This window comes from Papaver somniferum, chromosome 5 (genome assembly GCF_003573695.1).
Source record: "Papaver somniferum cultivar HN1 chromosome 5, ASM357369v1, whole genome shotgun sequence".
Lineage (NCBI taxonomy): Eukaryota > Viridiplantae > Streptophyta > Magnoliopsida > Ranunculales > Papaveraceae > Papaver > Papaver somniferum.
In genome coordinates, this window is record NC_039362.1 from 92,261,844 (window position 1) to 92,333,932 (window position 72,089).

Here is a 72,089-nt window from a genome sequence, read left to right on the forward strand (position 1 = left end):
CTTATGGATACTTCCTTGGTGGACTTGGGCCTCAGTCCCCAAGTCCCCATGGTTTGTGTGACCTTCCCCTTCTTTGGGGCACCCCAGCCTAGTTAAGGGAAATTATTTTTCATGTATCAACAATGTGCATTCAACATAGTTGAGGGGATTGCTAGGACTGTTTATAAACCTTAGAAATTCTTCAGGATCTTTCTTACCCATCAGAAGTAACTTTCTGACAGGGCAATTCTCTTCAGTTTCATCAGCAGGATTTTCTAAAGAAGGATGAAGCTTGTCAATCCATTCTAATAACTCTGTTGCATTGTTAGGACAAGGGATATCTTCTATGTTTTCCTCTGGGAACCTAAACAATACACAAATAAAAGATATGAAATTTTTACACACTGAAACATGGTTCTGGTCACCTAGTCATCATGGTCGATAATCTAAACAATGCCAACTAATACTTAGTCGGCAAGGTTGTATTTATCTACAAGGCCGACTAATACACAGTTGGCATGGTCCTATTCATATAAGATGCCGACTATTAACTCAGAAAAATCAAGTTTCTGTGACATAAATTCGTGACTGTAGAAGTCTAAGATGATGACGACTAAACAAAAGTGGGCAAGGTTGGTTATTGATTACCATGTCGGCCCTGGTTAATGTTTCACAGTCACCATGGCATTATGAAAAGTCGGCATGTTATTCATGTTACGACCCTGCCGACTACAACTTACATCCTAAGGTCGACATCTTATTTTTTTAAAACCCTGCCGACTAAAGATCCTGAAAATCGTCATTTTCAATTTCTAATCTAATATAACAATCAGAACACACAACACAATAATGGGTTTGAGTTTAGACATCACTTACAGTCTTCTTTTCGCCGATGAAGGGTTCTTTTCAACATTCTCAGGGATTGTATTCTTGGGTTTACCGATTTTACTGGTTCAAACTTTTCTCTTACCTTTTCCCTCTGATTTGTATCTTTTGATATTATCTGTTGAATCTTTATTGTTGCTTGATCGTTTAGAATCAACCATTTTTGTGGAAAATCAAAGTTGACGATTTGCATAGATTTGCAGAGAGGTTAGTGGAAGATGAAGGAGGAAGAGAAGATTAAGAGTTGGTTTAGATTTTACTTTTAGGGTTAACCGACTAAAATAGGATTTAGTTTTTAAGTTTAATTAGTTCAAGGGTATTAAAATAAACTCACCCATATTTTACCTCCCTTAGTAAGTGGACTAGGTCCATTTAAATCTGGGTATACCCCAATCTCGCCTGGTTTAATAAGAACATATTATTAGAAAATTAGCTTCAAATTCATAATCGTATGGGTTATTTTTTTCTTCAATCATATCAAAATTTTACACAACCAGTTCAAAAAACTAAAAGATTACAATATCAATTCACAGCAGCCCCTAGCTACCAATGATAGAACACGTACTGTCTATCCGTCCATTCCAAATCTGATAAAAAATGAGGTTTGGTACTGTATTCTTCATAACATCCCCTAGCTAAACTAGAACCTTTTTTTGCCAGTCCGTCGGTAGAGAAGTTGGTCTCGCGAAAACTGTAGTGAAAATTCAACTCTTTACTAAATTGTTTAAGTACTCTCCATCTAGAAATCACTGACCAGGGCAGCATGTCAGATTTAAAAGCAACAATGACTGAACTTAAGTCAGATTGCACTAGAATTTTATCTAAACCTTTGTGACAAATCCATTCAAGAGCATAAATGATAGCCAGAATTTCAGCAATAAAGTTAGTCGCAACTCCAATACCTCCAACAACATCTCCTAAGACGACGCCTACCCAAATTCTGACAATAAATCCGTAACCTGCAGCTCCGGGACTACCTCTAGCCGCACCATCACAACAAACAATAATCCAATTGAGAGGTGGAAGATCCCATGAAATCTGTTTAACAATCGCAGAGGTCACTTTTCTACAACTTAACCCAAAGTATTCTAGAATTTGAAGATCATATACTCCATTCCACATACATCCCATTATTCTAATCCACTTTCTTTTGTAAACAAACAAACCTTCAGTTTAACTCCTCTGCTAGAAGGCTGAATATTGTTAAAAACTATCCTATTTCTGAGAAACCAAAGCTCTTTCAAAGTGCATAGTGCAGAAGTGAACCATATTTCTTTAACAACAAGACTAGTATGCTTAGCCATTCGCAGTACATCATCAAAATTTTCAAGACTTCTAAGATGAAAGACACAAAGCCATCCCAAATCTCTCGACTGAATTCACAGCTCCAAAGAATATGATCCAAACAATCAACCCCATTCCCACACAAGTAACACTTAGAAGCTAAATGAAAACCTTTAGATTGTAACTTAGCATCAGCGGCACAAGCATTTCGAAGAATTTTCCATATATTACCTGAAATATATCGGATGGATGCACCTCTGCCATACTTTATGAGCCAAGTTAACTTTAGAAATTCCCCACATCAGCCGCTACTGTGAATTTACCGGACTGATCAAAAGCCCAAATTTGGGTATCATCCTCTTCAGAAATAGCAGGCAATTCTTCACGTGGAATAAGCCTTTGTAACTCAGGTGGAATACACCACTCTGTAACTTTTAGGTTTTATAAGAAGATTAATGCAGAACTATGAGATAGAGTGGGAATAATTATGCCACATCGTTCCCCAAATTTAAATGAGACTCCCTCAGTCCCTAAATGGATGAGCTAATTAATTTTATTTTATTTTGTCCCTAAAATAGATGACTTATGTTATCAAACAATGAGATATTTCTTAGATTACCCTTTTAGTTGATTATTATTAGTATAAGAAATATGTATAATTTGATATTCATGTTTATATTCGCTACATAAATGTTTAAAATGATTTTCAATGGTATAAAGTTTACGAATATCCGTTACATCATTTGATAGATAAATCATTTCTAAATTTTACTAGTTATTATCCGTAAAGGTATAACTGTAAAAAAAAAAAAAAAACCTGAAAATTTTCATATCTCCTCATTGTTTTAAGAATTTTGCAAACTTAAACTAGGTCATCTATTTAGGTACGAAGGAAGTACTCTTTTGACGCGTAATTTACTGTAATGCTGCTACACTTGCACCATAAAATCTAAATAATATTTTATAAATATACTTCTAATGGATTTTGAAAGTAAGATCTTTTTTCTCATTTTTTTCCTTTGTACTGATCTTTTAATTCTTTTATACTACTTCCGTCCCACTATTAGTTACCTAGTTTATAACTAAATTTAGTTATACTACCTTTTAATTTAGTTATAAAATAGGTCAACTAATAGTGGGATACTGAGGGAGTATTTTTTATCCGATGAACTCCTATGGAGAATTTATTTATAAAAGGAAGAAACAAAACAAAAATATAGGGGAGGCATAAGCCTAAACCTCCGTGAAAGAGAAAAACCCTTTACAATAAAAAACAAACTTTCCGATAACTGTTGATAAGAGTTGTGATTTTCTTTTGCATATACGATATTAACAGGGTCGTTCCTGAAAAAAAAAAATCGCCCTGAACAAAAAGAAAAAGGTTATGCCCCCTAATTCAAGCCACCCAAAGTTAATTGATCATAAAACTAAATACAATTATATCAAAACCCCCAAAATTTAAAACCCTAAATTATAATCTTTCAAAGGTTTAACAATTTCAAAAAAAAAAAGAAGAAAAACACCAAATTTAACGAACTGAACACCCTCAATAAGTCTAAGCCCTAAATAATTGTTGAATTAAGCCAACATAACTAGACCGAGCAAAAAAATAAAACCAACATCTTCTAACGAAAATATAAACCCTAAGAGCTAGCACTATGGTGCACTCTATCCCTTCTCTATCCCTCATATGTAAGGAAGGGATAGCACAAGGAAGCCGATCTCACTATGGTGCTCTCTTATCTCTTGCCTACACGAAACGGCTACTCAATAGCCGTATGAATAGTGCCAAACGGCTACTCAGTAGCCGTATTTTTTTTTTTGCAGTTTTTTTTCAATGGGAATATATTTGTATAGGTAAAAAAAATATTTTAGAGTAAAATAAAAGATATATAATAGGTAAAAAAAGAGTTTTAGTGTAAAAAAAAGTGAAAAAGGAAAGTTTTAAGGTAAAACTTTAAAAACCAGAAACAGTTACTCAGTAGCCGTGTAAAATGTTACGGCTACTGAGTAACTGTAAAGCGTAAAATACGGCAACTGAGTAGCCGTGTGATTTTCCTTCCCTACAAGCGGGATCAGATTTGATCCTCCATGTAGAGAAAAGGGATGATATCCCTACACATGTAGGAATATGGGAGACCATAGTAGATCGTTTTTTGTGATTTTGAGAGATAAAGAGGGATAGTGAAGGGATGGAGAGCACCATAGTGCTAGCTCTAACTAGTAACTTTCTCTATTTATATGTATTTTACAATTAGAAAAAGGGGAAATGAAATCATATTATTGAGATCATATGATTCTCAATCAATGATTTAAAGATCATAAAATACAAGAATACAAGAGGACAGAGATTCACCTTTCTTCTTTCACTTTAAGCTCCAAAAAAAAAAAAAAAAGGAAAAGGAAAAAAGAATTCTGTTAAAAACTCGAAAAAGTTTGACGAGTTTAACCAAGTTTTATCCTTAAGTCCCTAAATATTTATTTTAATTGAAACATCTGCCCCAAATATCTATGTAGTTTCTTCAGTAAGTCCCTAAGTATAATGAACCTTTATGAATACCCCCAATATCAAACCAGGCTTTTGTTGTCCCAAAGTGGACCTTTCCCTGATTCCCCTATGAGGTCGGCCTTGATATTTACGTTAACTAGAGAGACCATCAAAGAAAGCAGAAGGATATAAAAATACATAATCTCTTTTCCTTTTAGAAAGCGATAGAAATTTTTAGGATGATATGCCGAAATTCTAAATCATGGAAAAAGAAGACTCCTTCAAAACCGCGTAAACACATAAAATATTTTGGGTCCGATGATACTCAGGTAGGATCCACCATTTACCATTCTATTTCTCCCGGTCCAGGCGGTTTTAGAGAAATTGTTCTCCACGATTTGTATAGAAATACTCCAATTTCTTTGAAAGTTTCCTCACTCTTAAAAAAAAAAAAGGAATCGCTCTCTCTGGTCCTCTCTTTCTCTTTCCTCTTTTTCTCATCTTCACTGACCAAATAAACTTCATCTGTCGTCATTGAATCTTGCTTGATTTGGTCCTTTATGGATCAAATTGAGTAAGATTCATCTGTAGTTATTGTAATTAGTTATGGATAGGTTCTCTTTTAGTGTGATTTTGCTCTTATCATAAATAATCGTTCGGTGGATGCACCTCTTTCTAGATCTATGATTTAGGTCTTTTAATTAGAGGTCTCTTGGAGTTTTTAATTCGATTTTTCATGATTCTGTTGTTTGGTTGTTGTTTATTATGTTTTTCCTTGGTTGTTCGATGACTTCAGCTGGTGGAGGTGATGACTGCTGGTTGTGTAGTTGTTTATTACTTCTGGTGGTGGTGATGGCTTCTGGAGTTTCTGTGTTGTTGGCCAAGGAGGTCTTTCTTTGTTTTTTGGTGTGGTTTGGTGTGTTGATCCCTATCTTTATTAAATATTTTGGGGGTTCGGATGATTCGATGGCGGGTCGAATTTCACGTTGGCGCTGTAATTGATCTGCTATTTGATCATCTTCTTGCTTGTATGGGGCTCTGTTTTTGGTGTATTGAAATTGTTGGTGGTGTTTGTCTTTGATTGTTGCTGTTTTGGAAGTGATCTGGTTCACTGGTTGCTATGATGGTCCTCTGTTCTACCGGCGGGGAAGATGGTAGCTAGGGTTTTTTCCCGGATCGGGTCGGGCTATGTCTGACCGGTTCTTCAACTGATCCACGGTTGCTTCTATGGTTTAGGCTTCTATTGTCTGGCCTTCTCATCAGTGGCGATCTTTTTAGGTTGGCGTTTTTTTTACTGTTTCTTTGTTCTTGACGGTTGGGCCTTATTAGTGATACCTTTAGAAACTGATGTTTGATGTATCGTGCGATCTTTTGTATCCGGTTTCCGTGTGGATTTCAGTTGCCCTCATTGGTATCTATTGGGGTTTTGCAATTGTTGTTCGCTAAAACTTTTACGGTATATGAGTCATTAATTAGTACGGTGTCATTTATCTGGTACGTCAGTTGTATTTGGGGTCTGTTCTTGCTCTTTAGAGCTTTTATCAATATGAATTTCCTGTTACTTTGTTCGAAAAAAAAAAGAAAAAAGATGTTTAACATGAAACTTCGCTTGCAAATGATCAACATTGTTTGCATCCCTTGGGACATACGAGACTAATCAAGGTTAACGAAAGAAGGGCCTTCTATCCAAGGCTTATATTTCGCCTCTCTCCAACTGCAATTGCTACTATTAAAGCCATAGCATATGCGGCAAAATAAACTTCTCGCTGTATGTCCATGTTAACGCTAAGCTGCTCACGTGTCTACGAATCCAAGCGAACTTGGTCTTTAGAATCCAAGGGAGGCTATTGCTCTTTAAGAATCGCAACTGCATTTAGAGTCCCATAACTCAAGCACGATATTAATTCGTACGCACATTTGTTCGTGGAATTCAAAGAGTACTGGAACTTGGCTTTAGTTGCACCTTTGATGTGTCACCCAAATGCAGTTAGATGTTAGGCCGTCCACTTTAATGCCGTTTGAAACTTCCCCCTTCTAATACTTTTGTCACGTCTTTTAGTGCGGTGCTACTGCTCTATAAATTCTGCAAACTCCCAAGCTATTCTTCACCTCGCCATCTCTCTAAACTCTAAAGCTAGCCTTGTTCTGTTTCTTCAGTAGTTAATTGTGAAGTAGAAAAAGATGAAGGTAACATACACTTCAGTTCTGGTCATGGCCATGCTTTCGCTGCTTTTGAGCAGTCAAGTACTGGTTTCGACGGCAGTAACTTGTAGCCCTGTTCAGCTAGCATCATGCGCAGGGGCCATGATGTCATCTAGTACTCCACCGTCGAGTGATTGTTGCGCTAGCTTAAGGGAGCAGAAACCATGTCTCTGTGGGTATTTGAGAGATCCTAGCCTCCGAGGATATGTTAATAGCCCCAACAGTAGGAAGGTAGCTAACACATGTAACGTACCTCTTCCTAGTTGCTGAAAAATTGGTACCGGAAAGGATACTGAAGTTGCGGAGCATGATGGCCGGAGATCCGTACCATAACATTAAAGATCTTTATATATGTATTTCGTATTTCGGGTTTCTACTATGGATGATGCCTGATAATACTATGTTGCTGTCTTTCAATATCTAATGATCTTCTGTGGATCATAATCCTATATGGGTTATTAAATAAACTTTGTCAACTTCGTTAATTACTCTCGGATTCTAAAAAAGACGGGTTGTTTTAAACATTGCGCTAAAAGCACACCATTGTTAGAGCATACTCCAGCTTACCAGTTTGAGTTGCACCTTTCATTTAACACATGATCTTCAAATTTTTAAGCCTTCAATCACTCGGCCATGCCTCCTACAAGATTCTATGATTGATTATGAGCCAAAAACCGGGTGAATAGCGAGTCAATTCATATTTTTGCAGTAGAGTTTAGGTTCACTAGTTCTGGTGTAATCTAGTACACTGTCGCGCTCAATTACATCAGAATTAATGCTACTTGCCCCAACGCTATTGAAATGCAAAAGCCATCGGCATTTCATGTCAAGTATTTATCATTTACTTATCCACCGCTAAAATTCGTGTGAAAGTGAAACATCATGGTACCGACATGGCCATAAGTTCTACACGGTCTACTACATGAAAATATGTCTCGAATAAAAAGATTTTTTTATTTCAATACCGACTTTCAATACATCGCCAAAGAAATTTATTTTTATTTTTTTTAATACGTAAAGTTTAAGTTTTAATCAAAGATTTAATGTTCCACATTAATGGGGTATGCCTGGATGCACTCCTCTAGCCAACCAGATATTGACTCAAGGTTGTCATCTCTCGACTCTTGGGGCACATTTGTTTTTTTTTCGACCAAAATCAAATTCAAATCAAACCCTTACATAAATTGCATAAGAAAAAAAAAGGACTACGACGATAGAAAACAAAGTTAGAAAGCAGCATCCTCGTCTTCAAGCAGCGCATATCGATTCTTCATCGCAACAAGCGACGGTGAAGGCGCGGAGTTGTTTCTATTGCCACGGCTTGCTTGATGTTTCTTCTTTATATCCTTGGCACATTGAGTTGTTAAACGATCTTCTTTAATCCCTCCATACGTGTTATGGTCAGCCACCGGAATTTCATCCCCGTAATATCCATAGTCATACCGTGGATAAAAAGTCTCCATAACTGCTTGCTGGAATAGTTCCTTCGAAACCCTATCCCTGAGTAAATTCTTATGATTATTCCCGAGCCTCATATTTTAGACCAAAAAGAAGAAAAGAAAAGCAGAATGTGCTTCTTTACGATAACACTAGGCCTTCTTATACGGGCTTCGAACTCACAAAATTTGGAAACTCTCATGGTGACGAAAAGTTTATGAAAACCAAGGAAACTAGAACCGACTCGGAAAAGGAAATCTTAACTTAACATGAAACGGGAAATCAAAGCTATAGGGCACATAACTCAGTGAGCCGAGGAGATTCCGACCAGATGATTCTTCAGAGTTAGATTAGATCACTAGCAAATACTGACACATAAAGACGATAAAAAGTTGTAACCTAGCTGCACTTCATTCTTATGCTTAACCAGACAATCCACATTCACAATAAATACAAGCCAGAATCAAACCCTAGTAATCAAAATATAGCAAACAGATATGAAAAACAAAAGCCCCCCTCCCTGCTCATCTTAAATCAAATTCTTTGATCTTGTTTATGGTCCTCTTGGGAAGTCATTCCCAGGCCTTCGTTCGTGTGTTTCTGCCATCCACCAGTATCAGCCTTTGTGTGAGACCAGTAATACATAATGGAGCCAACCATTGATATTAAAGTCAATGCAGCACCAGCTGCGAATACACCCTTGCGAAGACTTGCACAAGATAATAAGTTTGAAAATTCAAACCGTGTTCGGTACTTGGTGTGGTAGGCATTCCTCGCCGACCCCGCCAACAAGCATGCTTCCGCTCCCAAAAATCCTACCCTGTTTTACAATTAGAATTCTATCTTTAGCATGGCAATTGCTGTTTGTTCAATCTAATGCAATCATATTCTCTACTCATTATGACATACAGAGCAACATGGACAACTTGTACGATGACCAGGACATGGAAATGAATTAAGCAGCTACATTTAGTTTGTCATTCTCCAGCGACTCCATAATGAAGTCAGGTGGAAGACCAGGCCATACATAAGACAGGACATTACTTCTAGCATGTTTTGTCAGAGAATCTGCTACACTCTTAGCTTCTCCCTTAGCAAATTACAAGTGCAATTACACTAAAAGAATCTCTGACAAGGCAATCCTGGATGGAGATAACATAAATGGGCCAAATTGAGCCATTTCAGAAACATAACATAGACGACCGAGAATAATGCTTATAAGTTCCTGGGATAATATATGCTCAAAAGACACCAAGAATCGGAGCAGTTCTACACCTACCTACAAAGTACCCAGGATTTATTCGGCCAGTAGAACCCTTTTAAAGACTTGAGCACGGAATTTCGCTCGGTTGATTAAAATTACTGCCTATTTTACTCTCTAGTGCCATGTTCAATAGACATTTCATTGCAACAACCTCATTTGTACTTGATCACATGAGGCCATGATCTTATTTTGTCTTAGTACAAGTTAAAACACAAAATTGGTTAAAAAGATCAAAATCAACAATTTCTGGGTGAAAATGACATTTAGATTTTAATACTGTTTAAATGGACAAAAATGTAAAAATAGGCAGGATGTAAACAGTTTCATCTTACCCATTTTCATATACTTTTTCTTATTTTTAATTTATATCAGGATGCATCCAGTTTCATAAAAAAAGGAACTGTATTCTTTACGCATCTAGACTCATTCTCAAACTCTTTAAAGTTAAGGTCAAAAAGACCGGCCAGGCTTTTACATGCCACTGTCGACGTCAAGTACTCAATTATTTATTCACTTCCCACTACAACTCAAATTTACTAAACTCAATCATTAGATTCGATTACACACTCGTTGTGAGTTAATTTAGATTACTGGTTCAACTATGAGTCGACCAACTCAGCTCGGAGAGTGGAGTAGCTTCTAATAAAAAATAATTCAAGCAAAAATTAAGTGTGGGTTTAAAGTTTGATTATTACCAGGAAATGACAAAGAAGATGACGGAGAACGTCTTTGAAGCAGTACCATCCATTAATCCTCTACCAAAACAAAGGCATCTTGTAACGCCGTTAACAATCCCTTGGCTGAGAAGTAGTAAACCAAACGCCGTTAGCCCATACACTGTAGATGCATCTGTAGTGTAAACACAAAACGTTGTTTCATCATACTGATCTGGTACTACTTTCCCCTGTTAATATTCATCATCATCAGAAGAAGAAATTAGTATATAACAGAGAGATTGAAAACTAAATGAAGAAGAAGAGAGGGGGAGGATAACATACAGTGCTTCTTCTCTGTTCAGCACCAATAGCAAATACAAAAGCAATAAGATGAAGACAAGTTATGATTACTAAGATTGATATTGAAATCTTCGCCATTACCACCACCTAATCTTCTTTCTGACTAGAGAATCGGTGGGATCTAGTTTGATTTATTTGTTTGTTTTTTCTTATTATCACTTACTCAGTACCTATTTCTTTCTTTCTTTCTTTCTTTCTTTTTTTCTCTCTATGCTCTGTTTTTTCCTCTGTTTTTTCCTCTGTTTTGTTTTCTTTCTATGATGAGGTACTTGCTTGTTTCTCTACTTTACTCTTCTTTATTTACAACTTTTTTGGTGTTTGCTTTTTTCGAATGGAGTTTATTTTTGTTTAGTTAATTAAAAACATCTTTATTTTTTTCTTAATTAAAGAAATGAAATGATTATGAGTTTAAAATGTGGGTCCCAAATTAAATTCAAAACCGGTGATTTTCGATTGAATGACCAGTAGCTTAATATCAGGGCTGAAGCTGTCTATTTGTCGGTTTCCCGATTTTTCTTGTGAATTGTTCCGGCGTTCGGGGTATCGGATGTCGGTATTTTATTGGTCGTTACAGATAGAGTACGGCGCTGTATTGGTGTAATTAGAGCTGGCAAACGGGCGGGACGGGTCTGGCTTGTGACCAACCCGCGGGTTACGGGTTAATACAAGCCTGAGCTCGCGGGTTGAAATTCTTCACGGGTGGTCATTTATCCCATCCGTGCCCGTCCCGGGTAAAGCTCGCGGGTTCACGGGTGCTCACGGGTTACCTGGTTTTTGTTGAGTCAACTCGCCAGAAATCGATTTCTGGGCTATTTTCTTCCACATTCAGGGCATCTAAAGTTCCTTTCCTACAAGCTACAACCTAAGTATCTAACATTCATCCAATTCATTTGGTATATCAATTCAAAAACTCAAAATTGCAAAACTAAACAAATTAGTCTTCTTAAAGAAACACAGACACAGTCACACAGATACTATCATAGTATCATACATTCATACTAGACTTACTTTACTAGTCATTAGTAGTTTACTTTAGTACTTAAGTACTTTAGTTACAGTTACACAGTACTTCATCAGTTCATGATGATAATTGATAAATAATGAACATAAACTTCCGAGACCGAGACTGTAGATACCATTGTTTCTAATTTGTATCACCAAGTGCGACAATATCACAATATTAATAACCACTTCCTGCACAAAATATATATTGTGTGGTTAATCAAAAAAAGTGTTAACTATCAAAAAAACATCTCCAATCTCTTTTCTATGCAATATTTGGAGATACTGGTAAGTGATAAAACATTCTCATATTCCATGTTTATCTTTGAGTTGCTCCAACTATTCAATATGAATCTGTAATTTCAAGAAAAAATAAACCAAACAAAAAAAAAAGATTCAAGTCAAAAACATGGAATTTGCATAATTACCCCGCTTTATATTGAAGAAGTACGCATACTAACTAGACGCATAAGAACTTACTTCCTCCACATCCTCCACTGCCCCATCCTCCACTGCGTCAGGTTCAAATCCTAATATATCTTCTTCAACGATCACATTGTCCTCATCCATATCTTCTTTTCCTATATGGATCATAATAAAACAACCAATGTTATAGATAAGATTTAGACACTCAACTAAATAAAATATTATTGATTTACTTACCAATTCCATATTCCCAATCACGAGTTGTTATTAACGCCTCAACATTTTCAGGTAATAAGGAACTGCGAAATCGATCAATCACCCTTCCTCCAATGCTAAATGCAGACTCCGATGCGACGGTTGAAATAGGAATTGACAAAATATCCCCTGCCATTCTTGAAAGTACTGGATATTGTTGTTCATGGTTCTTCCAATAGTTAAGGATGTCTAGTGAATTTAGACAACCTCTGTACGTCTCGCCAAGATATTCATCTAACTCTGACAAGTCAGTTAATACATTACCACCACGTTCCTGTGTTGCAACATATTCCTGTTGACAAGACACTAGATATCAAGACACAGAATGACAGAATCCCAAACAATCCAACAACCAATTCTTGGGTACATTCCTCATTCTATCATAAGTAATTACAATGACAAATAAACGATATATGGCATGCTCAGAGTTTACATTGACATATTAAATCTGGGTTCAAAGTTATCATCTTGTATTAAAAAAAAAGAACATGTTTTGCAGACTTATACCAATCATGAAGAACTCAAATGAATCAAACTGAACATAAAAGTTGAAATTACCTGAAAAAAATCACTCCCTTCTTGGGCAGCAAAATTCCCACCATTTTGAACACTCAAATTTTGAGCTGCACAACTGTTGGAAGCTCTTGAACTTGACAAGGTGTAATACTCATTAAAAAGTGCTTTTATATTACTATGCACTTTATTAACTTGACATTCTAATTCTCTCTCATCAGGATACAACTTGGAGTAAGTAAATTTCACAAAATTCATTTTCGATCTAGGATCTAACACAACTGCAATAGCCAGTATAGGACTCAACTCCTTCCAGTAACTATCAAATTTTGCTTGCATCTCTTTTACCATGTTCCTAATGAATTCAATATTACTTCTGCTCTCTTTCTTTAGTAACACCTGAACTTGACAAATTCTTTCAAAATACAGATTGGAAGTAGGATACTTACTACCAGAAAAAACCTTTGTGAGTTCATGAAACACCTTGAGAAACTTTGTGACTACTTCAATTTGTTCCCATTCTTCATTAGTTGGACAGTCTTCATAGTCTGAATCCACCAACTTCAAATGAGAGAAAACTGGCTTATACAAGATACAACTGTCTAACATAAGATAAGTTGAATTCCACCTGCATAAAACAAACATTCAGTGAGTATCTAAAAAAACATTAATACAAATTATACAATTCTCCAACTTTGTAATTTATAACAGAATAGAAGTGGAATCCCACCTTGTCTTTACGTCTTGCCGAATACCCTTTTTCAGACCAGACATTCCTAAAGTTTCAACAATGTCCAAGAACTTTTTTTTTCTTACTTGGGACTTTTTAAGGGACTTCACTGACGCTCGAATCTTAAGCACGGCTGGATCAATCTTCGTAAGTCCTTCTTTTACAATAAGAGCTAAGATATGAGCACAACAACGCACATGAAAGTATTTTCCATCGTTCAACAAGATCTTCTTTGCAACAAGTCTACTCTTCATAATTCCAGCACAAGCTCCGTTATTTGCAGCATTATCCAAGGTGATGTTGGATACCTTTTCTTCAATTCCCCAATCTTCTATCATTGCAAATAACTTAGAAGAAAGGTGTTCACCTGTTTGAGGTAGTAGAAAGGGGAATAAGTTAACATGAAATTATATTTAAGATAATAAAGAAATAAAATTAAGTGCTTTACCTGTATGAGGTGGTGGAAGGGGAGAGAAATTCAGAAGCTTCTTTTGCAATACCCAATCTTTATCAAGATAGTGCGCAGTTAAGCTTATATATCCAGTAGTTGTTACAGAAGTCCACATGTCTGATGTTAGACATATCCTACCTGTAAGGGTAAGTCATACACATTAGCTAGCACATCATATTAATCAATTACTCATACATAAAAGTATAAATAAATCATTTGAAATTTTGAATCATACCTGGAGCAAGTTTCAATCTGTTGCGAATAACTTCTTTTTGTGCTTTATGTTTCTTTACCACATCGGCTTTCCCAGTATTCCTTGATATTGGTTTAAAGTCATCATTTAAATAAGAACATATATCCCTAAACTCTTTCCACTCCACCAAAGCAAATGGAACATTTCTTGCAATGAGTAAAGCTGAGAACAAATCCCGTAATTTCATTTGATCAACCTTGCGTACACGGGTAGACAGCTGGCTATTTTGTGAAGCTAATATCATCTGCCCTACGTCCATAGACTGACGTTTAATGCACTTATGCCTTTTCATGGCTGAAGTTCCACCTCTTTGGCTTTCATATTTATATCCTACATTACAAGCCTTGCACACCCCCTTCGTTGTACCATCCTTATACTTAACGAGTTTAAAAAATTCCCAAACTTCGGATCTAAGTCTATTTTTCTTTCCACGTGCAACTTGTGCAGGTGCACAACCAACAGTTGGATCCTCATTCACAGAATCTAGCATCTCAACATCATCATCATCATCTTGACCGTCACCACTCATAACATCGTTGTAATGGTCTGGTTCTGGTAACTCTTGTTCTTGTACACTTGACATCCTGAAATGGATGGAGCCACAAAGAACAAGTCAAAGAGTCATTCAGAGAATCAGAAACGTGAAAAACTGGCAATGTAAAGAAAAGAAAAGAAAAAAATCAACTGTCTATTGAAACCTAACCATATTTCAGAAATTCTAAATCTGTTGTAAGTATTTATACAATTCTTCTTCTAAGCATAATGCTCTGATGGTGGTGGTGCTATTTATGTTGCTGGCTGTGTTGGTGACTAAAAAGTATAGACTACCAATCTATTGAGAATTTGTCACTTGTATTAGTTGTTTGTGTAAAAGCTATCTTCATCAGGTGTATCATTGATTTCTAAGAGAAAGAGACATCACAGAAAAAATTGACCTACCAGTATCGTACCTAATAGTTCATCATATATAAACCTAATGTCAATGAAATTCAGACCTCAAATTCCACTACTGATATAGTCGAATATTCCAACCAAATCATACAGCTAAACAGAACATTGAAGAATAACTTGAACTGAAAAAGATGCAGTAACTGATAGCAATAACAACACATGGAGGCAAAAGGACTCACTCTCTCCCCAGTAGATTTAATCAAAGATGGTGCTTGATGTCCCCCCTGAGTTCCATGGAAAGGTTACAGATGAGATTTTGTTCATCACTAAACAGTAATTAAGTTGCAGGACAGAGAGACAAGAGTATTCAGATAAATTGTGGGGGACAAATCGATAAACACAACCAAAATTACCAATTAAAGAATCTAAATATCCTATGTGCAAACTACAGCAGAGATTACCAACAATAAAATTAGAATTGGGGAAAAAATGCTAGTATTTCATCTGCTGGTATGAGTATTCTCGGTAGACTGGATGAATAAAAAAAGTAAAGGGGTTAGATTTAAGAAATTAACAATTGATTGCCAAAACCCATGTTTTATTTTGATGATATTTACGAGAAAAGAAAAGAAAACTTACTTTTGATTGTAACTGTAAGAAGATGAAATCCGAAATTCAAACACGAGATCTGAAGTTAACCTTTACAGTGAACCTTTAAATACATGAGATCGATCTTCTTCTGCTGTTACACGAAAATTTCAGAGACAAAAAATGATATCTGGAAATAGTGAAGAGAAAAATCTTGGGTAAAACTTTGAAGTATGTTGTTGTTACCTGCTAGCCTTTAAACTTTGATCTTTAGATTTCAATTTGTTGTTCTGTGACTGTGATTCGTACCTGCCATCAAATTCAGAAGACTCAGCAGGGAAGAAGAAAAGAAGAGGATTAGAGGAAGAATGAAGGCCGCAGCAGCTTAGGCTTAGGGAGTTAGGGTTTCCTTCTTCGTTTTTAACTTTTTATATGAGGGAAACAAGATATTGTGACACGTACGTAACAGGCTTACATTACTGTGACACGTAGCGGTGGGGAATGAGCCAGGTTAACCCGCGGGTTTCACGGTACGGGCCGGGTTAACCCGTTTCTTCACAAGCCACTAAATATACAACCCGCGCCCGTCTTGTTTAGTTACGATCCGGGACGGGTGCGGGTTTTCACGGGACGGGACGGGCCAACCCGCGGGTTTTGGCTCGGATTGCCAGCTCTAGGTGTAATACTGACCGATATTTATCAAAAGGATCGGGATCCAATAACAAATCATTTTGACAAACCAATTTGACAAAATTTCTAAACCATAAGATGCGATTAATTGGTCGGTTGATAAATTAAGATGAAGTGGTATCTAAACACTGTTATTTCTTGTTTGGTTACATCTAGCCGAGACTTGGGAAATAAAATTTTAGAAAACAATGTGATTGAATATTCTGGTTAAATTAGGGTCTATGAAACTTAATTGGGACCTACTACTAGATGATAAAAAAGGTCATTAGAAATAACTTTCACATCACCCATTATCCAACAATTACTTAAGTACCTAATTTATCCCTATTTAATTAACACTAATTAATCGTATTAGGTGTTAATTATGTTTTAGATTTGAGATCAACTAGTGTTAAAGGGTTCTGCAAAACATCAAACAGTTTGATTTTTTTGATTTTTTTTCGTAAACAGTACCCAGAATCGGTTTACGCTCATGCACTTGTAAACCGATTCTGGATTGGTGTTCCAAAATTAACAGAGGACTCCAACAATCGGTTGACATTGGTATATGAATAATCCGATTGTTCTAATCGGGGTTTTATGTGACGTATATAAACCGATTATTTTCTTTCATAAGAGAGTTTTTTTTTCATTCATTCCATTATTGTAGGATGCATTTAACACATACATCAAGCCTTTAAACCCCTAGGCGACCCTAGTGGACGAGTTATAGTCTCGTGAGGGTTTACATAGAGATCTACGTACCCACAAAACCTACACAAAAACTTCTAAAACCATCAATCTTCGTCGGAGGAATCCAAGTCTGATCCACCCTCCATGACGTCCGGGGCATACTCCGGGATTTTGGATACCATGAATTGATAGATTGCATCGAATGCGAATGCTTCCCCCTTTTCCTCCAAGTAGCGCGCTTTGACGACTTCATGCTACAAAAACAAAACACAAACTTACTTTGTTAGTGGTGTTTAGTAGGAAGATCAAACAACATGGATCACGTAAAATAAACCACAAAAATACTTACAAATTGTTCAATGGAGTGGCTAAAGTGGGTAGCGTTCCAATCCGTTTTTGGATAGCTAAAAAAGCAAGTATCGCATTTTCGATGACTAGGTGCCTATGTTGGACTTGTTGAACACTTCCATTAGGATTCCCAAACTCTTGCCTATTTTTGTTGTATACCCTTGCCCAAAAGGTTACGGCATCCACCCTTACAAAGGACTGATTTCTAACTCGAGTTTCCGCGTACCATTCTTTGGTGACGGATAGATCTTCATTTGAATCAAATGATGCCATTTTGGAGGTATGAAATGAGTAGTTGTGGAGTATATGGAGTGAGAAGGAATAAAATGAGCAATTTTGGGGCAAATGGGGTCCAAGGATGAGATCTCTATATATAGAGAAAGTCCCTAACGGCTATTCTTTTTTGAAAAAAGTGAAATAATTTGAAATAATCGGTCTTCTCGAAGGTCTGTAAAATCCGCTTGTGTTTTTATGCCAGCAGGAATCGGTCTTTCTTGTAACCAATATAAACCGATTAAAGACATGTAAAAAAAATTGAATTTTCACTGACACTAATCGGTTTATATAGATGCATATGTGATCCGATTATAGCTTGAAAAACATACAGGAAAAATAACATTTTTAAGGCATGAAGAATCGGATTATACATAACCCACACATAAACCGATTCCTTTATGGAACCTAGACAATCGGTTTATGTTGACATATCGAGTAGCCCGATTGTTGGCACGTCAGGCTAGAATTATTGAGCAAGACATAATTATAATTAAAACTTTAAGTGCACTAAGTTCAACACCATGATCATCCAAAATACAAAACTTAACCATCCCAAAAGAGAGTGTTAAAAACTTAAAACAACCACAAGTCTTATAAACTTAAACTTTTAATATCTAAAATTTAAACTTAAAAATTGAAAGAGCAGGAGCATTAGCAGCAGCATTTGCAGCATCAGCAGCAGCACCACCATCAACAGGAGCATCAGCACCAGCATCACTAGCGACAGCAACAACACCACCATCAATAGCAGCAGCTTCTGCTTCAGCCATGGCTTGAAATTGAGCCATTTCTTCCCACATACCTTCCATAAATCCATGGAGATCCCTCTTAGCTAAAATCATGTTTCTCCTCATCCTAGTGAACCTCATGACCTCATAAATCACTTCTAGTGCAAGCTTGTCTATCAATGCGAGGGCATTTCAAGACGGGTCTCACACCCATAAGCAAACTTATAGAGGCTTCTTTATGGCACTGGTTGTGGTTCCCTTAGAACATCCTCCAAGATGAGCTCTCGAGTGTAAAACGCTAGGTGTCCGAAGTCCATATCTACATTAAAAAGAAAAAAAATCAAGTTAACAATTGGTACATAACTAAACATATGTAATCTGATTCTGAACAACAAAACATATATGAGTGTCAAACATTATTAATAGGTTTATGTGATACATATATAAACACCGATTGTGGAATGGAATCTGAAGAGACAATCTTAATCGGTAAATTAACAAGCACATAAAACCCGATTATGGGATCGCATAGTTAAAAAAAAATTGTATCCAGAATCGGATTATTATAAAGCACTTGTAAACCGATTTTGGTGATGTATTTTCATATTTAGTTTCTAAACCTAGAATGGGTTGATGTTCATTATCATATAAACCGGTTACTCTGCATGCTCTTCATGGTCGAAGAACAAAATCCTGAATCGGTTTATTCGATATGTCATCATATACCGATTTTGGGTGTAATCAGAGATTTTGATGGACGAAAATCGAAGATTTAAACATGTAAATCAATGAAAAAATGTGAATCATAGAATGGGTTGATGGAGATTTACCTTTTTCTTGGTTGGATCGAAGATCGTTGGAGATGAGGATGAATTTTTTTTTATTAGGTTTTGAGAATTTGGAAAGATTAGGATGAAAATAGAAAGTTTTTCTGATTTAGGTTTTTATGTTTTTGGATTTTGCTTAAAATGGTGAGAATTAGTATTTACATGAGTTTGTTTTAGGAATTAATGTGGGGGTAAATTAGTATTTTTTAGAAGTTTGGTAACCCATAACAATTTGGTGGAGTGGGAAGGGAACTTTGATAGGCCAAAATTAAGTGGCATAGGCCCCAATTTAGCCAGGTTGAATATTGATGACCATCAGGCTCATCACCATGATCAACTATTTCTCTAAATAATAAAAACCCATCCATTTAATACTACTATCATTCATCGTCACCATTTTCTTCTTGTCCTACTTCTACCGGATTTGAATATGTCCTCCATTATCACCACCACCAACAGTTTCCCCTACCTGATCATCAAAATTTACATATAATGAACATCAAACTTTTTTAGAAATGTTAACTAAGTAAAATAAACCAAGTTGATGAAGATGGTATGGGTTGTATTAATGATTCTCTTACTAATGTTTTCTTGGTGTTGTAATAATAGAAATGTTTCTTCTCCTAACAATGAAAATCAAGAACAGTTTATTTCCCCTCCTAATTATACTCCTCATGCAGGTGACGGTATTGGGTTTAAGACTTTAAGTGGAAATATTTATCGAATCTGAAAATGTGAATCATCTCTATGCCTGATTTTGAGTGGAAATATATTAACTATGACTGAGTATATTTTCTTGTCTCTACCGGTCATAACAACAATTAAATGGTTGATTTTATTGTTCTTTCGGATATTTTGTTTGCAGAGTATATTTATGTTAGTGTAGGTCTAATGGTGGAATTCAAACTTAGAAAAAGTGTTGATGCCCGGTTGGAATGTTAAGTGGCTTCCAAGTTGGGGTCAACCGCACTTTTTACGAGGCATATTCCAAGGTTTCAGAGAAGATAGCTTGGAATTTAAACTAAAACTTCAATCTGAATATATTGTTTTGAAACATCATTCGAATTAATCCAATCTTGTGGTCAATTTACTTTTAAAATCTGATTGCCACTTTTTGGCCGTTGATTTTGTGGTCCAAGGTTGAACGCAGTTCAGATCGACGTTTTCGAGCCCATTTTACCTTCCACTATTAGACTTGAACTTCCATGATATATTCAAAGTGATGAGGTGTCATGGAACTTGGAAAATGGTATATTGTTCCACCATAAGACTTGCTTTTAACTAGATGAATCTTCATAGAATCGTTCTCCTATATCACGACACCCATGCATGAGATATTGTAAAATGTTTAATATATTGATTTTCCATTCTAAAAAAAGATTGAGCTCAATGATACCAAATGCATTTTCTTGATTCAACATCTGTTAGTATCGGGATGTATTTATATGTATCGGTGGACATGGGTTAATACAACATAGATACAATTTGTCACGACAGATATGTAATTGATACCCCTGGGATATATATAAACAAAGATCTTCGATCAACATCAACGGATACAAATACGATATAGTAGATATGAGTTTGGATAAATATGGCATACAACGGGTGAAGTTCTAGTTTCTTGTCTTTGTGCAATAGGTGATATAACTACAAAATGTTAGTCATTGGATATTGTAAAGGTACTGCATCAATGTTTTACTCATTCTGGACGAACTCCGTTTTGAACTCCACCAAAACATAAAAGCCATTTTGAGAGATGATTAATTATGATATTACCTAGACTACCAATAACACGAAACTCCCCACAAAATACCCAAAATAGGAAAATTAAAATTAAATCGGCTTTGTGGAGTTTATTTCAATGTTTGTTTAGAATTTTTGTACTTGCATTTGTTGAAGAACAAAACGCACTCCTGTAAACATTGCCAAAAACAAAGACCTATCGTGGGTATCAAACCAGTCAAAATATTTCCTAACTTCCTACAATAACAAGTGTTAGAGCATTGATTGGTTGAACCCACTGGCGTTGGTAAGTCAAATAAGTTTCCAAAATTTATATGCGAAAACACATTCTTGATAGTCTACTAACGTCAGTTTAGATTAGTGTTAGAGCATCGCTTCGCCGAACTCGCAAGTTTGCTATCTCAATATTTTTGTCAATGTTAGATATAAAAATTATATTTTGATTTCTAATATACTAAAGTCAAGTATCGATCTAGGATTAGAATATGGTAGTTGAATATCAGACATCACTAATAACCCTCAAAGATTGAAGACTGAAGAACAAACGAAGACATTTACCAGAATTTTATCAACAAAAGAGGCATGTGAAGACTGACATATCCTATTTATTAATGACATTTATCATTTTATCTTATGAGATTATGTCTTACGAATTTAGTAGGTTTAATATTCAAAGAAAAAATTTCGAGTTCAAGCTTGTCTTGGTTAAGCTCTCGAAATATGATTCAAGAAATGGATGTTCATATATCCTTCGCAATTGTAATTAAAAACAATTTATTGTTCACAAACTATTTTTGTTTCAAGTTGATGATTTGGAAATTACAAAACCAACAGTACATATTGTCAATAGCTATTAATAATGTTTCAAATTTAGTTATGAGAGATTTAGAACTTATTGGCGCAAGGTACACATACTTGTATGTATTACCTAAGTCGGTTTGAATTTCGCAGACTGTAGGGGTTTGCAAACCCTTTACATCTGAGTTACATAATGGGATAAGTTTGCAAACCCCTTGAATTTGACTTCGCGAACAACCAAGGTTTATAAACCCGGTTTGCAAAACCTTATGGCTTGACTTCGCGAACTTCCAGCGGTTTGGAAATCTATATAGTTCTAATTTAACAGAAGGATACAAACTATTCTATATTATTATGTTCGCTTTTACTACAACTCTCATAGACACTTTTAAGGCAAATACATTCATAAAATTACTTTGGGCTTGTGGATTTATTTAGTCTTTAGTATTATTGAATATTGTTAAACACTTGTAAGCTCAAAGGCATAGTTGCAGTTATGGACTATTAATGCATATTATGGAACATTGTGCATGGTTCCAAAACCCTAGACCATAATGCATATTCTTTTGTGTAATTTCAAGGAAATATTTTCACATATTTACGTGAACTCCTAATAAGAAATCCATTTAAACTGAGAAAGTGTTTACTTGGATCTAAAGTTATATAAGCTTGAATTTAAAGCTATCTTGAGCCTTGAAAATATATAAATTAAGGGACATTTGCAACATGATATCTCAATTTCTAGAACTCTTGTGTCCTTGTTGCAAAGGTAGGGTCATCCTCCATAATGTAGGTTCTTCATAGAACTGTATTCTATACTACAACTTTGAAATATTCACAGAGGGATTCGTGAAGACCGGTTGGTCTATCTTTTATCTGATAGTCCTTAATTATATCTGGATCTTGTTCTACTGGTTATTGAAGTTCACAGACTTTAGATCAGAAAGAAGATATATAGAAATCATAAAGTTCTTTTTGTCTCAGAATTTGTGATTCCTTCTTTGATATGTTTCGATTGTTCTTGAGAGAGGGTTAGTAATCCAGGCTTCTCTGCTAACAAAGTGGAAGTGTTACATATTTGTGAGGTCTGCTGGACTTTGTCTACTGCAAACATATTTCCAAACCAAGATTGAAACATATCAAAAGGGAAATGTCTATTAAAGGCAGATAGGTATCAAAAGTTTTCACAGAGGTTGAAAAAACTCTTAAGATGTAAAGGAGGTCAACTAAGGGAATCAAGTGCATAGAATATTATGAGGTTCAGGATACGTAAGGGCCACGACTACAACTGAATTTCTTGGAGGGTAAATTTGGTCTCAACTACATTCCAGTCTGAAGTCTGGCAGTAGGCTAATTCTTTAGCGGTATAATACAGTATGGTGTTTCAAACTGGGCGAGGTCCCAGGATTTTTCTGCATGTGCATTTTTCCTTGTTAACAAAATATCTGGTGTCTTGTACTTTTCCTTTTACGCATTATATTGTCCATCTTTTATAATAAGAATAACACAAGTAGTGCGTAACCAAACTAGATAGTTTAAATCCTTATTATTTGAGATCAAAACCAATACTTGTTCTTGTTGAATTCATATCTTAAAAGTTATATTGCAAGTTTCATACTTGTTAGAATTCAGATCCTCTTAATTCGGAAAAAACTAGATTGAACTTGGATATTAATTTTTGAGATCATCTAAGAACTCTTTTACACTTTGTATTCACAGACCTTTGATTTATACACACTGATTGTGGAAGAAAAAAGAAAAACTTTGTATCCAATCTTCTTCAAGGGTCTTTGCTTTGACCTACTTATGATTGTATTATGTTTTGTCCATACAGGTTTTTAAACGAAAAGTTGGTGGCGTACTTGGTACACTCTCCTTTTCAGTTAGGTTTAAGTAGTAGAGTATAAAATCAAATCTATCCTTGAAGTTCGGAGATTGAATACTACACAAGATATTCATCGAGAAAATCATTAGAAATTAATAATAAATATTTGATTTTATTGTTTATTCTGCCTCTATATCTATCAAAACAAAATGCTCACTCTTTGGAAAAAAATCCAACGATGGTAAGTAATCTTTTTATATGCACCAAAGAAGTTTTGATCCTATGAAAACCGTTGAATTCAGAAAGGTGTTCATGTTATAGTGAGTGAAAATACGAAACTAACAAGCCAAAAATCACTCAATTTTGATTTTTAACAAAGAAGTTATGAGTAAAACATTAAAGCTGGAAAAGGCGAATCTGGAGGTTCAGTTCATGAATAGAAAACAATACACGAATTTTCAGAAACAGTTCGGGATCTAAATGGGAAAAACGTTACTTTTTATGCCTATTTTAGCCAAGTTTTTTATGTTTCTTTTCTTAGACAGTGTGGCTTGCATTTTAAGCAACTTAGACTTGGCCATTCAATATAGAAATAACTTTCATGTAGCTGCACAAACTATCCTTTGGAAAATTGTGTTGTATTACATAAGTTTATTTTCCACATTTTTATTCTTCCCAAGTGATACTTACATAACCTTTTTATGAAAACCCCATCCACTCCTCTATGAAAATAGGGTCGTGATAGGCTTGGCGAGCCAACAAAAAAACGATAGAGGAGGAGAGACGTACCAATATGGGTGACAACTTGCATGGGAAGTCCTAGTGCACCTTGTTTGGTTGAAAACTAGACATTCCCTTAAGAAAGTACCAAGATAGTGACTATTGGTAATTCCTGGTTTTTTCTTTCTAGCCTACCCCAACTTGCTTGGGACTACTGGCTCAGAAGAACAAAAGGTTCGAGAACTTGTATCTATGTGATTATAATAATCCTTGTATTTTTAAGGTTCTTCTCTTCTACGATAAGGTTATTCAAGGACTATAACCCCTATATTTGATAGATCAAGATATCTCTAGAGTATTTCTAGTTGATCTTGTGAGTTAAATCAATTAGGTTACAGAACGTGTAAACCTAAGTGTTGGGGTGCATCTTCTAGATAATTAACGTTCTGGTAGAATATTTTTAAGAGTATATTCTAAAGAGAATTAACGTTTTGTTATATATCATATTTACAAGAGTAAATTCTAAAGAGAAGTTGCTAGCAGTTTTTACAGGTGCATGAATACAACTGAAACAAAACATTGAATATAGTCTTAAATATGGTAGCAGGTATTTGGTTTAACAACTTAAATTATTGTTTGTTCAATCTGGACTAGGTCTCTGGGTTTTCTACAAGATTGTAGTATCCTCGTTAACAAAATTTTATGGTATCTATAGTATTTCTTTTTCGCATTATATTATGTTATATTTATGAATGAAATATCACAGGTTGCAGGTCGTTAAACCATATAGTGTTTGATAAACTGTAAGGAACTTACAAGACTCGTTCTGTTCCATTGATATCTCGAAGTATAAATTACATGACTTGTTCTTGTTTGAATTTGGGTCTACTACAGTACGGGTACATACTATGTTTACCTTTTTAGATAATTATGTATACAGTTCCATAACTGAATTTATATATGTCAAGGATTGTTTGTATATGTTCACGAACGAAAAAGTTGGTGGTGTACTAGGTACTCTCTTTTTTTCAGTCGGTATCAGAGCAAGAAAAAACTGTAAAAACCTGATAAGTATGTGTTTGTATCAATCCAAACATGTAGACATGGATTTGATCTTGTGTTAATCAAGTTCTACTTATCTACTACCGGGATTTGATGGCATTAATTGCTTACTGTGGAAAATTGATATGTGTTAATTCTTACAAGCTCGTGATTTTAATACGTTGACGAAGGTCGTAAACAGTTACACTCGTCCAACATTTATTATTGACAATACAAATACGTTTAAAGAAATTGATGAATATGAAGCAACTGAGCCTACTGCAGCAAAGAAAAATTATGATGGGCATAACGCCATCATATATTTCATAAGCCAAGATCTCCAATATCATGTGAAACTTCGAAAGAAACTTAACATATCTTGCTGAACTTGTTTGAAGGAAATACCGCAGAGAAAAAAAACAAGGCTTCGAAATCTAGCGTCTGATTGGGAAAACCTTCTTAAATCTGATGATGATGATACCTTTGATGAATTTAACCAAAAACTCTTTCAGAACTATAATTCCTCACATTCGCGAGTAAGAACTATCCCAAAGAAAGGTATATTGTTTGAAATTCTCGGGTCTCTACTATCAAACTATGAGTCTAAAAAGCATGGCATCACAATAGAAAACTGTTAGAGTATTACTCTGTTGAACCCGCCAAGCATTGGTATGTTAAGGTTGGTTGTCATATTTTAGCATATCAAGAGTTGCTTGATTAGAACTACTAGGTTCAACTTTGTTAGGTTAGATTAGGAAGTCTAGAAATATTGAGACTTACAAGTATTACTTCGAAGACCTAAAGATTCTGAAGATGTATCGACATCAACGAAGACATCATCATTCTACTTGAGGTTAGTCATACAAGACTTGACTTGTTTCTATTTGTATATCATTACTTGAAGTCGTTTAGATTGAAAACATAACATGCGAAGTTATATACATGAAACTCTAGTATTAGGTATTGGATCATCTTATCATGATCAAAATGTCAAGGAAGAATATACAAGTTGTTTTACAACTTAGGTATATTGATTTACGAAGTATAATGCTTATCTTTTGAACTTCTTAATTACGACATAAACATAATATTTGTAACTTGTTACTAGATTGTGTAATGAATTTAGGATTGATTTCATGCCTAGAAAACTATGTTTGATTACATGAGTTTAAGGAAGTAGACTTATGAATTTATTTTGTAGTTGAAAGAAATCAATAGGATTGGTTATCCGATTTTTATTGAAGATCTAAAGAAAGACTGATCCCTACTTACGTTTGGGAATCATGGTGGAACCGATCCTTACCTATGTTGAGATTCAAGGTGGTACCGATCCTTACCTATTTTATGATTCAAATTAGTATCGATCCTAACCTATATGGGAATCAAGGTATAACCGATCCCTACCTACATTGGGAGTCATGGAAGAACCGATCCCCATATGCAAAACTGAAATCTCTAGTCACGTACACTTTAGGCTTTGTGTGATTTCTGAAATTGGGTTTGCTAAAATAGGAAAGTTCAAGATGTCGACATATTGAATGATTTGAGCATGTGCATAAATATTACAGTATATTTTATTGTTTAAAGATATTCCTTGATACTCAAGGTGAGATCCCAAATCGAAATGTTTGAGAATCTTTTTGTTAAGATTTTCGAATGCATATGTTTTTTCTTTCAGCAAGCAAAACATATATATGGAAAGATATATTAGTTAAGTGCTAGCTAATATTGAGTTGTATCCATGTGGGGTTTCAGTTATATAGTTCGATATTGATTGGAATTAGACAAAACCGAATTTAGTTACTTTATTGCATATCTTGAGAATAATTTTAGTTATGAAAATTCCTTGTCCAAACTACCTTGGTCTATAAATAGTGAAGTTTGTTCTTCTTACAAACTTATCCCGAGGCAGCCACTTCACCTTTGTAGTCACTGATGTAGCCGACTAATAATATTATCCGTAATAATATCTTTGAGAGGAGAGTATCCTAATTATATGAAATCTCTTATGTTCGCTAGTTTTAAGATTTCTTTGGGATCAAAAAGCGTCTCTTAGTACCGTTGGTGGGAAACTAGAATTGCATTGTTAATTTAGTTTTTGATTATTGATTTGATTGACTAACGGTTGTTAAATATTGATTGTGTTTAGTTTGATTATTCTTGAGAGCCTTATCTACTGACATAAGATCACTCAAACTAGATCAAGAGATTACCGGTATTTCATATTTGTCTTTAGATCTGACAATGACTTGTGATCATCCATTGTTAACAGACCTTGTTCTGTGTGTGATCGATCATCACTTGGAATCAAGTTTGGTTGTGCAGGTACAAAAGAAGATATTTTAAGATTTGAAGACAAGAAGATTTCTTATTGGTTTCTTATCTTTGTGATTTGCTTCGTGCATAAACTTGATTGGCTGGGATCCGACTAGATCTAGTTTATCTTTGATAGACTTGTTATTGCTAGTCGTATTAGATCGACAAACTATCATTTGGTGGTATTCTTCAGTATCCGAATCTGATAATTTGTATACTTAGATATGATTAACTTGTTAATCAAGATCTTATTAGATCTTACCTAACAAATGAGTTTATTATATTTAACAGAATATCCCTTGTGAACTCAACTATAATATCTTTGATTAACTTCTTGAGATAAAAAGAGTGTGTACGGAATAAATTAGTCCTTTACTGTTCGGAAAAAAATCAAAAGGAGTTGAGTGCTTGAAGTCTTCACAACGGCTGAAGCAAATTAAGATAGTGGACTCTATATTAGGATTCACATGCGTTGGACAGATTGGTTGTAGGTGCAGGGATACTGAGGAAACTAGGTAACTAGGTGCAGTTTACTTGGTCTCAACTATACGAAGTTGGTAGTGTTGTTTGTATATATAGCGGCTTAATTCTGAGAGTATTCAGAACTGGACTGGTCCCGAGGTTTTTATATGCATTTGCGGTTTCCTCGTTAACAAAATATTTTTGTGTGCTTTTAGTTTACCTTACGCAATTAAAGTAATTGCACTTGTACGTTAATCCAAACACTTGGGTTGATACCTATAGTTTAAGGTTGGTTTCGGACTTGTACTAAATACAACTGTATACCTTGTGGTTTGCTATCTTCTCGACAGTTTCTGCCTATATTAGATCACACTAGGTATCAGACTTATAGGTTGATATCGAAAAGATTGTGGTCTACTTGGTACCCTCGTCATTTCATAAATGATCTTTCCAAACTAACAAAGAGTGATCTAGTTGGTAAATTAAAGATTTTTTTACAATGAAAAACGATCTGAAAAATAGGTAAGTATTACTTCTAAAGTTGTAAACATTACTAGTTCCTCTGAGGATAAATCTAGTGTATCAGAAACTAAGGATGATATCCCACGAAAATTTAGAAAAATGTTAAGAAAAGGGAAAAAATGGTTTCTAAAGTTACATCATCTCCTTATCATAAGTCACATAATTGTGTTGATAATGATGTTAAATTTCTCAATTGTCTTGGATTAAGGCATTTATTGTTTGCTCTAGCAGAGATTACAAAAAAATAACATACACTGCACTTCTTGATGGTATGCCTGGTTATCATTATCAAGAATGTAAGACCGAAAAATATTTCCTATATATGTAGTTGGAAACTCTGATGACACATTGAAATCAAGGTTTGAAAATCCTCATGAAAACATCTTGAATGGGTTTTCTACTTGAAACTAGAAAAAAACAGTTGAGATGAACTTTCTAATAAAAGTGACTAACGTCTTGATAGAAATGTTGATGGAAAAGTATCAAAATTTTTTACGCTTCTAACTTATTTTTTAAAGAAGAATATGGGATTGTTTTATTCCGTGTTTGAATCCCCTGTCTTAATAAAACAAGAAACTTACGAAGATTTACGAAGACTATGAGATTAATGCTAGCACCAAGAGATCTCTCCTATGTGGCCATGGATAAAACCTAAATAAACATTCACTTGAATGTGATAATCTTCGTCGATATTTCTATAAGTTGGAAAAAAACTTGCTACACCCGAAGCAAGGAACAACTTCCGATAAATGATTTTGAAGACAAAGAAAGTGCATATCTCTCTCAAGAAAACCACCTTGAGGTTGATCTAGATGTTGCTCTTAAAACTATCAAAAGGTTTGAAGAAAAAATTAAAAGAAATTAAACTCAGTAATCGCTCAGATAAATTAACCGTGATATTAAAAGCATATAGAAATCATCGTGATACACGAGGATTGAGTTATGAAGGAATTGGCGCTCCTAATACTTGTAAAGAGGTAAAAAAATTCAAGTCCAAAGATTCTTCTGAACCAAAGGCTTCCACTATTGTTTAAAGTGAAAAATCCCCATCCCTAGTCAATGGTGGAAAGAGCAAAGTCTATGAAGCTCCAAAGCCACCATACACACGTCCAGGTAAGTGCACTCCTTATGTGTGATATTATTGTGGAAACAAGTGTCATCTGCAAAGGGAGTGTTCACATAAGTAATGAGAAAGTTCATGATGTTATTATTTGGGGATCACAAGAAGTGGTTAAACCTAGATCATATAATAAGTGATCTCCTTGATTATATGAATTACAAACATCCAACCTTTAGGAAAAGAAGTCGGTTATATGATAAACCGAGTTTTGCTCATAAACATCCTACGAATTCCCTTCATAACTTTCACAATTACAGAAAGAAAAAGTCCAGGACAAAATCTGATTCCCCCAATCAGAGAAAGACTACCTTGCAAAAGAATAGTCAATCCAGTTTCTCCCAAGAAATCTTGGAGAGATTAATGAGAAGAACATTACAATTGTTCTTAAACCCACCCAGAAATAGATGTTAAAGAGCATTAATGGAGCATTAAGTGTCAATAGGAAGGATCTCCCAGAAAAATCCACATCAAAAGAAAATGTGGACTCCATAATTATCGATGCTAAAATTCTCATGGGAAAAATGGATATGTACCTGTTTGTGGGTGAAAACTGTTTCTGCTGATTTTGGTAATTTTGGGTGTGTGGATGAGAAACGAATCTAAACCCTAAACAATGCACTGCACGGGGGTACTTTTGATTCAAGAGATCAATCTGTACAATCCTGGCCTAAACCAAGAAATGGTCATTCCAGGATTGCTTCGGTCACAAAGTGAAGGAGAAGGGTTGGTCTTAGGGAGGGAAGCGAGAAGAGTGTTGAGATCAGAATCGTCGATTCTGAAGGTGTGGTTGTTTATGACTTGTATCTGAAAGTAGAACTGGCTAGCAGAATGGAAAGCTACCAGGTGATTTGTAGATATTGTATCGTTTCCGACCAAAACTTGTTGTTTGGTGGAAATAGGTGAAGCCTATTTATACAAGTCATATTAAAACGTACCCTGGTCTCATAGGAAGTGGGAAAGATTGGGTGATGGAAGAGTGGAGTAACGCATAACCGTCAGAAACCCATGCTTCCATGATGAAGGAAGTGGATCCGTTTACATCCGTTACTTCTTGCCGCCACTAATTTTCCCGCTTCATGACACTTTATTATAACGGGCGTATTGCACGCCGCACGCTGTAAACCGCCAGACCAATACCCTGATGAGTATCCTCCAGTTTGTGACATGTTTGATGTCTCGAGTGTTTTCGTGGAAAACGTGTAACAGGTTGCTATGTGCGGCAAGTCAAAAGTCTTGCCACAGGAAAATGGCATGTGATGCTATTAGGCACGTGTTGGCTGGTCGCCTAAAACTTTCCACAAGTTTTTCAGTTCGGTAGTGAACTTGGATGGCTGAGATTGCATCTCGTGAGGAAGGGTAGCCGTTGATCATGGATACCTTCTGTTGGCGCCTGGTAATGGCACAGTGGCGTTTTTGGTGTATGCCAGTGGCACTGCGGCATGACTGGTATAAATCGTGCATGCCAGTGGCACGGTGGTATAAGTGGCACCTGGCGTAGCCATGGCCACGAGATTTAAGCGGCTAGTCTCCTGAAACTTGCCACAAGTATGTCAGTTCGGTGGCGAACTTGGATGGCTGAGATTGCATCTCATGAGGAAGGATGACCATTGATTATGGCCATATCTTGTTGTATAGCAAAGTGGCGCCATTGGCATAGTGGCTCCTGGCGTAGCCATGTCATAGCGGCATGCCAGTGGCGTAGCCGTGGCAACTGTTTTGGCATATTGGTGGTACACCGAAATATGGCTCCGGAAACATTGGCCATATTTCCACATCAATCCCAATGCTCTAGGAAATGTTAATTGGCTTGGTTGGCGTAGCAACTTTGTCTAAATTAGGGTTGGCGTGCCAAAGATCTAATTAGTGCATGCGGCATGTGGCATGTGGCTGTGGCGTATCGGCGTTTTGTGCAAATGGTGTCATAGCCACGCTAAAGGAACCATAGCCAGGCTATCATGTGGAAACGGCCATAGGAGTAAGGATTACCACGGGCGGCTATGATATGGCGTCTTTTTTAGGGTTTCCTGAGTTTCACATGGCTCGTGGCATGTTGTGGGCCCGAAGTGGCATAATTTGCACCACGACTGGAAATTAGGGTTTCGACCATGCGGGGTCGTGTTTCTGGTTAGGATAACCACATTGAGGTCTGTTATGGCGTTGGCCACGGACAGAACATGGGTTGGCAAGTAAGCACACTATTTATGGTATGTTGCCACGTTCGGCATGCTTTTGTGACAAAGTGGAACGTCTGGCATGTTGGGCATGCAGGTTTGGCATGTTAGTTAGCACATTGGCACAACTTTTGGGAAGCCAATTTTTACATCTCCTTTTTAATACTGTGGTAGGTTTTGAGCAACCTGATTGGTCGAAAGAGAGGTCCGGCCAAAACAAGAACGTGACCACACTTCTGGTGTAAGTGTGGCAAGTTTAAAGCGACCTGATTGGTCAATGGGAAATACGGCCGGAAAGTATGGGCCCAGCCACAACTTATGTGCGTGTGGCGAGTTTAAGGCGACCTGATTGGTCAGAAAAGAGGTCTTTCCAAGCATTGGCGTGGCTACACTTCTGGTGTGAGTGTGACGGCTTTAGAGCGACCTGGTTGGTCGATGGGAAATGGGGTCGGCAAGTATGGGCCCAGCCACAACTTATGTGCGTGTGGCGAGTTTAAGGCGACCTGATTGGTCGAGGGAAATAGGGCCGGTTTAGGATGGGGCGTGGCCACTGGAAAATGGCACTGGCTGGCTTAAGGCATGGCCACGTCTCCCTTTGCTGCCGTTCCTATCCTGCGGCTCCTTGTTTTTTGATTCTGGGCAAGATTTTGCACCTACTAATCCATGACGGATTAATTACCTAGTTTTCCTAGGTTTAATTTCGACAAGCAAGGTCTGATATACTGCGCAAGGCGCAAAACCCTAACTTTTGCAAATTAGTCAGGATGAATTCTATGTGTTGACACAGAGTTCTTTTTAGTTCATTGCCAGAGAGCAGCATGCTTTCTGATTGAATACCTTATGCAAAGACCTTATCCTTGATACTTGGAAATTCGTGCTACTCTGCTGCGGGTGAACACAAATCGTCATGCCATACCAACATTAAGGGTTCAGCCGGGGAACATAGCACAGAAAGCATTCAAAGAAACTCATATTAATTGAATGTAGGCAAGGCACCGAAATTTACAGAGCATCTGGGATTGTTGCTACATGCGCCAGTCTGGATAAATTTCATGTAAATATATTGAACGGCTCAATAAATGTGCCAGTGAAGAGATTGACACTCATGGCTTCGTTTCCTCGCAGAGTGACATCACATCAGATACAAGATTTTACAGATTTAACCCTGAGCTAAAAACCACCATCAACAATATCTCAAATATTTTAAAATTGATTCCTTCTATGATAATGCAAAGGAGAAAAACAAGAATACGGGCACAAGAAACAAACTAAGTGAAGACTTACATATTGTGGAAAATACATAAATTTAGAAAATTTGTCATAATCACTCGTGGTGAACAAAATAATGTTTACCCCACCAAAACTTGATTGTGTTGAAACTGCATCATCACCTTGAATGTCCTAATATGAAAAATGGTGAGGGAAGCACAAGAATTAGGGTGCACATTATGTTGGGTAAATATTGAATATCTGGTGAAATCGTATGATTCATGATGCGATTCATCTATAAAGGTATGTCTATAAACTTGGTCAAGTGTTATGATTATATTACTAGTATAACTGTTGCCACGATGGGAGGGCCGACCGAAAAAATTGACGAAAAAATTGCAATAACGTTAAAGTGTATTTGAATGTCACTGTTCAACATTTGTGTAGGTTAATGGCACGAGTTTCTGATTCGCCACTCCAACCTGGTGGAGGTTTCAGGGGTAAAATCTCTGCTCTAGAGTTCATACTTGCACTATACATGCTATAGTCTGCAGTACCATTGCCACCCAGCACCAACATTTGAAATTTTTGAAGATCTGAATTTGCTTCAAAAATAGTGCTCTGACCAACTTTCTCACCATTGTTGATATTTGGCATGTCACCGTCAGCGTCCAACGCCCTTAATACCTAACAAAAAAGAGCAAGAAATGTGTAACTATATCGTGAAGTATTTTTAATACACCAAAAAAAAGAAAGAAGAAAAGTTGTTTTCTACCTGCACCATGAGGGGTCTTTTGTTAGCAGAGTGACGAACACAAGCAGCAGCTGTCTCAGCCATCCTAAACATCTCTCTCTCTCTCGACGTATCTCTTTTCAATCCTTGGATCTGCCAACTCTGAAAAAACTCCAGTTTCGACTGCACTGGCTATCAATGGTCTGGCCAGCAGAAAACATCCGCCAAGACAAAAGTTCACCTTATTCAAGGCGCAGAAGTATTTCTAGGAAAACAATAACAGCAGGTCAAAGGTTCCTGAAATATATACATATGCTTACCCATTCTTCTAAACTCTCATCCTGGCTCGCCTCGACAGGTCTACGTCCAGTCACAAGCTCTAGAAGCACTCCTCCGAACGAGAACACATCGGATCTATCAGTCAATTTGCCACTTGAAGCATACTCAGGTGCCATGTACCTGAAAAAGTATAACTCCAAATTTATCAAATAATTTACAAGTGATGCCACATTATCATCTATCACTGTTATATTAGCATCGGTTTATATAAAGACCTTACAGACTCATTAATAGATATGATTTATAACCTACCCAAATGTTCCCATTACACGAGTTGAAACATGGGTGGTGATGTCATTTGATATCTTAGCAAGACCAAAATCTACAAATAGATAATCAAATATCTCAACAACTTCATTAGTACCCAATCTACTCCTCCAGCGACTTTAGGGTGCAGATCACATCCCTAGCTCCGTATTATCCATTGTGACATCCCTGAGATTTACATATAAAACATTAATGTACCTGGGGTTCAAACTTCTACTGGTCTCCCAATCACATACACCACAAAACAAATTATCTACTGCCAGTGTAAATAATCAAGACATGAGTATGCTGCTAGTAGTCGAGCATGGTTCGAACCTAAGCCTATAGTGTAACCAGTTACAGATTTTACAGAGATATAACCATATACAAAGAAATGCACTGTTAAAGTAAGCGTGTTCTCTCTTCGAAATCGAGGGCTAGACTTTGGACCACCTACTTATTCTCCCAAATACACTGAAATTACAAATAAAGGATATCTAATATGACAGGGCAGCGAAACTGCACAAGGCCACAAGCACTTTCATCTCTCTAAGATGAGACACCATGAAAATGAATTTCATATCACAGTTTATGATTAGTGTTAATTTAGCAATTATCTGAAATACTAAAAAAAAGAAAGTTATAAAAGATGACGATGAGATTACCCAGTTTGCAGACACCCATTTTCTGATGCTGCGAGTAGAAGCTTATCAGCATCGTCATCCTCTGCACGTTTCCATAATAGTTCAATTCCATCCATGTGAAATTGAGTTATCTGATTGCTTCTGGACCTCCATTGGGTTCCATCAAGCAATTGGAATCATTTATCCACGAATATATACTGCGCTAAAAGGATGACTAAGAATAAGTAGTCAACTCCACGACCTCCCCTTTGTATAATTGATTGCGAGATTTTTATACCTAACTATTTATCTGCCAAGTTATGTCACTTCTGTATAGTTTGATATACGTTTTCTTCCCTATAATTGTATATGGGATATGGCATATAATCCGAAATTGACAGGGAAAAAGCTATCAGATGACGAAGTAACCAAGCTACTCACCCTAGCTCACCTTGATTCTTCTTTCGCTAGCAAAAACGGCAATGAACTTTCCGTTGGGAAAATCCTATATATATATATATATATAGCACTCAACTTACTGCACAATAAATCCCTAAAAACAGAAATCATGCCCCATTTTCTGATAATTTTACATTACATTACTAAGTAAGATGTCTATGCTTAATGTATTAAACAACAACTTGAGAAACTCTACGAATCTGAAACCGTAAAAAGCAATAGATGCAATGAAAAATTACTGAATGAAACCCAAAAATTGGATAGACAACTTACAGATTCATAAGAAGAAGAAAGAGATTGACCACGACGAGTTACATCTTTGAGCAATACTGAAATCGCTCACCTGCATTTTCCACCAGACTCTCAATCAACTCAAATATCAACACCCATTTTTGAATTCTTCTTCTTTACTTTCAAAATCACCCCAGATTACTTCAATTGTCTTCTCTGGGATTCACAGCAAACCCTAATCATCATCATCTCTTCAAGAACCCTAATTTGGAGAATTCGAAGAAGTTAAGGGTTTTGATTTCTGAGTAAATTTTTTTCTAGGGTTTTGATTCGTATCTATAAATTATTCAGGGTTTATGTGAATCAATCAATCTATCTTCTCTATCCGAAAACGGAGGTAATCAGAGATGATTTTAATGGAGAAGAGATTGGGTCGATTTGTGTTTCTGGGAAGGAATGTGTTTATCTTTTGGGAAGAAGAAGAAAGAAAGAAAGAAAAAAATTTTAAAATTTTTTTGGAGGTGGCCGGATTCGAACTCAAGGCCTGTACCTCGAGTTTTACTAACCTGCCCCTCAACATTTAAAAATATTCCAACTTCCGTGTCCTTTTTTCTGAGCGTTTAAAGTTAAGCGAATATCCTTGTTTTAATGTTGTATTTACACTAATTTCAGTGAGATATGGAAATGTAGAAGCGCTCTTTAGTCCTTTCATTGTCGATTGAAAATGGTTTAGGACACCAAAATCCAATTTTTTTGTGTCAATTAGGACTGTTCATGGTCGGTTTTGGTCGGTTTCTAGCCAAACCAAAACCGAAACCAATACTATCGGTTTCTAAAAATCTAAACCAAACCAATTCATTAACCATTGGTTCGGTTTCCAAATGGTTTCAGCCGGTTTCGGTTTGTCCCAGTGGTTTTTGGTTAACCAATAATTATGTCAAACCAAAAAAAATTACACAAATTTATAGAAAAAAAATCGTAGCTGCAGATAGTATTGGTTTACAAAAATTTATAGACAAAAAATAAATAAAAAGAATATCAAGAATAGTTATAGCTTACTCTAAATCTAGAGATCAAAAGAAGATATATAATATATCTTAATTTAGTTAATGAAAAACAGAAAAGAAGGAAGACGGAAAGAAGAAAGTCTAGTAGCAGCACTGGCTGCTATAGTTGGGGGTGGAGAAGGGAGGCGACTGAGAGAAGGAGAAAGAGAAAGAAGGAGAGTATCATAATGAAATATTAGATTTAGAGTTTCTATTTATCCTCTAAATCAATAGGTAGAATCTAATACTTGTAAATCAACTGTAGAAACTAAGTTTAAAAATTAATCGGTTTTCCAATGGTTTTTGGTTTGGTTTTAGAGGTCAAACCAAGCCAAAACCAACACTATCGGTTTCCACTTTCTACACCATAACCAATCCATTAGTAAATGGTTCGGTTTGGTTTACTCCTAACTGGTCTGGATCGGTCCGGTTCCAGCGAAAAACCGAAACCATGCTCAGCCCTAATGTCAATTGATGACACTTAGGATTTACAAAAAAGTGGCCATATAAAGATCCTCCCTCGCTTCGCTCGGTCGGCCCAATTATATGCTTGATACCGTGATCTATTAATACCGGAAATATTTTTGTATTTCCGCTCTTATGTTTAGCTAGTTGATTTGGTGGAAATTTTAGCAGCATGAATTGATTATTTAAACATGTACTTGAGGTTAAAATACCCGATATTTCTGAAGGCCATAAGTTACATCCTTTATTCATGTTGAGCCATTGCTCATAAGAGATGAATCCATGACAAGGGGTTAGGTGACTTTGTTGTGAGAATGGTTGTGATTGTAAATGAAAATGCGGGGGTCTGACAACCACACCCAACAATTCGTTTGGCAATCTGAGAGGACTTACTCCAATACATTTTCTAGAGAATCAACTAGACAGTCAGACTCAATCTAGAATAAAGTATACCAAAGAGTTTAATATCTCTAACTCTTAATTCAATCAACAAATAGAAATCTGCGAGCCCGATTGAATATAAGAGGAATTACTTGAACGGTACCAAAAACCAATGTTCAAGTGCAAATCAATGTAAATCAACAACCAAAGGTTGGATATTCTAATTGATTGATTTTAACGCACAACCTGTGATATTTCAATTATATAACAAAAGATAATGCGGAAAAGAAATAACACAGACACCAGAATTTTGTTAACGAGGAAACCACAAATGCAGAAAAACCTCGGGACCTAGTCCAGTTTGAACACCACACTGTATTAAGCCGCTACAGACACTAGCCTCCTACCAAGTAACTTCGGAATGAACTGTATTTGAACCCTAATCAATCTCACACTGATTCAAGGTAAAGTTGCGCTCCTTACGTCTCTGATCCCACCAGGATACTACGCACTTGATTCCCTTAGCTGATCTCACCCACGACTAAGAGTTGTTACGACCCAAAGTCGAAGACTTGATAAACAAATCTGCCTCACACAGAAAAGTCTATATGATTGAATAAATCTGTCTCCCACAGAAATACCCAAGAGTTTTTGTTCCGTCTTTTGATAAATCAAGGTGAACAGGAACCAATTGATAAACCAGACTTATATTCCCGAAGAACAACCTAGTATTATCAATCACCTCATAATAAACTTAATCGACTAGCGAAACAAGTTGTTGTGGAATCACAACGATGAGACAAAGGTGTTTGTGACTACTTTTTTTTATCTTTCCTATCGGAGATATAAATCTCAAGCCAATTTTACAATTGCACTCAATCACGATAGAAACAGCAAGATCAGATCACGCAGCTACAAAGAGAATAGTTGGGGTCTGGCTTCACAATATCAATGAAGTCTTCAAGTCGTTAACCTACAGGGTCTCGAGAAGAAACCTAAGGTTAAAGGAGAATCGACTCTAATTATGCAACTAGTAACACACAAGAGGTGTGGGGATTAGGTTTCCCAGTTGTTAGAGTTCTCCTTTATATAGTTTTCAAATCAGGGTTTGCAATCCAAGTTACCTTGGTAACAAAGCATTCAATATTCACAGTTCGATGAAAAACCTGATTCAACCAAGCTAATTTCTTTCAATCATTAGATCGAACTTAGCTTGTTACACAAATGAAATGTACCCCCATTTAGGTTTATGTCATCGTACCCAAACGTGTACACCATGTTGATTCACAAATAGTTAACCGAGGTTATCCATATGATTACTCTCATATCAACCTTATTCATCTTAACCATAACTAGTTCAAATGACTCAAATGAAACTAGTTAAAGAGTTGTTCAATTTCTATATTCTCATAGATTTATACAAGAACACAATGATGAGCACGAAAGTGCGCCACATTTTCACCCATAAATACATTAGCTGGGACTCATTTTATCACTAATAAACTTGTTTGTGGGTATTTTTAGGAAATAAACGTTTTTGGAAGATTCGGCTCGAAAAAGTACTTAAGACACCCCAAAGGAGTGTTAAAGGCGTCCCAGAAAATGTGTTGGAAACACCCCAGAAAAAGTGTTAAAGGCACCCCAGAAAAGGCATCAAAGGCACCCTCATTTTGGATAAGGGCACCCCCAGACATCCAGTTGTTAAAGGCAACCGTGTTTTGGATCAGGACACTTCATCTTCAATAATTCGTAATTCAGTTTTGGCGGGAAAATGTAGCAGCAGCTATCCAGATTAGGGTTTGTGATTTGGGCGGGATTTAATGAGATTCAATCGCTGATTCTCATGGTTTAGACCTGTTATGTGTATACAATGCTAATATGGGTACTTGATCTGGCTGGATTTGGTTAGAATTTCGGTTTAAGCAAAATAGGGGAAGTTAAGATATTCGGGTTTGTTTTCTATTCCTGGAACAAATTTGGTGGTGATATACTGGGAAACTTTCCATAGTTTGGATTGATACTGAGTTGTTATGTCCGAACAGGGTTGGTAGTCGGGTAAGAATCGTGAAAAAAGGGAAGTTGTTATATGTTCCTCGATAAAAAAGGGAATGAAGTACTCGGCCTGAAAGAAGATATTCTAAGGAGATTTTGTAGAGGATTCTCTCTGATTTTGATTGGCATTGACTTGTAGTTGTAATACAGGGAAGGTATGTGTTTTGGATTCGACTAAGAAGGAAGATACGTGGGAATCTCATAAAACAGAGGTTGTTATTATTCTCGGATATTTTGTTCGTTATTTTGGGAACTGTTTACGTGGTTGTAGCGTAGCTTTTGTTGTCTGAGAAGAGGATGGAACGTGTTTGGAGTATTTTGACACGAGAAAACTACCTGAGAAGATAAACTAGGGAAGAAAAATATCTCGAGAATATTTTCCTTTACTGCGGTGATTTTCTTGTTGCATAAAGGAATAAATAGTAAAGGGATATTCCAGCAGCAGAAAAATAGTGAAGAACACGAAGAACAGACTCACGAAGACAGTCGTAAAACATTGTCGTTTATGCTTAAGAGATAAGACTGTCATCTTGCGACAGTTTACAGTTATTCTTTGTAATAGTGGGTTTGCAACGACTACAAACGTTGCAAATTCCCGGTTTAATTTGATTTTCTCCTTTTCTCTTCTTTGTAAACACCATTTGAGCAATAAAAATGGATTTTGAGTGTGTTTTCATCATGCGAAGCTAAACCCCATCACTGGGACGACGGAGGAAGACGAATTTCATACATGGGTAAAATTATTTAATTCTTTTTAAGACTTTTGCATTAATTTTAATTGAAATATGATTTGAATTAATTGGTTGTCATTTAATTTGATGAGGTATGCTTAGCTTAAATGTTTTGATACATCATGCTTAGGATTTACAACTAATCTTTTGAAAATCTACCTTGGAAAAATCAGAGTCCATGTTAATTTTATTGAGCTTTAATTGTTGAGGATAAATAAATTGAACCATATGTTATGAATTCGACGAAATCCTAGTCCCAGTAACTCTCGCCTTTGTTTATTATTTTCTTTAAATATTTAAATTTAATCTTCACAAGTCTTAGAGTTCGAATCTCACTACTACAACAATTTAAAAAATGTATCACACAATTGAAGAAAAATCGGTTTGATTCACTCGAACCAATACATGAACATTATATCCACGGTTTTCAAAGATTGTGTTCCTTATTAATAAATGTTTAACTTCATGTAAGCTACCGATTTTAGAAAGTAACCTACTTAAGTATGCGTATGGATATGCGTACTTAAGTAACCGGATTTGAGTTTGGTTTGGTTTACAAACTCAGCAGAAATTCACGGACGTGAACTTTCTGCCAGTACGCGTACTTAGGTAACTGAATGAGTTGGTTTCGAAATTCCAACATCATCAGAAATTCACGGACGTGAACTTCTGCTTACGCATACTTATCCAGTTTCCTTCAACCATTTTGTATACACACAAGTATGCATACTTTAGGTTCCCGTTTTTGGACTTATACACTAATGTGCGAACACACTATGCTTTTATCTAAAGATGGTTACAAGATTCTAAAATCTTTATTTCAATCATTGAAACATTCTTCTATAATTAGAATAGTCGTTTTCACATACTATTAGCATCAAAGCAATTCTCAAGATATTGGAATAATCATTATCGAAACATTCCAAGTCTTACACCAAATGATTGTATCATACAAACCATGTAAGATGTTACTCGTTAATTTTCTCATGATATAAGATGAACTTGGTCGAAGCGAAAGCTTACCAACACATATTTTTAGAAATATGTAAGCGAGATATATTCGGCTCGAAATCTCAAATGTGTATATAGAAAACTATATCGTAATACGACTTATGTCTCAATATAGGAGATATAGTAGAAATAGACTTTCCAAGTGATAGATGAATTTAAGTCTCCACATACCTTTTGTCGATGAAGTTCCACAAACTCTCCTTAGTAGTTCTTCGTCTTCAAGTGATAAACGTCGTGAAGTCTAAGCTCAACTACACAAACTATGTCCTAGTCCGAGACATCTATAAATAGTCTAGAAATCAAGACTTATAGTTTTGATAACTAACATTGACAAACATGCTTGATAAAGCAACGCATGCGAGTTCGACCGAGCAGTGCTCTAACAATCTCCTCGTTTGTCAATTTTAGTGACAAAACTATCAATACATATGGATTACAAAATAAATAAAAATTATAGGTTCTCATCAAAATGCTTGATCTCCTTGGCATCTTCAACGCGACTCGAAATCTTCGTCACTTCCAAGTACTCCATGCTCCTAAAGGTTGTAAGTTCAGCATCATAGTTGTTGAATATCCGTAGCGATAACAATGAGAAAACAAATGCTCTCGATCATTGTTATACGGTGTCACAGTATTATTACACATCATCAAAGTTCAATTGTATCACAACTTTGACAACAATACTATGGTGATATGTATCACTCCCCCATTAGTCAATACTTCATCTCAACATGAAAACCACTCCCCCATACATAATGATCCGTAAACCACATGTATTTGTAGTATCACACTACCCATTAATTCTCCCCCCTTTTGTCAATATAAATTGGTAAAGGTACGAAAACTAGTGGGATCCTCATGAAATTTTCATAGAGATACTTCATGACCAAAAGAGAATACCATATCAACTTATTTAGATGCCATCATAAAGACGAAGCTAAATGCATTCATCAAGAAGTTTACAAAGATACAAGATAACCCCTATAATATTCTACAATCGCACTCCTTTGGCAATTAAGCACAACTTTAAAAAGAACTCTCCCCCATGAAACGTCATTCCCGAAAGAACAACAAAGGCGACCTTACTTTCACAAGAAAAAAAGGATTTCTTTGGACATAACCAAATCACATGAAAACATGAATTTGAATCCAAAGTATTCAAATGAATTAACCAAAAGAGAATCCATGATTAATCCAATCGAAATGCACAACTAAATTAACCACAAGAAAACCGATGATTAACTCAATTGGAATTACACAACTAAATTAACCACAAGAAAGTGATCAATTCAATTGGTCATGCTCGTCATAAGAGAACTTACAGAGCAACAACTAAATTGTCCACAAGAGAATGATCAATTCAATTGGTCATGCTCAAACATAAGAAAACTTATGTAGCAACACAGTATATGCACAAAAATGTGGATCGGAGATTGACCAATACTGCGGAATAGACAAGGATTCATTCTATTTTTCATCACTATTTGCACAATGACATGTAATAGACTTAATCCTTGTAAACAAAATCTTTATCCTTTCTTCCATCAAAATAGTGATAGACATAAAAGGCTTTAACTTTTGTAATGTCAAAAGTACATTCTATCTTCTATCAATACTTTCATACCGACATAATAGAGATAACTTTTGAACAAGTATGGGACATTCATAGGTTCACGGACGTAAACAACATATCCCATAACAATTTGCAATATATAAAATCATAAAGATTAAAATTACAAATATCATCTTCCAAATAACTTAGAATTTAAATCAATAAATCTAAAAATATTGAAGATGAAAATCATTGGACATAGCTATGTGTACTCACAATAATGGTTATTCCAAACCCTAGTTATTCTTCTAAAAACAAAAGAAGATTTACTAGACATTGTAGAGCTTTCTCAGGGCATCTACATAGAATTCCTTCTCATTATTGAAAAAGTCATTGATGATGGGATCATTCAATTCCTCCAAATCTTCAGAGATATCAATTAACTCACAAAGTTCTCTTTTCAGTTCACGCAGAGTGTTCTTTGTTAGAGACAACATTTGTTCATAGTGAGAGATATCTCTTATAGAAGAAATGATTCGAGATTTTAAATCATTTCTTTTCCCAATGAAATCCTTCACCATAGCCAAAGTTATTATCGGAATGACAAACAAACAATAGGTAGTTAGAGGAAGAACCTCGATCATCAGTCGTGTTCTTCGCCTTCATTTTCCTTGAAGAAGAAATTCCTTCACACAGTTACACATTAACTGCTTCTACAACATCTCTTTTCGTGGTACCTCTAGTTATAGGGGCCATGAGACTGTATCTTTAGAAAAGAAGGTAAAGAACAGTGATGTTCACAAATGAACATAAATAGACTCCAGGATAGATAAACCCTAAAGGACCTTGAAAAAGTCGCCACGGTTCATGATCCATTATCAATCTTAACAATAAAATATTTACTTGCTCAATATGGAACAAAAAAATCAACAAAAGATTTACATGACTTGAATCAACCTTGAAGTAATCCTTATTTTTCAAGTCCAAAATAAGGGTACGATTTATTACTATGGTTTAGATAGTAATAGAGTGAACAGAGTGTTCACATCTTGTGTCACCGGGTGACATTTCAAGGTTTGTTGAGTTAACGGACTTACTTCGTCTAACTCTGATTCTTTTGGATTTCTTCTTATACTAGGCGTCTCTGATACTTCTGTATAGTCAGATTCATCTTTTGCATGTCATCTTGAAGTTTGGTAATTCTTTTACAGTTCCTCTTGAATCTCCAACACATACTATGGACATGACTTGTACTTCCAAAAAAAGAGCAGAGCAAAGAAGATTTGCTTTGTAGAGCTGATACATGTTTATCACAACGCTCAAGTTTGATTGATCCAAAACCGGTTGGAACGACCGAGTTTGTTGTGCTTACAGTTTTACCTTTGAACCCTAAATCTTGTGTGTTTCCAAAAGCCTTTTGAACAAATAACATTGCTGAAATTTTGTCTGAGCTTCCTGACAACCTTTGCAGGTCACACTTGAGAGAATTGATCTCCTTTTCTTTTAGAAATAGGGTTTTGGTGAATTCATCATTAAGACAGTCAATCTCAAGATATTTCACCTGTAGTGATGATTCAAGTTTATTCAACAGTTCTTTCAGTTGAACGCTCTCCTGGTGAATTTCTTTAAACTTATTCAGAAATTCTAGGATCTCAGTTTCAGATTCGCATTCCAAACTGGAGTTTGAATTACAAGAAACTTCTGCCGAGAAGGCAGAACTTCCCGTACACACTATAATAGTATGTAAGACGTTGTGATACTGAGATTTTTCTTGGCTTGAATCATCAGAAGCAATAGAGAGAGAAGACGATCTCTCAGATCTTTTGCTTTTCTTTACCATATCCTTGATCTTTTATGTCATCAGTGATTTATTAGAATCAACATGATTAGAACAATATTCATCAGCCCATGACAAGTTAGAGGCTTCACTTGGAATGGTCACAACATTGAAAGCAGAAGTTCTGACTGTATTCTGATCAAGATCAAGTAATTTAGTCTTTCCCACAAGAGTACTTCTGGAAAGAGTATCAAGGTTATTTCTCTCAACGATGGCATGATTCTTAGAATCGTATCTAGATGGCAGCGATCTGAGAATTTTCATCACAATGTTCTTTTCAGGAATAGTCTTACCCAATGCAATAGATGCATTAACAATTTCAGACACTTTGTGGTTAAACTCATCAAATGAATCTTCATCTGCCATACGAAGGTTTTCCCAATCGGAATTTAGGTTTTGAAGCCTGGCTTCCCTTTCACTGGTATTTCCTTCGAATACGGTTTCTAAGATATCCCAAGCATCTTTAGACCGAGTGCACGCAGTCACATGCTGCTGAAGATCTGGGGTAATGGCATGTATGATGACATTCAAACCGTCAGAGTTTTGCTTTACAACAAGTATCTCGGCAGCATCATATGCACCAATGTTCTTTGGAATGGTTGCATTACATATTGTCACAACAGGAGCCTCATAGCCATTAACTACATAAACCCATGATTGAAAATCACACGCTTGAAGATAGGCACGCATAAAAAATTTCCACCACAAGTAATTTGAGCCATCGAAGACTGGTGATACGTTTATATAGATAACACCTTTGTCCATATCATATCGCTACAAACACAGACTTGTAAGGTCTTTAACGTGTTTGCCTGCTCTGATACCAATTGAAAATGCGGGGGTCTAACAACCACACCCAACAATTCGTTTGGCAATCTGAGATGACTTACTCCAATACACTTTCTAAGGAATTAACTAGACAGTCTTACTCAATCTATAATAAAGTATACGAAAGAGTTTAATATCTCTCACTCTTAATTCAATCCGCAATCAACAAATAGTAATCTACGAGTCTAATTGAATACAAGAGAATTCACTTGAACGGTACCAAAGACCAATGTTCAAGTATCAATCAATTTCAATCAACAACCAAAGGTCGGATTTCCAATTGATTGACTCTAACGCACAACCAGTGATATTTCAATTATATAACAAAATATAATGTAGAATAGAAATAACACAGACACCAGAATTTTGTTAACAAGGAAATCGCGAATGCAGAAAAACCTCGGGACCTAGTCCAGATTGAACACACACTGTATTAAGACGCTAAAGACACTAGCCTACTACAAAATAACTTCGGGCTGGACTGTAGTTGAACCCCAATCAATCTCACACTGATCCAAGGTACAATTGCGCTCCTTACGTCTCTAATCCCAGCAGGATACTACGCACTTGATTCCCTTAGCTGATCTCACCCACAACTAAGAGTTGCTACGACCTAAATTCGAAGACTTGATAAACAAATCTGTCTCACAATAAAAAGTCTATAGGATTGAATAAATCTGTCTCCCACAGAAATACCCAAGAGGTTTTGTTCCGTCTTTTGATAAATCAAGGTGAACATGAACCAATTGATAAACCGGACTAATATTCCCGAAGAACATCCTACTATTATCAATCACCTCACAATAAACTTAATCGACTAGCGAAACAAGTTATTGTGGAATCACAAACGATGAGACGAAGGTGTTTGTGACTACTTTTCTATCTTGCCTATCAGAGATATAAATCTCAAACCAATTTTACAATTGGACTCAATCATGATCGATAGAAACAGAAAGATCAAATCACATAACTACAAAGAGAATAGTTGGGTCTGGCTTCACAATCCCAACGAAGTCTTCAAGTCGTTAACCTACAGGGTCTCGAGAAGAAACCTAAGGTTAAAGGAGAATCGACTCTAGTTATGCAACTAGTAACACACATGAGGTGTGGGGATTAGGTTTCCCAGTTGCTCGAGTTCTCCTTTATATAGTTTTCAAATCAGCGTTTGCAATCCAAGTTACCTTGGTAACGAAGCATTCAATATTCATCGTTAGATGAAAAACCTGATTCAACCAAGCTTCTTTCAACCATTAGATCGAACTTAGCTTGTTACACACAAATGAAATGTACCCTCATTTAGGTTTATGTAACCGTACCCAAACGTCTACACCATGTTGGTTCACAAATAGTTAACCGAGGCTAGCCATATGATTACTCTTATAATAACCTTATTCATCTTAACCATAACTAGTTCAAATGACTCAAATGAAACTAGTTAAAGAGTTTTTCAATTGATATATTCTCATAGATTTATACAAGAACACAATTGAAGCAATATCGGTTTGATTCACTCGAATCAAGACATGAACATTATAGCCACGGTTTCCAAAGATTGCATTCCTTATTAATAAATGTTTAAGTTCATGTACACTACCGATTTTTGAAAGTAACCTACTTAAGTATGCGAACGGGTATGCGTACTTAAGTAACCGGATTTGAGTTTGGTTTGTTTTTCAAACTCAGCAGAAATTCACGGACGTGAACTTTCCGCCAGTACATGTACGGCTACGCGTACTTAGGTAACTGAATGAGTTGGTTTTGAAATTCCAACATCAGCAGAAATTCACAGATGTGAACTTCCGCCAGTATGCGTACGGGTACGCATACTTATCATGTCTCCTTTAACCATTTTGTATACACACAAGTATGCATACTTTAGGTTCCCGGTTTTGGACTTATACACTAATGTGCGAACACACTATGCTTATATCCAAAGATGGTTACAAGATTCTAAAATCTTTATTTCAATCATTGAAACATTCTTCTATAACGACAATAGTCGTTTTCACACACTATTAGCATCAAAGTAATTTTCAAGATATGAAATAATCATTATCGAAACATTCCAAGTCTTACACCAAATGATTGTATCACACAAACCATGTAAGATGTTACTCGGAAATTTTCTCATGATATAAGATGAACTTGGTCGAAGCGAAAGCTTACCAACACATATTTCGAGAAATATGTAAGCGAGATATACTCAACTCGAAATCTCAAATGTGTATATAGGAAACTATATCGTAATACGACTTATGTATCAATATAGCAGCGCGAGATAGAGTATAAATAGACTTTCCAAGTGATAGATGAGTTTAAGTCTCCACATACCTTTTGTCGATGAAGTTCCACAAGCTCCCCTTAGTAGTTCTTCTTCTTCAAGTGATAAACGTCGTGAAGTCTAAGCTCAACTACACAAACTATGTCCTAGTCCGAGACATCTATAAATAGGATAGAAATCAAGACTTATAGTTTTGATCACTAACATTGACAAACATGCTTGAGATAACAACGCATGCGAGTTCGACCGAGCAGTGCTCTAACAGTAAATATTCAAAGTGGTTATTATAATTATCTTTGATGCACCTATAAACTTAGAAGAGTCTAAGTTCGACTCAAGGTGCTACCACACTGCCAATAGTGAGTCCAAAATGTAATGACTCGACGTTGGTATGAACACTTCTTATACTCTTTGTAGAGATCTCCCTACCTATTTTACTCCTAAGAAATAGATTGGAACATGATACATGAGAATTGTTACATGACAAGCTAAAATAGATATGCATGATAATCTTTCTAATCACAATATGATATTTTAACTTAAGTTACGATTTCTGTGTAGAACTCTCAAGACATGACAATCAAACATATTATGGGAAAATCATTCACCATTATTTGAGTAATTATAGATTAAGGGTAAAGTTCTTATAAACGACAAACCAACACTACTAATGATACATATACCATAAGTACCGATTTATGTTTACCTAACTTGATTTTTTTTTAAGTTCTTAAATATACAGGTGTTGATGGTGGTTTTTAGCTTAGGGTTAAAATCGTAAAACTGTACAACTGACATGACGTCACTATGACCATTAGCACATTTATTGAATCAATCAGCATGCCTACGCAAGAATTACCGGGATACCTTTTTTTTATGGGTCATGTTCCAAGGCATGCCAACCATGCCAGCCGCACCACTGTGCCAATGGCAAACCATGCCAGCCACATCTCCGCGCCAAGGCATGCCAACCATGCCAGCCGCACCACTGTGCCGATGGCAAACCATGCCAGCCACATCTCCGCGCCAAGGCATGCCGACCATGCCAGCCGCACCACTGTGCCAATGGCAAACCATGTCATCCACATCTCCGCGCCAAGGCATGCCAAACATGTCAGACGCACCACTGTGCCAATGGCAAACCATGCCAGCCACATCTCCGTGTCAAGGCATGCCAACCATGCCAGCCGCACCACTGTGCCAATGGCAAACCATGCCAGCCACATCTCCGCGCCAAGGCATGCCAACCATGCCAGCCGCACCACTATGCCAATGGCAAACCATGCCAGCCACATCTCCGCGCCAAGGCATGCCAACCATGCCAGCCGCACCACTGTGCCGATGGCAAACCATGTCAGCCACGTCTACCGCGCCAAGGCATGCCAACCATGCTAGCCGCGCCATGCGCCAATGGCATGCCAAACCCTTGGCCCCACCATGCCAAGCTAACCGCACCTTGCCTTGGCCCCACCATGCCAATTCAACCGCACCTTGCCTTGGCCCCAATCATGCTAGACGCACCATGCGCCAATGGCATGCCAAACCCTTGGCCCCACTATGCCAAGCCGTCCGCGCCATTTGTCTTGGCCCCACCATGCCGGCCTTCCCTATGCGGCTACCAAAACGAAGGCGTGCGATGATCAACGACCACCCTTTAATCCTAGATGCAAATGCTAGCCGTCCAAGATCTCCAAACAACGCATGGTAACCTTTGGCCCAAAACCCTAGTTTTGGCCACGCCAAACCGCGCCAAGGCATGCCATGCCACATGTGCCAATGGCATGCCAACCACCTTGTCGCGCCATACCATGCCTTCCTTCCCTATGCGGCTACCAAAACGAAGGCGTGTGACGATCAACGACCACCTTTCAATCCTAGATGCAAATCCTAGCCGTCCAAGGTCGCTAAACAATGCATGGTAACCTTTGGCCCAAAACCCTAGTTCTGGCCTCGCCAAACCGCGCCAAGGCATGCCATGCCACATGTGACAATGACATGCCAACCACCTTGTCGCGCCATACCATGCCCGCCTTCCCTATGCGGCTACCAAAACGAAGGCGTGCGACGATCAACGACCACCTTTCAATCCTAGATGCGAATCCTAGCCGTCCAAGGTCGCCAAACAACGCATGGTAACCTGTGGCCCAAAACCCTAGTTTTGGCCACACCAAACCGCGCCAAGGCATGCCATGCCACATGTGCCAATGGCATGCCAACCACCTTGCCGCGCCATGCCGGCCTTCCCTAAGCGGCTACCAAAACGAAGGTCTACAACAATCAACGACCACTTTTTCATCTAAGGTGCAGATCTTAGCCGTCCAAGGTTACCAGCTAACGCATGACAACCTTTGGCCCTAGTTTGGTCGCGCCTAAACAAAGCCTAAACCCTAACTTTTGGACGTGCCTAAACTGGGCCACATTAAATCCATACTGATCATACTTTCATACTACTGGCTACCAAACGAAAGGTTACAATAATCAACGGCTACCTTCCTGTTAAGATGCAAAATCTCGACCATCGAAGGTTACCACCGAGCCGGCAAGTCTCCCAAGCTCAACTTTCCAGACAACAACAATGTGCTACATGTTTTCCATGAAAACACTCGAGATATCAACGCATGTCACAAACTTGGGGATGCTCATTGGGTATTGGTTTGGCGGTTTACAGCGTGCGGCGTACACTACGCCTGTTATAAGAAAGTGTCATAAGGATGAGGCGGTTAATAAATACAGGGAGTAATGGTGAAACGATTTCTTTTATGGAACATCAATTCCAAGCATTACCGGTTACCACCTCCTACCGTTTGCTCACCCGTTTTCCATTTCTTAATGAGACCAGAGTACGTTTCACTTCGACTTGTATAAATAGGCATTACCTATTTCCACCGAACAACAAGTTCAGGTCAGGAGCATACAACACTCAGAAAATATTTGCTAGCTTTCCATCTGTTAGCTTCCCACTTTTTGATACAAGTCGTAAAACAACTACTCTTCCAGAATCAACTATTCTGGTCTCAACACTCTCTTCGCTTCCCTCCCCAAAACCAACCCTTCTCCTTCACTTTGTGACCGAAGCAAGTATGGAACGGCCATTTCTTGGTTTAGTCCGGATTTGTACAAATTGATCTCTCGAATCTAAAGTACTCCCTTGCAGTACATTGTTTAGGGTTTAAACTCGTTTCTCACCCACACACCCGAAATTACCAAAATCAGCAGAAATCGGTTTCACCCTCAAACAATAGGTAAAAAGAAACAAATAAAGCCGATGACTTTTGTATTTGTTGAATTACATAGAAGAAATTTCGAGTTCAATATATTACTTGATAAATCTCGAATCATATTTCAAGAAATGTAAGTTCTAAAGAACTCATCGCATAGTGGGTAAAGAATATTTTATTATTCAATATATTGTAATTGCGTAAGAAGTTCGTAGGAGACGTCACATTATATCCATGTTCACGGACTAATTTGACTATTACACTTTGAGTTTTTTTTATAGTATAGCTGATGAATAAATCTCTTATTAATTCACTACACGAATTGATTTGGTCAGTTCCCGAAAACTAGTTGGTTTTGAGATGTTCCTGGACATTTTTGAGTCCTCAAGTAAATATACTGATTTACTCAGTAGGCGAATCGATTTATTTTAAGAGGCTCCTGGATACTTAAGTATATTACTTACATTTCTAATGAGTTTAAAATATAATATGGAAGGGTCACCTCACCCATCTCCAATTGGTTTTGAGTTGGATGTCCGCAGGCTTTAACATGATATTAGAACAAGGCATGTACAATAGGTTCAACGCCGAATTAATGACCTACCAAAAAAATGGCTACCCGGACAGAGGTCCACGTGTTAGAAGTCATGCCTCACATGTGAGGGGCCTGTGCGAAAGGATTGTTGTCCCGCATTCCTAATAAACTCATAATGAACTCAAAATATAATATGAAAGGGCCATTCCGCTCGTGGCCAATTGTTTGTGTGTTGGATACTCGCAGACTTTAACAGACACCTAAACCTGTTATAATAAGAATATATATATAATTTTTAATATAGGGCTAGTTCATATATTACTTACATATGATCCATTGTGTATTGACGCTTCTCATCTCTCCTATCGAATTTTTAGGGCTCGAACTTGAGTGACAGAGAGAAACCATGTAATACTATATTTTGTTCAGTATAATAATGATTTGTTGTGTTATTATTGTGGTTATCATCAATTGTAGTTTGAACTTGGATTTAGACATATTTAACGAATTTAACTTTTATAAATATTTTTTTTTTATTTATAAATATATATAACCTTTTGGTTTTAATTTCTTTAGTCGTAGTAGTATTATAAAAAATACATTAGAGTATCCGCATTTAATCCGGTTCATTTATAGATTTAGTGGATGCAAAATTCGTCAAATGCGAGATTGGATGTGAATGAGACTAAAACATGTACAATTCGGACCATGGTTACTCTTCTAATCTGAAATTTTGCTTGTATATCACTTTGGAGTAGGGGTGAGCATTTGGCATGGAATCCGTGGACTCGACCAGATAATCGTATTTTTGCGGGTGAATATCCGGACCGTTTTCTAATGGGTTGGACGGGGGTGAGATTTTTGAAAACAACTGACTTCGAATTGGGCTCGGATGCAACCTTGTAAATCTATTGGACATCCGGACGTGTTAAACTATAAATTGATGTTTTTGAAGAGACATGTGAAGTAGCTTTCAATACGTTTACGTCCTGGCATATTAGTATGTTTTGACTTCAGGAATGGTACACACAAATTAACTGTCTTAATTATGTTTTTTTTGGGCGTCAGATCTCTGTTGATAGGGTAAAGTGGATAGGAGAAGCTAGTTCAAGCCACAACAAGCCCAACCCCCTTACAGGTAAAAGAGAGAATGTGAAGGAGAGATGAATTAAATGTCCCATCTTAAGTATCCTTTCTTTCCTTTTTATAATAATCCTTCCTCTTTTCCTTATGAAATAAACACTCATAAGACTAATATATTACAAAACTACCATTTCCCTCTTTTCCAGGTTATCAAGGAACTAGGAAAAGGGCCCATTTTTCTTGGGATGAAGCCAACCAGTTCAAGATTTTCTTTCTTGGACTAGGTCCATCAATTATCCTATAGGTTGGACCTAGTCCCCAAGTTCCTTCTTCTTAAGGGGAACCATTAATAGCCTAAGGGGCTACCTCTTTTAATTATTTTTATGTATCAACAATTTCCAAGGTGTTAATTATGTCAATGTGCAATATTTTACCTTAGAAAACTTTCTCTGAGCGGTTATGTTAAGGTGATATCTTATGTTTGTGGCAAAATAGTAACATGATGTTGTGGTGCTAAAGCATATATCTACTAATTCTCCGTTCTGAAATGACCTAGATATTCTTGTTTTAAAAATACGAATTGATGAAATCACTTTTGTTGTCTTTATTTCTCTATTATAAATTTTAACTATAAAACAAATCCATTGGATTAATCGCATCCAGTCTATCCATTCATCGGATACAAATTCGTTGAATGGTGGATTGGGTACGCATGTCAAATTTGAAATCCGCAATTAATTGGATTGGTTACGGATGTGGTGAAAATCGGATCATACCAGCCCATGCTCACCCCTACTTTTGAGTGGGTTTGCACTTTGCTTTGATTGGGTAATAAAGACCTGAATTGAAAATATTATTGGGCTTAGTCTAGTTGCAGTCAAGCAAATACCTTAAGCTGGAATCGTAATGGGTCTAAAGAAGGGCATTGGTGTACTACGGATTGCTGATAGCTGGGTCATTCCGAATAGCGGCGGAAGGAAAAGGAGGGTTTTATGGTGCAAGTTAGCTAATGTAAACATATAGGCTATGATGTTTTACTGAAATCATACCGAATAAATGTTGGTGCTTAAATGTAAGATACAAAAGCCTAGCTAAATACATAAATGTGTGTATTTTGTAATTTTACTTATCATAACGATTGATTATCCATGCTTAGGGTGATGATGAGTCATGCTTAAATGACGCGAACATATTTGTGAAACTAAAAATACGGAGTTTCGATGAGTTAGTTATCGTTATAATTCGATACATCATTCTGGATTTCTATTGCTTTCCGTTTGGGGTAGGCTGAGACTTGATTACTGTATCAGCGTCACCCGGCCCTTTCGTAAGCTCTACCATCACGGCGTCACCCCTTTCATGAAGGGAGCTTGGCTCATTTCATTTAATTAAAATCCTTTCATTTCTTTGAATCATTAATAAGTCATAACAAGTTCCAAATAAATTAATAAATGGGTATTACCTCACCTCATTTTGCATGAGGCTTATTAAATAAGTAAAGTGATCCTTTCTTACAGAAAAAAGAAAAACAAAGGCAAATGCGCATTAGCAAATTAGTATAAACAAAATATGCAGTATATATTATCTCGCAGAATAGTTTAGTTACTGATAATTTATCGTGCAGCTTTAGATTATAAAACAAATTATCATATACCTAATCAAGTCTCTCACCCTTTACCTTATCAATGATCAATGAATGAATATGTTCTTATCCTAACATGCTGCTAAGTGCTTTCAATCGAAGACATCAGCAAGACAACACTAATCCATGCTTTATCATATTAAATGTCACCTAGCTAATGTTTAACGTGGTCCTAAATATTAAATGTTGCTAGTGTTTAACGTGGTCTTTCGTGGTGCTGGGGTGGTTAATTAAGAGAGCACTTGGACTACATATTTGGTTCTATAAATACCAATCCTTAACCGCATTAACCATAAACAAGATCAACACAAATTAAGTAGAAAGCACATTTCTTTCTCATTATTCGAAAAAAGCTTTCATTTTTTTTCAGCGCCATGACTAATACAGACTTATCCATGATCCTTCCTAGGGTTCTTATAGTCTCTAGACGTACTGTCCGGAAAAACAAGTTTGTTGATTTTGTCGGTAAGTCGCATTAATCTTTAGTCTGTTAATTAACGACAATTATCTCCAAATGTAGAAGTTTTTGGATCAAACATGACCTTCTTTTTTTTGTTATTTTATGTTTACAGGTGAGTATCATCTAGATTTGATAGTAAGTTATGGAGCTGTGCCAGTGATAGTACCTAGAGTAACTGGGGTACATTTGTTACTCGAGAGTTTCGAACCTATACATGGAGTTGTACTTTGTGAAGGTGAAGACCTTGATCCATCCCTTTACGAAGACGAAAGGTCTGGTCTTTCACCTGAAGAATTAGATGAGATAAGACGTTTACATGCTAGTGATACTGCCGTGGATCGCGAAAAAGATTCAATAGAGTTAGGATTAGCAAAACTTTGTCTTGAAAGAAACATTCCTTACTTGGGTATCTGCAGAGGTTCGCAAGTTCTTAATGTGGCATGCGGAGGAACATTATATCAAGATATAGAGAAAGAATTACATAAACATAAATCATCACAAGAAGGAGAAGCTGTTACAACTGAAAGAGTTGTCCACATGGATTATGACAATTATGATGGGCATAGACACGTTGTGAAAGTTGTTGAGAAAACTCCTTTACATGAATGGTTTATAGATTCTTTAGAAGAAGAGAAAATGGAGATTATGGTTAATAGTTATCATCATCAAGGTGTTAAAAGATTAGCACAGCGGTTTGTTCCCATGGCTTTTGCTGCCGATGGTTTGGTTGAAGGGTTTTATGATCCTGATGCCTACAACCCTGAAGAGGGTAAGTTTATAACGGGGTTGCAGTTTCATCCTGAGCGAATGAGAAAGCCTAACTCTGAGGAGTTCGATTATCCTGGTTGTCCTGCTGCTTATCAGGTAAATACTCGGCTCCTGCACGTAATGTTTAAAGTGTACTCGTTAACAAGCTAGACTAGATAGGGTAACTTCTCTATTAATTAAATAATGCGGATGCACGAGAGCGAGCAGGATCCAAAAATTGCTTGGTATGATCAATAATTTTGGTGTGTTTTATTTCCAGGAATTTGTTAAAGCTGTGGTTGCATATAGGAATAAGCTGAATGCTGCAATATGTGTGCCCAAGAGTGTACTTAATAAAGAAATGGAGAACAAACGGAAAATCCTAATCCGAAGTTTCTCGATTGCTAGAATCATGTACGAAACAGGACAGGAGTCGCCACAGTCCGAAGCATCTGCACTTGAAGCAGGAGCCGAATTTCTTCGGGTAATAATCAATGCACCGCATAATGTTATTATACTTAAAGACTGTATAATAATTTTTAAAATCCTAAATGAATGTGTAATTATTATTTTTCTTTAACTGTGGAGTATTAATTATTCCTATTATGCTTTTTAGTCGAGCTCCACATTGAGTACACAAGAAGAGAAAAGGATGAAGCAAATGGGCGCAACAGTAAGAGATGCTTCATCATTCTTGGAGAGGTTGAGGATGAATGAAGAGAGGGAAAAAGTAGCAAGAAATACAATGGAAAAAATGTCAATTGAACAATTATCTGATCTTATTTCCCTCCATCATATGATGGGTAAAATCAGCTCCGAAGTGTTGCAGAAAAAACTTCAAGAAGTAGTCACTGAAGTTGCTCTGTGATTTTCATTTATCATATGGAACCACGCATGTGTAGGGGGAAAGAAAAGATTTTTATCACATTGGTTTTATGCATGATGCTTGCAATTTGTCTGTGTTCTTTTGTTTTGTTCTATTTTCTACTATTATCTAATCTAAAATGTACGAGAGGTTCTGGTTCGTAAAACTGAAAAAACAAAATTGCGTCCGCCGGGAGTCGAACCCGGGTCTATTGGTTGGAGGGCAATTATCATAACCGTTGGCCTACATACGCTTCTTGTTGTTTATTCTAAAAGGGAATATATAGATAATCAACTTTCTTTGAGGTCACTGTTCCACGAGGTTTGAAAAACAGGTCACTCAGCGTGACCGTTATAACGCGTATTGACGGGTGTGAGCACGTTTCAGGCAAAAATCGCGTTATTTAGGTGAAAAACGTGTTTTTTATACGTTATTATAAAATAACGGGCGTTATAACGATTAAATACAAAATGAAAAAGAATTATGGTTTGAAATTCCTATCTAACAGTTACAAAGTGCGTGAAAACAGTTATAACGGGCCTAATAATGTTGTTATAACATTTTCTATATATTATTATTTTATTCTTTTATTTTTAAAATATTAGTTGTAATTTTTAATCTTTAGTTTAAAATATAAAGAATTGTAAGAAAATATTTTTATATTCTTCTTTATTAAAAAACGGCTATAACTGGCGTGAAAACGGGAAAAATGGTCTAAAAAACTTACGTTAAAATGTTAGTTAGATGGAAAAAACGTAAAATTCAATTTTAGAAAAACGGTTATAACATGTGTGAAAACGGAAAAACGATCCTAAAAAACTGCCGTTATTTTCTATTTATCGGCATTATATAGGCACGGGTTCGGGGACCCTCACGGCCACGGTATATGGATGTGACCGTTTTAACGGGTGTTTTTTTTGGGGAAAACGGGTATTTTTCAAACCTTGCTTTTCCATCGGTTCCTGGGAACAGAAGAAGCTGTTTAACGAATAGAATTTGCTTATTTTTGGAATATTAATAGATTATTGGTGCTTTCTGTAACTATAAATACTCTAATGAACGTAAATCAATTTGATTCTATAATTTATTTTTTTGGTTTCAACTTGCGACTTGTTTTGCCATAGGATATACAGTATGAAGGAGAAGACACGATCCAACAATAATGTTGACAGAAGTCCTTCCCATCTCCCTCAAGAAATCATGCTCTATAGCATACTCACAAGAGTTCCTCCTAAGAGTCTGATCGGTTTAGGTGCGTATGCAAACAATGGTATAACTTATTCAATGATCCTTTGTTCAAATCTTTGTATTCACGGAATAATGCTTATAGGGAACGAGGTTTGATCTGTTTCAAAGGTTTTTACGTCGGGATGGATGAAAAAGAAAGAACTTATATTTTTTCCTTCGTTAACATTGATAAAAAAGAATGTACACAAATTCCCTTTCGATTACCAAAAGGAAGTTTTGGTGATTATATTCGCCGTAACAAAACGTGCTTGCATATTCGAGACTCTTTATATGGTGTGTTGCTTTTACAGTTCGATGTCCGTAAGGATATCAATGGGTTGTATCTTCATAACCCGGCTAGTGATTTCTGGCTGTTTATCGGCTCAAATATCAAAGAGGGTAATTGTTATTTTAATAGAATAGTTAGTCAGTCAAGTCAATTTGATTTGATTTGCTGAAGAACAAATTGATGCATGTTGTACATTCATCAATTTGAGGGGTGGCGTGAGATCATGTGACATATCCATGTACGAATTCAATCTATGCAATTCATCCTGCAGGATTAAGTTAGTTGATGACAGTTGTTTTGTACCTGTCACACCTATATTAGTGTCGGTTCACCTTCTGTCATTTCTTTTTTAGTTGAGTCACAAGTTTATATAAGACTTTGTCATGTATCCTGTCTAGTACTTTTAAACCTTTAGTCAATCACATTTCTTACAGTTACTATTGCCTTGTTTTCTTTCTTCTTCAGTTTGATGCACCTTGATCTTGTAATGCAATGAAACCTCATTGACTAACTTTAAAGGCTATATGCAATGGAGCCGAATTGGGTAGATAGTTTTAGGGAGCAGTTACAAAACACGTTCCGCCAATATGAACAAGAGCAATTTTGCGATATAAAATCCCTTAAATAGCTATATATATGTATATTTTGTGAGGGTTTTTTTGGTTATTGCGATATCAATTAATCTCTTATTAAAATCATGTTAGAGCATAGCTCGGTCAACCTCGCATGCGTTGCTATCTCAAGCATGTTTGTCAATGTTAGTGATCAAAACTATAAGTCTTGATTTCTAGCCTACATAGCTAAGTCTCAGACTTGGATAGAAAAGTGTAGTTGAGCTCAAGGACTTCATGGTGATTCATCATACAACAGCGAAGATCTATACAAGGAACCGTGGAACTTCATCAACAAAAAGGTATGCGGAGACTTGAACTTATCTATCACTCAAAAGTCTATCTCTTCTATCTCATACTTCTTATGAGACAAAAGTCGTATGCTATATAGACTAGATCATACACATTTGACATTTCGAGCTGAGCATTCATTGCTTATCTTTTATCTCGAAATCGTGTGTTGGTAAAGCGTTTCACTTTGATCAAGTTTATCTTCACCTAGTGACGAAAGTCATGAAAAGTTTCAATCACTTTGAGAATTTCTCTGACGTGAATCGGTCTATGAATAACGGCTACATAGCGTCCTATGAGAATGTCTCAATGATTGAAATGAGAGTTTAGATTACATAACCATGTATTCCTTGAACCGAAGTTTTCGAACTTTGTTGATCAAGAGAAATCGTGAGGATTGTGGAATTAGCTTGCCAAGTCCGCGAACCTAGTTCGCAGACTCAGACCGCGAACTGTCGGAAGTTCTCGACCGAGAATTTATGGTGGATTTTCCAAAATTCGTTTGTGTGCTAAGTCCGCGAACTGGCGGAAGTTCTCTTTCCGAGAATTTCTGCTGAGTTTAGAAAACTCAACCGATTAACTTAAGTCCGCGAACTTGTTTGTGAACTTAAGAAGTTATGATCTAAAGATGTGCTCTGAACATGAAACATTAAATTACTAAGGAATGCTTTATGCAGACCGTGGCTATAATGTTCATGAGCCGATTCAATCGAATCGAATCATCTTTGTTTCAATTGTGTCTTGTGTAGTTACATAAGATCTCATAGCAATTGAACAACTCTTTAACTAGTTCATTTGAGTCAATTGAACTAGTTATGGTGAAGAAGAACAAGGTTAATATGAAATACTCATATGGTTAACCTTTTGGGTTACTATGTTGAACCAACATACACGTACACGTTTGAGCATGGTTTTCACGAACCTAGTAAACGTCTACCCAAGTGTGTGTGTCAAGCGAAGTTTTCGATCTAACGGTTGAGAAATATTAGCTTGAATCTAAATCAGGATTTCATCTAACGGTGAATAAGGATTTCTTTGTAACTAAGGCAAAACCCTGATTTGAAGGCTATATAAAGGAGACATCTAGTGTTGTGCAAAACTAATCCCCACACGTCTGTATGCTACTAGTGCGCCCGCTAGAGTCGATCTCCATTAACCTTTGATTTTCTTCTCTAAAATCAGGTTAACGACTTAAAGACTTCATTGGGATTGTGAAGCAAACCGATACTACTTTATCGTAGTTGTGTGATCTGATCTTGCATCTTCTATCGTACGAGTACAATCGATTGATTGGCTTGAGATCGTGAGAGTTCTCTGATAGGCAAGATAAAGAAGTCACAAACATCTTCGTCTCACTGTTTGTGATTCCTCGACAATCCGCTTGTGTAGTCAGGAAGGATTGTAGAGAGGTGATTGATTAATCTAGGTTGTTCTTCGGGAACATAAGACCGGATTATCAATTGGTTCCTGTTCACCTTGATTTCATATCAAAAGACGGAACAAAACCTAGGGTTTATCTGTGAGAGACTGATTTATTCTTTGATAGACTTTTCTGTGTGAGACAGATCTGTTTATTATCAAGTCTGTGATTTTGGGTTACACCAACTCTTGGTTGTGGGTGAGATCAGCTAAGGGAATCAAGTGCGCAGTATCCTGCTGGGATCAGAGGTGTAGGAGTACAACTGTATCTTGGATCGGTGGGAGACTGATTGGGGTTCAACTATAGTCCAGTCCGAAGTTAGTTTGCAGTAGGCTAGTGTCTGTAGCAACTTAATACAGTGTGTATTCAATCTGGACTAGGTCCCGGGGTTTTTCTGCATTTGCGGTTTCCTCGTTAACAAAATTTCTGGTGTCTGTGTTATTTCTTTTCCGCATTATATTTTATATAATTGAAATAATACAGGTTGTGCGTTCGTGATCATCAATTGGAAATCCAACTTTTGGTTGTTGATTGATATTGATTGATCCTTGGACATTGGTCTTTGGTACCGTCCAAGTATTCCTTGTATTTGATAAAGACTCGCTATTGTTTTTAGTTTGAGTAAAAATAAAATCAAGAGAGAGATATTAACTCCTTGAGATACTTTTATCTAGATTGAGTGTGACTGTCTAGTTGACTCTCTAGCAAAGTATTTCAGAGTTAGTCCATATAGATTGCTAAGCGAAATATTGGGTGGTGTTGTTAGACCCCCGCTTTTTCAATTGGTATCAGAGCAGGCAAACACGGTAAACCTAATAAGTTTGTGTTTCTTCGTTCCATAGAAATTGCCCTATGGGAAATTTCTGTGGAAAACTTGCTCCTGGCATCTGTAACGCACGCCAGAATTCCTTAAAGGTTGTCCAAAGATTGTTATGGTTAAAATCTCTGGGTTCTCATGATAATCTTACTTCATCTAAAAGGGGAGATTTAGATGTTAAGAAGCAATCTGAAGGAAAAAATAAAAGGAAAGAAAAATTGGGTAAACGTTCAATACGCTCAAGGATATGAAACCTCACTAGATTAACTCTTGATCTCTATGAGGAATACTATCGTGATGGATCAATTGATAAAGATCTGTTTAAAGCGTTCGAAGGCGTTTTTAAATTCTTAAAAAAACTTAATTCTGGTAAGTCTAAGAATCTTTCTGGAAAGGGTGTTGGTCATGTTAAAACTGTTAATAATGGACAACCCAGATATCGGAAATATCCTTCTTCTAGCCCGAACCAACGAAGGATAGAAAGCTCCAGCTGCCCTGACTATCATCATTATTTTGATTATACTACAGGGACTGTTCACACCTATCAACCAGATGTGTCGCATGAGAATTCCTCTGCGCATTATGCCTCTTGTTAACAAGACTGGTTTTTCCCCATTTGTACATATCTTGATGTGGGGCAATAAATGGCTTGAGTTGTGTACAGTTGTGTTGTTGTTTGGTTAACCTTCTATTACCTCTGTTTTCTTCCACTTTTTGTTGGTTGTTTACCACTTATGTGGAAAGGGCTAAGATTTTTCCTTAATTCTTGTGGATCACGGTTTGTGTACAGCCCAAGCCCATGAATGAGGGATATATATATGTTGGTGGTCCGAGAACCTTCTCTTTTCTCATCTTCCGTCCGCGTACGTGAACTAGGGTTTGTGCTTCTCCACCATTAAAGCTTCTTTGAAGAAATCAAAAGGAAGGGTGTTTGAGATTCTCTTCAAGTAAGTAATCTCCTTTTGAGTATCTCTTTATGATTATATCTAGAAGCATGAAAAGGAGTTCTAAAAGTTCAAAATCCTCTAGCTTGAATCCACCTTGTGATCAAAATTCTCTTAGAATTAGGTTTGTGAATGATTCTTGTGCTAGAACTTTTGATAGGATTGCTTCCAAAGGTTTTATAATAGAAAATAAATTGGAAACCTTTAGTGGATATGAAGAGGATTTAGCTTGCTTCAAAAAGTTCAATCTTGGAAATATCTTTAATGGCCTCGGTGAAGGTTTTGATTCTCTAACAAGGATTTTCTATACCAACATTCATGATGTTGATTTTAAGAAGATGGAATTCAAATACATGATAAATATAGAAAGGTTTCTTGTTAATAGAGAGTTAATTTCAAGGGTCACCAGAATATTGTTGGGCAACATACGGTTACCTAGACCAAGTGATGAACGTCCTTCATATGATGATATCTCTATTGGACTTTGTGGAAAGAAGGTTGTTTGGAGTCAAGGAAAGTTTCCTACTAATGATCTTAGTATTGCTTTAATGGCGTTTGGAAAACTCGGTATCTCTAACCTTTGTCCCTCCACAATTGAGAATTCTTGGTGGAGTTATGAGTTTGCGGAATTGGTCTTCTTCCTTGCATCCGATAATACAGATCTTGATATTTGTGGATTTATCATCTTTTAAATGACGACGATGACTTCTCACACCAAGATTTTAGGCTATCCTTGTTTAATTAGCCAAATTTGCCGTGATCGTGGACTTGATTTTATTGGAAATTATCTTGGGGTTACCAAACTTGTTCGTCCATGTACTTTTAGGCGTATAAGGGAAAATGTTCGCAAGCTACAAAGAGGTACTTCTCTTGATGTTGAAGACCCTGCCACCTTGAGGCTTATTCAAAAAGTTTTCAAGGTGTGTACAAGGTAAATGCAAGAGTAAAGTGCTTAAAAGATCAAGTGTCGTTAATTGGAACCAAGTGTCCCGATCTCAAGGAAGAGTTGGATTCAATTCAAGCTACTTGGAAATTGTCCGATGATGAAGGTGATGAGTAATGCATCTTCTTATTTGCCTAGTACGTCTTCTTTTTGGATTAGTTGGAAGAATAACTAGTCTTTGAATAGCGATGATTGTGACTACACATAGCTATTTTTGTTTTCATCTTCTTATGTTATTTTTTAGGTTTATTGGGTATAAAATTCTAAAAATATTTGGAGGATGATGTTTATCGCAGTATTTTAATGGTTTGTGATATTGCAATATTTTTATGGGATATGTATTGTTTACGTCCGTGAACTTGAAGGTCCCATATTGCAGTCAAAAGTAAAATCGTTCATGAATCGGTATTCGTATTGGTGAAAAGACGAATGGACTTTTGACATATACAAAAGTTATGTCTATGCAATCATGTATTTGATGGAAAATAGGATAAAATCTTTTGTTCAACAAGGATAAAGTCTATTATGTCGATATGATGGAAAATAGAATATATCCTTGTATGTTATCCACGGTATTGATCTTCATTGATCCATTTTGTTATGTTTTACCGTGAAGGCTCCATTGTGTGTCTTGTGTTGAGCACCTTACAACTAAGTCGATTTACCTTGGCTTTGTTGGTTGTTCCATAAGATGCTATATGTCGAGCATTAGGAACTAAATTAATCAACTAGTTTGGTTATTTAGTTAGTACTCCATAAGTCTTCCTTCTTATGTTGAGTACATGTACGGTTAAGGTTTTCATATTCTATGATGAACTTAGTCGGGGTTCCATAAATTCTCTTATGTTGAGGCCAAAATAATTAAGTTAATTACTTCGGTGATTAGTTTGGTTGTTTGAATTCCAATTAGATTAATTATAGGTTCTCTTGTAATTAATCTAGTTGAGTTTTCATATATTCCACAAGTTCTTGTGTTGAGTATATAAAAGGCTACACTATCATGTTCTTTGGTTAATGTAGTCATATATTCCGTAAGGTTTTTCTTATGTTGAGTATTTAAACGGTTAAGTTAGTCATCTCCATGTGATTGACTTAGTCGTAGCACCGTGAGTTTGCATATGTTGATCACTTTCAATTAAATTGGTCACTTTTGTGGTTTGATTTAGTTGCGTATTCCAATTGAAAATCATTCCTATGGTTTTTGGTGTCCGATAAAAAATCCTTCTTTTCTTTTGACATTAAGGTCGCTCTTGTTGTTCTCTCGGGAATGACATCAAATGGAGGAGAGTTCTTTTGAACTTGTTCTTAATGGTAATATCTTGCGGGGAGTGCGGATGTGGAATTTTATAGGGGTTATCTTGTATCTAACTTGTGCTTAATGGTAATATCTTGTGGGGAGTACGGCTGTGGAATTTTATAGAGGTTATCTTGTATCTTAAAACTCCTTGATGAATGTTGTTAGCTTCGGCTATTAGATTGCATCTAAATTAAGTTGGTATGTATTTTTCTTTTGGTCATGAAATGTCTCTTGTGGAAATTTCATTATCATCTCATTCTTGTACCTTTGCCAATTTTATTGACAAAAAGGGGGGGAAATATTGTAGTTCACACTAAAAATACATATGGTTTTTAGATCATTGTGTAAGAGGGAGTGGTTTCTATGATCGAGATGGAGTATTGACTAAGGGGGAGTGATACATATCACCGTAGTATTATTGTTAAAGTCGTGATACAATTGGACTTTGATGTTATATAATAATACTATGACATTGTATAATAATGATCGAGAATCTCGATTTCTCTCATTGTTATAGCTACGGATCTTCAACAACGATGGTGCTAAACTTATAACCTTTGGGATCATTGGAGTACTTAGAAGAACGAAGATTTCAAGAAACGTTGAAGATTAGACTATGGAATAGGATCCACTAAAGTTTATCTTTTTTGTATTCCATATGTATTAATAGTTTTGTCACTAAAATTGACAAAGGGGGAGATTGTTAGAGCATATCTCGGTCAACCTCGCATGCGTTGCTATCTCAAGCATGTTTGTCAATGTTAGTGATCAAAACTATAAGTCTTGATTTCTAGCTTACATAGCTAAGTCTCGGACTAGGATAGGAAAGTGTAGCTGAGCTCAAGGACTTCATGGCGATTCATCATATAATGATGAAGATCTATACAAGGAACCGTGGAACTTCATCAACAAAAAGGTATGTGGAGACTTGAACTTATCTATCACTCAAAATTTTATCTCTTCTATCTCCTACTTCTTATGAGACAAAAGTCGTATGCTATATAGACTAGATCATACACATTTGACATTTCGAGCTGAGCATTCATTGGTTATCTTTTATTTCGAAATCGTGTGTTGGTAAAGCGTTTCGCTTTGATCAATTTTATCTTCACCTAGTGACGAAAGTCATGAAAAGTCTCAATCACTTTGAGAATTGCTCTGACGTGAATCGGTCTGTGAATAACGGCTACATAGCGTCCTCTGAGAATGTCTCAATGATTGAAATGAGAGTTTATATTACATAACCATGTATTCCTTGAACCGAAGTTTTCGAACTTTGTTGATCAAGAGAAATCGGGATTATTTGGAATTGGCTTGCCAAGTCCGCGAACTGTCGGAAGTTCTCGACCGAGAATTTCTGCTGGATTTTCCAAAACTCGTTTGTGTGCTAAGTATGCGAACTGGCGGAAGTTCTCTTTCCGAGAATTTCTTCTGAGTTTGGAAAACTAAACCGATTAACTTAAGTCCGCGAACTTGTTTGTGAACTTAAGAGGTTATGATCTAAAGATGTGCTCTGAACATGAAACATTAAATTACTAAGGAATGCTTTATGCAAACTGTGGCTATAATGTTCATGAGCCGATTCAATCGAATCGAATCATCTTTGTTTCGATTGTGTCTTGTGTAGTTACATAAGATCTCATAGCAATTGAACAACTCTTTAACTAGTTCATTTGTGTCAATTGAACTAGTTATGGTGAAGAATAACAAGGTTAATATGAAATAATCATATGGTTAACCTTTTGGGTTACTATGTTGAACCAACACACACGTACACGTTTGAGCATGGTTTTCACGAACCCAGTAAACCTCTACCCAAGTGTGTGTGACAAGCTAAGTTTTCTATCTAACGGTTGAGAAATATTAGCTTGAATCTAAATCAGGTTTTCATCTAACGGTGAATACGGATTGCTTTGTAACTAAGGCAAAACCCTGATTTGAAGGCTATATAAAGGAGACATCTAGCGTTGTGCAAAACTAATCCCCACACGTATGTGTGCTACTAGTGCACCCGCTAGAGTCGATCTCCATTAACCTTTGATTTTCTTCTCTAAAATCAGGTTAACGACTTAAAGACTTCACTGGGATTGTGAAGCCAGACCGATACAACTTTATCGTAGTTGTGTGATCTGATCTTGCATCTTCTATCGTATGAGTACAATCAATTGATTGGCTTGATATCGTGAGAGTTCTCCGATAGGCAAGATAAAGAAGTCACAAACATCTTCGTCTCACTGTTTGTGATTCCTCGACAATCCGCTTGTGTAGTCAGGAAGGATTGTGGAGAGGTGATTGATTAATCTAGGTTGTTCTTCGGGAATATAAGACCGGGTTATCAATTGGTTCTTGTTCACCTTGATTTCATATCAAAAGACAGAACAAAACCTAGGGTTTATCTGTGGGAGACAGATTTATCCTTTGATAGACTTTTCTGTGTGAGGCAAATCTGTTTATTATCAAGTCTGAGATTTTGGGTTACAACAACTCTTGGTTGTGGGTGAGATCAGCTAAGGGAATCAAGTGCGCAGTATCCTGCTGGGATCAGAGGCGTAGGAGTACAACTGTACCTTGGATCGGTGGGAGACTGATTAGGGTTTAACTATAGTCCAGTCCGAAGTTAGTTTGCAGTAGGCTAGTGTCTGTAGCGGCTTAATACAATGTGTATTCAATCTGGACTAGGTCCCGGGGGTTTTCCGCATTTGCGGTTTTCTCGTTAACAAAATTTCTGGTGTCTGTGTTATTTCTTTTTCGCATTATATTTTATATAATTGAAATAATACAGGTTGTGCGTTCGTGATCATCAATTGGAAATCCAACCTTTGGTTGTTGATTGATATTGATTGATCCTTGGACATTGATCTTTGGTACCGTCCAAGTATTCCTTGTATTTGATAAAGACTCGCTATTGTTTTTAGCTTGAGTAAAAATCAAATCAAGAGAGAGATATTAACTCCTTGAGATACTTTATCTAGATTGAGTCTAACTGTCTAGTTGATTCTCTAGCAAAGTATTTCAGACTTAGTCCATACAGATTGCTAAGCGAAATATTGGGTGGTGTTGTTAGGAGTTCACCTACGATATCAATTAAACCACATGTTGATGCTCCATGATGATGAGCTGCAAAAAAGACGATGATGTGGTAGAAAAAAGATATAAGGAAAATCAATTACTTCTCATTTTTTTCTCTTTGAAAATCCTTCAAAATCGGAAAATCCCATTTAAGTAATTGACGTCCAAATTGTTAACTGTGGTAGTTATCATACGAGATACTTGGCTGCTTGAGATTGGTTGGAATAGAGGAACAAGTTTTTTTGGCAACAAACGATCCAGAGCCGTTTTCTTCTCTCTTCTTTTGTAGGGTTTCAAAAAACTAAATAGAATTATAAATCTTGCATCCAAAATGTTAGTATACCGACAGGAAGAAAGAACGGGTGTAGGTTTTACTCTCACTCGCTACACTTTCACCTTTACGAGCACATGAACATGATCTTGCAAATAAGCGAAAATTGGTCACCAATACCATAGGGAATCAATATCTATCTCTAAAACAGAATTTCCAATCACATATTTGCTTTCTCAACAAATTTTCGCGCATCAAACTTCTATACATACAGATTCTCAAAACTAGAATTTAAAGAATAAAAATGCAAAACCGATGAAATTGAAATTGGAAAAGAAGAATATGTAACGAACCTTTAGTGATTGAGGTTGTTTGGTTGAATTAGGTATCCTTTCTTTGAAATTAGTTTCATCCAAGTCGATAATCTTCTTCTTCTATTAATATATAATTCTTTTGACTTGGGTTTTTTCATTTTGGTTTATTTCTTTGTTTGTTTCATGATTTTTATTTTGGTTGCAAGGAAAGTACTATAATGGAAGCCATGAAACACTGATTAGAGCTTGGTTTGAAGGGAGAATTTATAGCGAAAAGAAAAAACTAGAGAGGTCGAGAGAGATTGAATCACTGTTTGTTTCAGTAGAGAAAGAATTAACCCACCTTCGGTTCATATTGGTACGCAGTCACTGTTAAATTTTGGATTTGGAGTTATACTATGGCACCCATTTCATTTTATTCTGGCACATACCGTACTCCTACAGTCCACCTTACACACATGTGGTGGGACCCACATGCGTTTTGGGGTGCTCTCTGTGGGGCCAATTGCCATACATGAGGTCATATCTCTAGGCTTATAGAAGCTGATCAGACAAGCATTCAAAAGTTATTTTTCCACTTTTAAAACCGAAATCAAAAACCGATTTGGGTATAAGGTTTAGAATGCTTTTTAAAATAAAATTTTAATTTCTGGCAGAGTAAAATAATTTTGAATCCTTTTTCAGGTATGCTCAAATGTTTTGAGTCATATCTAATGATGCCAAAATAAGGTCACAAGGTAAAAAAAAACCCATCACCCCTATGGACCTTTTTTTGATAATTGAATATTTTTATCCTTACTTAATTAGTGTTAATGATTATGATTAGATGTTAATGATTAATTTGCAATGTTAATGATTGATGAAAATTAGGTTATTGGTGGTAAATTAGTAGAGAAATCAGATTTTTGTGCGAGAGTTACTGTTTTTGAGTGGAAGGAAAAAAAAACTTGGTTTTCTATCAGCAAAAAACTATGTATATTTCGACAATCAACTTATCAGCGTTGGTCATTGTCATCTACACATTCATTTCTCATGCTCATGTTCATTGATGCAATTTTGAGTTGGGTTAGGAGTTAGGGTCTTTCAATATCGACTCACCGACCAAAAAAGATCTTGTAGCTTGAAATGCGCTTAAAACCTATAATCATAGGGCGGTAATATTGTACCTACCAGTCTCTTGGACTTCCCACTCTTGATTTGACATGTCGTAAACATCTTACTAATAATAAAAATCTTTTATGAGCAAGATAAGAATCATCTTACACAATATAGTTCTCCTAAAATTTCATGTTTCTCATATGTGATTCATGTGGTACTTTTTAAGTTCCAAATACAATATATATGCGATTCATGTGATACTTTTTGCATTTCAAAATGTAAAATATTATATATGTATAACTGAATTTGAACAATTCTTTGTTTTTCTTGTATTCTTTTTGTTTGTTGAGTTTCTTACCTGGAATTACATTTTAGTTTTTATTGTTATAAATGTGGAGGGAGTTTTGAAGAATTTTTATGAGTCGTTAAATTTCCCCACTGTCTGATTTATATGCATATAGATAAATTAAGAAAAAAAATGCCTTAATTTCTTTTTCGCAATCGGTCTTATATATATTATTTACGGCATTGGTCGAGTTTGTTGGCCGAGACATCATCTACAGAGTTGTCAAGGTAGGACCAAAAATGGTGGCCAAGATGGTTATATATTTTGCGGCTCTTTTGTTGGCATCGTAGCTCTTCCTCCCGTGTCTAATGTTTATGGAAATTTTCCACACTTATCTAGATTTATCGGTAGGGCTGGCAACGGATAACCGATATCCGATATCCATTTCCGAAATCCGACATCCTATAGGATTTTATCCGACATATCGGATATCGGAATCGGATATTTTCTCTTGACGATAACGATATTGGAATAGGCCTTTCCGTTAGGTTAATATCCGATATCCGATAGTCTAGGGGTATACTTGTAATTTCCTACCCCTAGATATACTCGGACACAACACGGCCAAGATGGATGTAAGTTTGAACTGCTTCCTGGCAATCCGATTCCTTTTGGCCATACCTCACTCATTCTTCATCAGAAAGCTCCAGAAAAAAAGTCTCGACAGCTTACGAAGGAAGTTTGACCAGACAGTCAGTTTTTAATCTTCTCAAAGAAATGGTTATCATCAAGGCCTGCAAATGTGAAATGGGAACCTTTCCGTTTTTCAGAGGGCGCTCCACCAGGCTTTGCCAACGGAACTTGACTGAAAATAAACATAGAAAATCCATGGCATAATACATATCGCATGAGGTGCTGACGATGGGCATACCTGTAACCACCCACTTAAACTGAGCCTTTAGCTGAAGAAGCATTTGATCCTTAATATTACATCTTCTAAGCACATGTGCATCATCTAAAATAACTCTGTACCACTCCATACTGTTTTTAATATCTAAACAACGCTATCGGATTTTAACGGATAAATATCCGCTATCCGATAGATTAACGTTAACGATATCGGTTTGTATTTTTGATATCCGCCGGATGTTAACGGATATCGGATATCCGATAATTCTTAACCTTAACCTTATCGGATTGTCCAATATCCGGCGGATATTTATCCGTTGACAACCCTATTTATCGGATCTCTGTTGGTGGTTTCGTTCTATGCTAATTCCGTTGTTGTTGGTTTTGGGCTCATTTCTCCTTCGTGTGGTCGCCAATTATGTCGTCGTATCATAATCGGAAGTTTGTTTGAAACATTTGTTGCGGTCAGCTTATACTCCTTTTTTATACTTCACTATTAACTAGTTACGTGATTGGAAAGTTATACACTGCCGGAAGTTGTTATTCAAGGATTTGATTACGGTTATTTTTTGGCGAATTGTTTTTTGTTGTTTCTCTTCTCAGTGGTTTAGGAAATGTGGGTTTCTTCTTTTGTTTTGTCTTAGTGGTTCTAATTTGGGGATTTTGGTTTCACAATGTTGATGGTGGTTTTTAGTTCAAGGCTAAATTTGTAAAACCTTGCATTTAATGTGCCGTCACTCTGCAAAGAAACAGAGCCATGTAAAAGTGATGAGTGCTCAACCTCTCCATTGGCGCATTTATTGAGCAACTCAATATATTCACATGAAATTTATCCAGAATGGTGCATGTAGCAACAATCCCATATATTCTGTAAATTTCGGCACCTTTCCTATATTATCCAATTAATATGAGTTTCTTTAAATGTTTTTTGTGCTATGTTCCCCGGATGAACCCTTAATATTTATATGGCATGACAATTTGTGTTCACTCGCAGCAGAGTAACACGAATTTCCCGAAAATATCAAAGTTAAGGTCCCTGCATAAAAGTATACAATCGGAAAGCATACTGCTCTCTGGAAATAAACTTAAAGAACTCTGTGTGAACACACATAATTCAATCAATTTTTTGATAATTCACAAGATTCAAATATTAACCTGATTTGCAAAAATTAGGGTTTTGCACCCTGCGCGGTATATTAGACCTCGTTGGTCGAAATTATGCTTAGCCAAACTACGCAATTAATCCGCCATGGATTAGTAGGTGCAAAATCCTACCCAAAATCAGAAAACAAGGAATAAAAGGAGCCGTGAAATAGGAGAAGCAACAAAGAGAGGTGTGGTCATGTCATAGGCCAGCATGCGCCACTTGAAAGTGGCCACATCTCATGTTGACCGACCGGCCCCTGTTTCCCATCGACCAATCAGGTCGCTTTAAATACGCCATGCGTACTAGAAGTGTGGCCACGCCCATGTTTGGTCGGCCCCTTTTCTATTGACCAATCAGGTCGCTCTAAACCTGCCACAATATTAAAAGAGGCAAATTGCGCCAGATGGTCACAATGCCAATTGGCTTTCCGAAACCGCTCCAACATGCTAACGGCATGCCAAACGTGCCATTCCGCTCCAGCGTGCTAATGGCATGCCAAACATGCCATGCCGCACCAATGCGCTAATCAACATGCCAAACATGCCAAACATGCCAAACGTGCCGCTTGCCGCAGTAACTTTCCAAACGTGCCACTTTGCCGCAGTAGCATCCGAACGTGTCAACGTGCCATAAATAGTGTGCCTACGTGCTAACCC

General features: G+C 36.6%; 4 protein-coding genes and 2 long non-coding RNA genes across 13 annotated transcripts; 2 read left to right on the forward strand and 4 right to left on the reverse strand.

Annotated features, from left to right (window-relative positions):
- Positions 1-6,722: 6,722 nt before the first annotated feature.
- On the forward strand, positions 6,723-7,360 carry LOC113282218 (non-specific lipid-transfer protein 2-like). The gene has a single exon (XM_026531192.1). It carries the CDS (start codon positions 6,818-6,820, stop codon positions 7,106-7,108), a length of 291 nt encoding a protein of 96 aa, XP_026386977.1. The 5' UTR covers positions 6,723-6,817; the 3' UTR covers positions 7,109-7,360.
- A 1,247-nt stretch (positions 7,361-8,607) lies between these two features.
- On the reverse strand, positions 8,608-10,866 carry LOC113282219. The gene is made up of 3 exons (XM_026531193.1): positions 10,538-10,866; positions 10,235-10,443; positions 8,608-9,095 (listed from the first exon to the last, which is right to left on the reverse strand). Exons 1-3 carry the CDS (start codon positions 10,631-10,633, stop codon positions 8,810-8,812), a joined length of 591 nt encoding a protein of 196 aa, XP_026386978.1. The 5' UTR covers positions 10,634-10,866; the 3' UTR covers positions 8,608-8,809.
- Positions 10,867-11,682: 816 nt separating this feature from the next.
- On the reverse strand, positions 11,683-12,256 carry LOC113277644. The gene is made up of 3 exons (XR_003325029.1): positions 12,221-12,256; positions 12,038-12,138; positions 11,683-11,911 (listed from the first exon to the last, which is right to left on the reverse strand). It is a non-coding gene; the product is annotated as an uncharacterized LOC113277644 (long non-coding RNA).
- A 3,058-nt stretch (positions 12,257-15,314) lies between these two features.
- On the reverse strand, positions 15,315-15,997 carry LOC113277645. 2 transcript variants are annotated; one of them, XR_003325030.1, is made up of 3 exons: positions 15,911-15,997; positions 15,716-15,818; positions 15,315-15,360 (listed from the first exon to the last, which is right to left on the reverse strand). It is a non-coding gene; the product is annotated as an uncharacterized LOC113277645 (long non-coding RNA). The 2 variants fall into 2 exon arrangements; XR_003325031.1 differs by having other exon boundaries at positions 15,716-15,815; positions 15,911-15,983.
- A 17,522-nt stretch (positions 15,998-33,519) lies between these two features.
- On the reverse strand, positions 33,520-36,237 carry LOC113282220 (probable receptor-like protein kinase At5g18500). 7 transcript variants are annotated; one of them, XR_003326671.1, is made up of 5 exons: positions 35,809-36,237; positions 35,119-35,294; positions 34,460-34,642; positions 33,911-34,327; positions 33,520-33,822 (listed from the first exon to the last, which is right to left on the reverse strand). XR_003326671.1 is itself a non-coding variant. In XM_026531194.1 (4 exons), exons 1-3 carry the CDS (start codon positions 35,211-35,213, stop codon positions 34,009-34,011), a joined length of 297 nt encoding a protein of 98 aa, XP_026386979.1. In that variant the 5' UTR covers positions 35,214-35,796; the 3' UTR covers positions 33,520-33,822; positions 33,911-34,008. The 7 variants fall into 7 exon arrangements, 1 of the variants encoding a protein (XP_026386979.1); XR_003326673.1 differs by having other exon boundaries at positions 35,119-35,299; XR_003326672.1 differs by lacking the exon at positions 35,119-35,294.
- An 18,503-nt stretch (positions 36,238-54,740) lies between these two features.
- On the forward strand, positions 54,741-56,737 carry LOC113277646 (putative glutamine amidotransferase GAT1_2.1). Its single transcript, XM_026526693.1, has 4 exons — positions 54,741-54,893; positions 55,001-55,752; positions 55,916-56,119; positions 56,252-56,737. Exons 1-4 carry the CDS (start codon positions 54,803-54,805, stop codon positions 56,501-56,503), a joined length of 1,299 nt encoding a protein of 432 aa, XP_026382478.1. The 5' UTR covers positions 54,741-54,802; the 3' UTR covers positions 56,504-56,737.
- The last annotated feature ends 15,352 nt before the right edge of the window (positions 56,738-72,089 follow it).

Bases quoted from the DNA above. Each gene is read 5' to 3' on its own strand.
- LOC113282218 (XM_026531192.1), top strand. From the start codon at position 6,818: ATGAAGGTAACATACACTTCAGTTCTGGTCATGGCCATGCTTTCGCTG.
- LOC113282219 (XM_026531193.1), bottom strand. From the start codon at position 10,633: ATGGCGAAGATTTCAATATCAATCTTAGTAATCATAACTTGTCTTCAT. The intron at 10,444-10,537 runs GTATGTTATCCT...GAATATTAACAG, and splicing joins CTGAACAGAGAAGAAGCACT to GGGAAAGTAGTACCAGATCA. The intron at 9,096-10,234 runs GTAATAATCAAA...ATTGTAAAACAG, and splicing joins ATCTTCTTTGTCATTTCCTG to GGTAGGATTTTTGGGAGCGG.
- LOC113282220 (XM_026531194.1), bottom strand. From the start codon at position 35,213: ATGGATGGAATTGAACTATTATGGAAACGTGCAGAGGATGACGATGCT. The intron at 34,328-35,118 runs GTAATCTCATCG...ATACTTTTTCAG, and splicing joins AATGGGTGTCTGCAAACTGG to GTACATGGCACCTGAGTATG. The intron at 34,072-34,188 runs GTAAGCATATGT...TCTGCTGGCCAG, and splicing joins ATGAGAGTTTAGAAGAATGG to ACCATTGATAGCCAGTGCAG.
- LOC113277646 (XM_026526693.1), top strand. From the start codon at position 54,803: ATGACTAATACAGACTTATCCATGATCCTTCCTAGGGTTCTTATAGTC. The intron at 55,753-55,915 runs GTAAATACTCGG...TTTTATTTCCAG, and splicing joins GTTGTCCTGCTGCTTATCAG to GAATTTGTTAAAGCTGTGGT. The intron at 56,120-56,251 runs GTAATAATCAAT...TATGCTTTTTAG, and splicing joins CAGGAGCCGAATTTCTTCGG to TCGAGCTCCACATTGAGTAC.